A 72,089-nucleotide genomic window follows, 5' to 3' on the forward strand; every position below is an offset into this window, starting at 1 on the left:
ATCAAAACCATTGATTTAAGGCAAATACGCGATTTTTTTTTTTTTTTTTATTTTTGTTATTTCAAAAATCGTATTTTCACCCAAAAATTCAAAAATCGATATAAAACCTTAAAACTTTAGACTTAAACATGGTCTGCTTAAAATTTTGAATGCCTTTGCAGATATTTGAATACTTTATTCTCGTCTTCAAAATTAAGTGCCGACTTTTGTCATCGTTTCCCGCAAAAACAATTTGACCGCCGTGTTCAATAACACGGCAATTTTTCACTTTCCAATCTGGTCAGATTCTTTAAATCATATGCATTTCCTTTGCAAATGAATGTTTTTCATTGGATAATTTAACAGTTTTTCCTATCTATTATATTTTATTATAAACTTGTGTATCGTTACTTTTGTTGACTAGTATATTTGATTTACTATGTTTTTTACTTTTTTACCTGTATCCATATGCAGAACTAAGTGTTTGTGCACAATAAAATGGACTTTTCCTGCTCGAAAATAATGACAATTGTTGAATAAATGAATAAGTAAAATCTACCTGTATTTACCTTAGTTTAAAAGAAAACGATTGTAAAGGAAAGCACGGAAATGTAATCAAAAGCTGCACGCAAACGTAATGATTTTTGCGCGCAAATGCAATGGTAATGCGCGCAAATGAAATGCACCGCATATGTTACAGTTCAAATTGGTATTAGGGGAGGGTTGGGCGCTCACTAACATGTTTAATCCCGCCACTTTCTGTATGTGTGTGTCTGTCCCAAGTCAGGAGCCTGTAATGCAGTGGTTGTCATTTGTTGCTATGCTACATATTTGTTTTTCGTTCATTATTTTGTACATTAATTCGGCCGTTAGTTTTCTCGTTTGAACTGTTTTACATTTGTCATTTCGGGGCCTTTTATAGCTGACTATGCGGTATGGGCTTTGCTCATTGTTGAATGCCGTACGATGACGAATATTTGTTAATTTCTATGTCATATGGTCTCTTGTTAATAATTGTCTCATTGGCAATCGTACCACATCTTCTTAAGTAGGATTCAGAATCCTCCTAGTACTCCTTTATACTAATCAAAGTTCAATAAGAATCAAGATTCCAATATCCACATTGTACGTGTAGGAATTTGGATATCCAGATTTGTACTAGGAAGATTCTGTATTGTCCTAGGATCAAGGATAAAACTGAAATAATAGTTAGTATGATTCTGCATTTGTTTATTAGTATTTATTATTTTCACTGATGCACTTGATAAGTAGAAATAAAACCCACGAAATAAATGATAATATAATGCCACTTTCAATACTTCATCACACAATAAGGTGAAATAAATAAACTTTTATTTTATCAATAATAACATTTATATATATATTTTGTGTATGGTACATGTATTTTGATAAGCATACACCGTTTACTTTATAACATGAACAGGGAAATAGATTTTGCTAAATTAACAAGATTGTCTTCTGAGACATTATTGTAAAGTTCACTTGTTTTTGTTAAATTTTGTATCGAAAGACATCATTAACATACATGAATAAGCTTTAATCTATGCTTATCAATGCTTATCAAATTTTAATGATTCAATCGATGTTTTATTTAAGTACAATCGATATTTATACATTGTAAAACAATACTGTCTGCATAAAATGAGAGCCATTCTATACAGATTTATAACAGACTATTAAAATGCATAGATATACTACATTAAACAATATGAATAAAGTACTTTTTACAATAAATAAATTTTCTACGTCTTCTTTTAAATCAAATAACAGGTTTTGGCACACACCACAGGTATCATATTAACATCTGAGAATAAAAACACTAACTTTTGGTTATCATCAAAAGTATTAAAATTTTCATTAAAGTTTCAGCAACATTATATAAATGGTTTCTAAAATTGTCATAAAGAGGACATCTCAATAAAACATGATATTCATCTTCAATAAAACCATCACATATATGACATGCTCTGTTTTCTAAAACTATATTTTCATATATCCTAGTGTCAATCCTCAGTGGGGCTACACCACATCTAAATTTGGCGAAAGCGCTTTTGTGACTGAAAGGCAAAGCTATCATTCCGTATTCTTCGGGTTCAACATTTTCTTTGAATAATTTGTACTTCTGTTGTTATTGCTACCTCTACCCGATAGAGATTTATCAGAAGATAAAACAACATGCCAATTATCTGGTAGACAATATCTAAAATAATTCAAATAAAATTGGGTTTGTTTGTGAGTGTTCTTATAATTTTTCAAAATTTGTCAAAATTAAAATATTTTACCTATAATAGGTATCTTAAATATATTTACACTAAATTATTGCTAAAACGTTAAAGTACATAAACAGTTGATACATTGAGTCTGATTACAGATTGAAGGCCTTTAAGATCTGTGAAATAAATTCGTAGGAAATTGGCCCTACCTCTTTTATTGTTAATTCCGACAAGTTTGATTACATTAAATTATTTTATCATAAAGAAAAACAAAACATTTCTTTTATTCGGTAATTGTTAATAATCATCTAGTACAATCCAGGATGCTTCTTGTGCACATCTGGTTATCCCCTACCCGTAGATACACAAATTCTGCTTTCAACTGGATTTACCTAGGTTTTTAAAGTAGGCCTGTAGTCCAGTGGTTGTCGTATTTGTTTTTCATAAATATTGTTGCTATAAATTAGAACGTTAGTTTTTTCAATTGAATTGTTTCAAATTTTTCATGTCGGGGGCTTTTTAAAGCATACGATACTGTATTGGTTTTTCTCATTGTTGAAGGCAGTTCTGCTGCCTATAATTGTTTACATCCACTTCATTTGAACTTTGGTGGATAGTTGTCTCATTGGCCATGATACCACATCTCCTTATTTCTATAAGTATACGTGACGCTAGCTACAAACAGATATGTAAACGAAACCGCTTACGGAACAAATACCGCTTAAAAAGTATCATTATATTGGAAGATCATATCCAAGCGCACTTAAATTCTAATTCGTAAACTCAAACGAACATAAAATATTTATCAAATAACCACAAACTCTTACATGGGAGACGCCACTTGCAGAGACAAGCGCACATTTTATTAGAAATATGAGTATAATATTGTGGAAAGTTCATATAAATACACAGGTATTTTAAGCAGCTTGTACATGTACTGGTTTCCCCATACTAGTGGTCAACAAATCTGAAAATAAATAATATAATTAATAATATTATTTATTAGGCAAAATGCTACTGTACACTTTGACTGCAATGGCTCGAATGACTTTAAACCACCTGAGTTCACTCGTGCATGAACTCAATATCCCAATCGAACCGACCTTACTATAATTAACCAAACACTTGTCAACTATAAACAAACAACATTTTTACATGTTCGATTTTTGTACAACTTTGATAAATACATTTAAATTCTAATTCGTAAACTCAAACGAACATAAAATATTTATCAAATAACCACAAACTCTTACATGGGAGACGCCACTTGCAGAGACAAGTGCGCTCGAAACACAAAGAACGGGAAAATAGCATTGAATATTTATTTGAATTCCTAAATTTTTATAAACAGATAACTGTGCTTTAAAGTCTTCTCTAATGTAACCATCCTTTCCTCTGTCCCATTTTACCCTGTTATGATTTAGAAAAATCCTATCAGAAATACAGGCGTTAGCACTGGCTCTTGTATATGAGAGACGTCTGGAATCATTTCGAAACCTATGAACATTGGACTTCTCAGTGAATGTTATTTTAACTAAAAATTTTAATCAAGGTGTATGTCAGCATCTTTAATATAGCTATTTAAAGAAGTTTATTTTGTTAAATAATATACCAATATGTATGTCTGAAGTTCAGCCTAATAGCTTCTATAACAATCAGTATTGTCTAAATATTCGCCCTAGTGACTTTAATAATAACATGCCAAGTTACTTTAATAATAAACAGCCCAGTGGCTTCATCAACAACCACCTGCCCGTTTTCTGTAATAATAAACCTGTCCAGTGTTTTCAACAGCAACCAGCACATTGTCTTAAATAACAACCTACCCAGTGTCTTCAACAACAACCAGCCAAGTGCCATTGATAACAATATGTCAAGTGTTTTCAACGACAACCAGCCCAGTGTCTTTAATAACAAACCTACCCAGTGGCTTATACAAAAACAGGCCCAGTGTCTTCAACAACAACCAGCCCAGAATTTTCAACAACAACCAGCTCAGTGTCTTCAATAACAACCTGCCCAATGTCTTCAACAACAACCAGCACAGTGTCTTCAATAACAACATGCCTAGAGGCTTCAACAACAACCTACCGAGTGTTTTCAACAACAACCTGCCCATAGTTTCCAACAATAACATAGATATAGGAAGATGTGGTATGAGTGCCAATGAGACAACTCTCCATCCAAGTTACAATTTATAAAAGTAAACCATTATAGGTCAAGGTACGGCCTTCAACACGGAGCATTGGCTCACACCGAACAGCTAGCTATAAAGGGCCCCAAAAAATTACTAGTGTAAAACCATTCAAACGGAAAAACCAACGGTCTAATCTACATTGTTTATAAAAACGAGAAATGCCCAGTGTCTTTAACAACAACCTGCCCAGTGTCTTGAATAACTACCAGCCAAGTGTTTGCAATAACAACCTGCTCAGTGGCTTCATTAACAAACAGCCAAGTCACTGCAAGTGTCTTCAACATCTACTAGCCCAGTGTCCTGAACACCCAGCTCTGTCTTCAACAACAACCAGCCCAGAGTCTTCAATAACTACAAGCCCAGTATCTTCAAAAAACAATATGCCCAGCTGCGCCAATAACAACATGCCCAGTGGTGTCAATAACAACATGCCCAGTGGCGTCAATAACTAACTATCAGCCCAGTGGCTTAATTAATTACGACGTGCCAAGTGGCTTCAATAACAACCAGTCAAGTGTTTTTCACAAAATACTTTTCACTGGTGTAAAATAACAACCTGCTCAGTGTCTTCACTAACAACCTGCCCAGTGGCTTCACAAACAACTTGCCATGTGGCTTCAATACCAACCTGCCCAGTGGCATTAATAACATGCCCAGTGGCTTAAATAACTATCAGCCTATAACTTTAATTACGCATGTCCAGTTGCTTCAATAACATCCTGCCCATTGGCATTAATAAAAAACTCTGCCCCATTGCGTCAAAAATAACATGCCCAGTGGCTTAATTAACTATCAGCCCAGTGGCTTTAATTACAACTGGACCAGTGTCCAATAACACACCCAGCGGCTTCAACAACCTGCCTGTCCATTGGCGTCAATAACAACCAGCCAATTGTCTTCAGCAATAAACTGCCCAATGCTTTACAAGCAACCTGTCCAATGGCTTCAATAACAACACGCCCAGTTGCGTCAATAACAATCTGCCTCGTGGCGTCAATAACAACATGATCAGTGGCTTAACAAACAACCTGCCCAGTGGCGTCTACAACAACCTTCCCAGTGGCGTCAATAAACAACCTGCCCAGTGGCGTCAATAACAACCTGCCCAGTGGTTAACAAACAAACACGCCCAGTGGCGTCAAAAACAACAACACGCCCAGTAGCGTCTGTAACAACATGCCCAGTGGCTTAATTAACTATCAGCCCAGTGGCTTTAATTACAACTGGCCCAGTGTCTTCAATAACACACCCAGTGGCTTCAACAACCTGCCTATCCATTGGCGTCAATAACAACCAGCCAAGTGTCTTCAGCAATAAACTGCCCAATGCTTTACAAGCAACCTGTCCAATGTCTTCAATAACAACACGCCCAGTTGCGTCTATAACAACCTGACTCGTAGCGTCAATAACAACATGCCCAGTGGCTTAAGCAACAACCTGCCCAGTGGCGTCAATAAACAACCTGCCCAGTGGCGTCAATAACAACCTGCCCAGTGGCGTCAATAACAACCTGCCCAGTGGCGTCTATAACGACCTGCCCAGTGGCGTCAATAACAACCTGCCCAGTGGCTTTACAAACAAACACGCCCAGTGGCGTCAAAAACAACAACACCCCCAGTGGCGTCTGTAACAACATACCCAGTGGCTTAAATAACTACCAGCCCATGGCTTAAATTACGACATGCCCATTGGCTTCAACAGCATCCTGCCCATTGGCATTAATAATAATCTGCCCAGTGGGTCAATAACAACATGCCCGGTGGCGTCAATAGCAACATGCCCAGTGGCTTAATTTACTATCAGCCCAGTGGCCTAAATTACAACTTGCCCAATGTCTTCAATAACAACACGCCCAGTGGCTTCAACAACCTGCTCAGTTGCGTCAACAACAACAAGTCCAGTGGCTTCAACAACAACGTGCCCATTAGCTTCAATAACAACATGCCCAGCGGTTACTATCAGCCAAGTGGCTTTAATTACGACATGCCCAGTGGCTTCATTAACAACTAGTCCAGCGGCTTCCATAACAACCATCCAGTGACTTCAAAAAACAACCTGTCCAGTGGATTTAATGATAAACAGCCCAGAGGCTTAATATAACTATTAGTCCAGTGCCTTCAATAACAAACAGTCCAGTGGCGTCAACAACAACGTGCCCATTAGCTTCAATAACAACATGCCCAGCGGTTTAAATAACTATCAGCCAAGTGGCTTTAATTACGACATGCTCAGTGGCTTCATTAACAACTAGTCCAGCGGCTTCCATAACAACCATCCAGTGACTTCAAAAAACAACCTGTCCAGTGGATTTAATGATAAACAGCCCAGAGGCTTAATATAACTATTAGTCCAGTGCCTTCAATAACAAACAGTCAAGTGGCTTCAATAACAACCTTTCCAGTGACTTCATTAACAGCGATTCCAGTGCCTTAAATAACAACCTTTCCAGTGACTTCAATAACAACCTGTCCAGTGGATTTAATGCCCATAGGCTTAATATAATATCAGTATAGTGATACTAAAGGTGATATAATGTATACCTTATTGAGACAGCAACCAAACGACGAAAGAAAGGCAACTTAAACTTTAGATGAACTCTAACTCGAACTGTAACCTGTACATTAACTCGATGGTTAGTCACACTCCTAATATAGCTTTTAAACCTCGTGCGCACCAGTTTTAAAGTCGTGAAATCTCCCGTACACGAAAATATCTATTTTTCATTGGACTAAAAGGGCTCAGTAATACATGAACAATATAATTCCTAATATATGGAAATGAATATTGAAATAAAACAAATATACATATTTTGTAGGTTGGTTAGGTTATTAATCAAACGTACTTGTCTTGAATTCGGTATACAGGTCGATTTTCATTTAGCGACTGTTGATAAATACAATTTACTGTACAATGAAACACAATTTTCATTTTTTGCGATAAGCGTTACACTTATTACCAATTTACAGCACATAGCATATTTCAACGTGGTAAAAAGCATTCTCCTTGCCACACAGAGCAGAACATATCAATAAAAACGATCGATGTTGGGGTTTTTTTTTGTAGTTTATTGTATGCATGTTTATTTCCAAGACTGAACTTGTGGTTCGGTCAGTTTTTGGAAATATGTAGAACGATTTTCAATACATATTTATGCATATATAAGTTACATATGTTTTACAAGAATTTTGCACATATCAGATATAGTTTCTAGCTAAAGTTTGTAAAAGATATACGAAGACACTCTTATCAGATATCTTGATTTATTTTGCGACTCGCTTCAGCTATCTCAATTTCCGATACACCGATTTCAATCTACGGAACATAACCGATATTGACAAGATATTAAGAAACACGTTTATTTCATGTTTTTGGGATATATTTTGAAAGATCTTTTTTCTAGTAATTTAAAGAAGCCACAATCCAATTGTTTAGAACAGCAGTTGTATCTTGTCGGACAACATCAGGAGCAAGAACAAAGGCTAGAAACCTTATTTGTTTTCCCATACCCAACGTCACGGCCTTCACCACAAAACTAACGATTAAGACTGAAATGTGTTTGACCTACGAGTATTTTACTCTTAAGATTTTTTGTGAAAAGAGCCGCTGCTCAGTAATTGATCATTAATTACAAAAATCCATTTATTCATATGGGAACATTTGCATCGACTAAATAACTTTTTATATTTTGTGTGTTTACTGTTCGTTTCAGGGAACGTGATGTTTGATACTGTTCGTAGAAGCATGAAATCAAAGCTGTGGTTCATATATTTAGCTGTAGTTTGTCTGGCTTACAAGACAAGTGCATACAGTAAGTCTAGATAGCACGTGATTGGAACGCAATGAAAAGACATTATGAATAACGAGGTGTTCCGAGAAATTTAATAGTAAAGACGGACACCTCTAAAACTTTATAATTTATAAACAATGTGAATATTTTACATATTATGTGTTAAAGCTATTTACTTATAATTTAATTTTGGATGTAACGCGTCTTCTGATTGGCTGATGTTGTTTTGTTTATCAGCTCATAGACATAATTTAGTCATGTGACCGTGACGTCGTCAACGTTTTTTCATGATTTACTCCGGTTTAAAATGGAATTTAGAATTAAATTATAAGGAATGACTGTAATGTTTTTTCTGTCTATTCGAAATAACATAAAAAATGTGGTGCACACTTTAAAATAACCCGCTACGCGGGTTATTCAGTATGCGCCACATTTTTGATGTTATTTCTTCGTAGACAGAAAAAATATTACAGTCATTCCTTAAATATATTGAAATAATTCTTATATGATTTTCATTTTGGGGAATACGTTGATATGATTGGTCAAAAGAACTTCCGGAAGTTGTTCTTGACGTTGTTTATTTTTCGATAGACGACGTTGACCGAACTTCTTTTCGTAACCAATGTAAACTAGATGGCGTCGATAATAACACAATCCGGCTCGACGTTGACCACATTTATTTTCACTTCGCGTTAATCGTTAAATTAAATAATAAACACAAAACATTCATTTGAATGATAATAAGAGTTTTTGAAGTTTATATTTTATCAGATAGCAAATTTCATGGAATACATATTTTTGCGTTAACCAACAAATATATTCGTGCGCGAGGCTAATTCAATGACACAAATATACAAATTATGTGTGAAAGAAATTACGAGTGTAGAAAAATAAATTCCTTATCTCCAATTTTAAAGAATAATAAGGATATAATGCCTTTTTAAAGGAATTTATTGGTGTTTAAACCGGACCAAGTCACTCACAAACATATCACGAAGGACTTTTATTTGTTTGTGAGTAAATTGGTCGAGTTTATACACCAATATATTCCTTTAAAAAGTCGTTTAATCCTATATTAATTGTATGGTAATGTTCTTTTATTTAGAGATAGCTAATATCCTTGACATCACGAAACATTAATGAAATAAAAAATAAATGGTCAAAACCTGCATGATAAAATTTCATAAATGAATTACAATGCTACAATGATGCAATACAAGTATTCATTAAAAGGTCTACAGACATATTCGAAAAGAAATATTGTATTTTACAAACTGTAGAACTATGTGAATAATAATAATAATCTTATCTGTGAAATCTTTGTTTTGGATAGGTTCTTGCAAAGACATATACTTGGCCGACAATCGGAACTCAAACGGAAATTACGTCATTCATCACGATGGGAACGCAATCAACGTTTATTGTTCATTCGAAAGTAACTTTGGCTACACGTACATCTCTAAGGAGACATATGATACAGAACTAGACATTAGCTTGTTGTATACCACTCGAGATTTTGCCAAAATTCGCCTTAGACATAGCAATGGCGAACAGCGAGAAGTTATCGTAGAAAACTTGTCTACATTCCAAAGCTTGTCGACTTTATATTTTGGCTACAACAATCATACATCGTATCAGGGACCAGAAAGCCGGAACGCAGCTTTACAACCGTACTTATTCCTCGGCTTTTTACCTGAGAGTTTAGTGAGAAACAAAAAAACACAAGGGTACCGCGCAGCTGGAACGGACTTCACTTTCAAAAATTGTGATGCCAATCCGAACAGTTATATCACATTTTATTATAATCCAAACAATACATCACCTGGAAGGCTGGGTTATACAAATGACTTCATGAAGGGGTGGATGGTTAACTCTGAAGTATTGCCAATGAACAACTATATGGATACTGATTTCTACTTTGACTGGGAAATGCACATGGGTGGATGTGGTGGATTCATGACGTCACATTATATGTCAAACAGCAGAGCGTCACTTGGATTACCGTTTAGTATGTATATTTGTTTTTATGATATACTATTTAGTAACTTTGATTTTGTTTAATACTATTTGTGAATGTGAACCTTTAAAGTTAAATATTGAACAAATAATGATATCAAATGTATATAAAAAACGAAGTAAAAATTATAAAACGCATTTGTACTGAAAGCCACTGTAATAAGCGTTTCATTATTAAATCTATTATTCCAGTTTTTGAATTGCAAATTAGCGACTTTTAACGATACGAGTAGTATCACAGTATCAATAATTATTGTTTTATTGTCCAGGCATACAACTATGTGACGGTGTTAATTGTCAAAATGGTGGAAGTTGTGATTCATCCGGGTCATCAGCCTGTTGTAGATGTACCGGGAATTACTTCGGTGACAGATGTGAAAATCGTAAGAAATAATATGTTAACGTTCATCTTATGTATAGATAAGACATACTAAAATACAGCCAAATGTTTATTCTTTGGCAGCATGCGTATTTTACAATGTCGTTTCAGTGTATAGTTACAAATAAGTTCACCAGAATCAGCTAAGGAGAATGACAGCCTTCCCATACAATTATAATCATTTGTGATGCTGATTACCCGCCAATATAAAATTGCTGTTTCAAAGACCAATTGTGTGACATTTATGTTTTTGATTTAGGTTTTCTTCATAGCATTATGTACTCAATATAAAAAAAAAAAAAAACGTTTACAAAATACATGTAAACCTAAAAATACGAATACAATGTATTAAAGATATATTTATCTAAAGTTGATGGAGGATGGACAGAATGGACAGTCTGGAGTGATTGTCCAGAAACTTGCAGCGATGAGGACCTTATTAGGACTAGATCCTGCACAAATCCTTCTCCAGAAAATACCGGAACAGTTTGCCAAGGACACACCTCGGAAACAATTTCATGTTCTACAGCAAAATGCCCAGGTAAGATATCCATAGCACAGAGGTGTTGTTCAAGAAAATATTTTTTTTAGTATGGACAAGCTTAATATTGTATCATAGATCAAACTAATTCGTATTTCAATGGATATTTTATAGTGTGTCTTTTTGTGTTGTAATGTTACACTACTGTTTCAGGTTAGGGTGAAGGTATGCAATTGTTAAAACGTTTAAATTCGCTGCATTTGTATTCATCTGTCCTAAGTCAGGAGCATGTTGTTCTGTGGTTGTCGTTTGATGGTGTGGTTCAAAAGTGTTTTTCATATAGATTAGACCGATGGTTTTCCTGTTTTAATCATTTCACATTAGTCATTTTGGGGCCCTTTAAATATATATATATATATATATATTCTACTTAAGTTAATGGTGGGTGGACAGAATGGTCAGTCTGGAGTGATTGTCCAGAAACTTGCAGTGATGAGGAACTTATTAGGACTAGATCCTGTACAAATCCTTCTCCAGAAAATAACGGAACAGTTTGTCAAGGAAGCACCACGGAAACAATTTCATGTTACACTGCAAAATGTCCAGGTAAGAAATACATAAAACGGAGTGTATGTTTAAGTAAAAAGTAACCAATAAGGACACCCTTAAAGCAAATAGACTTGTTATTTTAACAAATATGAAAATTACATTTACGACTGCTAACTTGACAGAATCCCGTTGTTATCACAAATTAAAAAAAGAAATTTCAATTTCATGTATAAAAAAAAATAATTGTTTTGGCATACAATTTGTAAAAATGATATAACATATACCACAGCTATTGCACGAAACACTCAATAAAGTACTCATCAGCAGGCGTGCTTAAGGACGATACTTTGTGAGTTCCATGACACTGTTTATCGGGAGTTAGTCGTTTCCATTTCAACCTTAAACATAGAAATATAACTTATGGATATATTTTCTATTTAAGTGAATGGTGGATGGACCGAATGGTCAGTCTGGAGCGATTGTCCAGAAACTTGCAGTGATGAGGACCTTATCAGGACTAGATCCTGCACAAATCCTTCTCCTGAAAATAACGGAACAGTTTGCCAAGGAAACACATCGGAAACAATTTCATGTTACACTGCAAATTGCCCAGGTAAGAAATACATAAAAAAGAGTGCTTGTTTAATTCAATAGTTATATGTAACGACAAGCTAATGCAAAAAGAGAGTTTTTTGTAACAAATTTCGAAATTCAAAACATGTTGTAAAATCATATTCACGACAGATAGATTTAAAACTCCCTCAGTAATTACAAGTTCTAAAATATTTTTGTCAGTTTTATATTGAAATAAAAGTAATTCTTTTGGTATCACGGTTTTGAATTAAGAATTTCATAAAATGAAAGATTGTGAGCTATATGTCACTGGTTCATCGGGAGTAAATCGTTTCAATTGCAACCTTAAGAATATAAAAACAACTTATTTGATATATTTTCTACTTAAGTTAATGGTGGATGGACAGAATGGTCAGTCTGGAGTGATTGTCCAGATACCTGCAGTGATGAGGACCTTATTAGGACTAGATCCTGTACAAGTCCTTCTCCAGAAAATAACGGAACAGTTTGTCAAGGAAACACTTCGGAAACAATTTCATGTGATACTGCAAAATGCCCAGGTATGATATTAATAAACCTAATTTTTGTTTAATAAAATAATTATTAGTAAGTACAAGCGTTATGCAAAAACAGAGTTTTAACGAAGTTTCAACAAAAAATATGTTGCAAACTAACATTCACGACTGCTAGGTTTACACAATCTCCCAGTAATTACAAATTGAAAATAATTTTCAATTTCATTTATAAATAGAAGTCATTCTTTATTTATCAAATTTGTAAATATGAGATTACATATACCACAGCTTTTGTGTTGCACACTAGACAAAGTACATGTCACCAGGCGTGCTTAAAGACGATACGTTTTTAGCTTTTTGTCACTGGTCTATCGAGAGTTAGTCATTATAATTGCATCATTAAATATATAAATAGAACTTATGAAATATATTTTTCTATTTAAGTTAATGGAGGATGGACCGAATGGTCAGTCTGGAGTGATTGTCCAGATACTTGCAGTGATGAAGACCTTATTAGGACTAGATCCTGTACAAATCCTTCTCCAGAAAATAACGGAACAGTTTGTCAAGGACACACCTCGGAAACAATTTCATGTACTACAGCAAAATGCCCAGGTTAGATATCCATAACACAGAGGTGTTGTTTAAGAAATAGTTTGTTTAGTATGGACAAGCGTAAGGGCATACGATATAGTTACAGGGGAGGTAATGACGTTGCTAACGTAAAATGTTATTTTCGCGACGTCAAACTGTGACATATCGGGAAAAGATGCATTTTTCGACTGATTTTTATCATTCAAACTGATTTAACTTTTAAACGAGTTCATGGGCACCTCTTTTTTAAAATGACATTCGGTTTGATTACATATGAAGATTATTTGTACCAATTTTCTTGAAAAAGTCAATAATGCAATTTTTTAAAATTTGATAAATATACAGCAAAAAATGACGTTTTTTTCTACATTTATGAACATTTGATAAATTTTAGTAATTCTAAACAAAAAATTTCATAAATTTATAAAATACTTAAAAAAAAGAGAAATTATTAATAATTTAACAAAAAACAGCTTGTGTTTATCTCTTAAAACACTAAAGTTATGCATTTCTGTCGGAAGGAAAAATACGTCCACAAATCCGAATTTTGAGCAAATATCTGAAATTTCGACCTCATTTTACTCAAAAAGTAGCACACGAAGGTACATTTTTTATTACATATTTGATTTAAGCAGGTAAAAAATAGCCTATTTGCAAATTTTCATCAAAATTTCATTATGGGATCAAAACTGTATCGTATGCCCTTAAAATTGTATCATACATCAAACTTATTCGTATTTCAATGGATATTTTATAGTGTGTCTTTTTGTGTTGTAATGTTACACTACTGTTTCAGGTTAGGATGAAGGGTGGCCTTGTTAAAATTTTTAAATAGCTGCATGAGTATGCATCTGTCCTAAGTATGGGGCATGTTGTTCTGTGGTTGTCGTTTGATGGTGTGGTTCAAAAGTGTTTCTCAATTCTCGTTTTTCATATAAATTAGACCGTTGGTTTTCCTGCTTTAATTATTTCACACTAGTCATTTTGGGGCCCTCAACAGTGTGATGGTCGGTGTGAGCCAAGGCTCTGTGTTAAAAGACGTAATTTTACTTATAATTGTTAACTTTTTATACATTGTGACTTAAATGGAGAGTTGTCTCATTGGCACTCATACCACATCTTCTTACTAGTATTTATATTAATATCAGAAAGGTATCACAGTATAGAAATATGATTTTTTATTACTTTTATAGACAGAAGTTATGCTTTTGTTATAAAGGTAGCACAATTACGATTTTGTGTTCAGCAGCTTTTGTATTAAACATTATTTAAGAACGCATCTACAGGCGTACGAAGAGACAAAAGTTTTGTGAGCTAAATGCCACAGGTTCATAGGGAGCAAATCGTTAAACTGCAAATGGTAATTATTAGATATATTTTGTACTTAAGTCAATGGTGGTTGGACAGAATGGTCAGTCTGGAGTGATTGTCCAGATACTTGCGGTGATGAGGACCTTATTAGGACTAGATCCTGTACAAATCCTTCTCCAGAAAATAACGGAACAGTTTGTCAAGGAAGCACCACGGAAACAATTTCATGTTACACTGCAAAATGTCCAGGTAAGAAATACATAAAACGGAGTGTATGTTTAAGTAAAAAGTTACCAATAAGGACACCCTTAAAGCAAATAGACTTGTTATTTTAACAAATATGAAAATTACATTTACGACTGCTAACTTGACAGAATCCCGTTGTTATCACAAATTAAAAAAAGAAATTTCAATTTCATGTATAAAAAAAAAATAATTGTTTTGGCATACAATTTGTAAAAATGATATAACATATACCACAGCTATTGCACGAAACACTCAATAAAGTACTCATCAGCAGGCGTGCTTAAGGACGATACTTTGTGAGTTCCATGACACTGTTTATCGGGAGTTAGTCGTTTCCATTTCAACCTTAAACATAGAAATATAACTTATGGATATATTTTCTATTTAAGTGAATGGTGGATGGACCGAATGGTCAGTCTGGAGCGATTGTCCAGAAACTTGCAGTGATGAGGACCTTATCAGGACTAGATCCTGCACAAATCCTTCTCCTGAAAATAACGGAACAGTTTGCCAAGGAAACACATCGGAAACAATTTCATGTTACACTGCAAATTGCCCAGGTAAGAAATACATAAAAAAGAGTGCTTGTTTAATTCAATAGTTATATGTAACGACAAGCTAATGCAAAAAGAGAGTTTTTTGTAACAAATTTCGAAATTCAAAACATGTTGTAAAATCATATTCACGACAGATAGATTTAAAACTCCCTCAGTAATTACAAGTTCTAAAATATTTTTGTCAGTTTTATATTGAAATAAAAGTAATTCTTTTGGTATCACGGTTTTGAATTAAGAATTTCATAAAATGAAAGATTGTGAGCTATATGTCACTGGTTCATCAGGAGTAAATCGTTTCAATTGCAACCTTAAGAATATAAAAACAACTTATTTGATATATTTTCTACTTAAGTTAATGGTGGATGGACAGAATGGTCAGTCTGGAGTGATTGTCCAGATACCTGCAGTGATGAGGACCTTATTAGGACTAGATCCTGTACAAGTCCTTCTCCAGAAAATAACGGAACAGTTTGTCAAGGAAACACTTCGGAAACAATTTCATGTGATACTGCAAAATGCCCAGGTATGATATTAATAAACCTAATTTTTGTTTAATAAGATAATTATTAGTAAGTACAAGCGTTATGCAAAAACAGAGTTTTAACGAAGTTTCAACAAAAAATATGTTGCAAACTAACATTCACGACTGCTAGGTTTACACAATCTCCCAGTAATTACAAATTGAAAATAATTTTCAATTTCATTTATAAATAGAAGTCATTCTTTATTTATCAAATTTGTAAATATGAGATTACATATACCACAGCTTTTGTTTTGCACACTAGATAAAGTACATGTCACCAGGCGTGCTTAAAGACGATACGTTTTTAGCTTTTTGTCACTGGTCTATCGAGAGTTAGTCATTAAATATATAAATAGAACTTATGAAATATATTTTTCTATTTAAGTTAATGGAGGATGGACCGAATGGTCAGTCTGGAGAGATTGTCCAGATACTTGCAGTGATGAAGACCTTATTAGGACTAGATCCTGTACAAATCCTTCTCCAGAAAATAACGGAACAGTTTGTCAAGGACACACCTCGGAAACAATTTCATGTACTACAGCAAAATGCCCAGGTTAGATATCCATAACACAGAGGTGTTGTTTAAGAAATAGTTTGTTTAGTATGGACAAGCGTAAGGGCATACGATATAGTTACAGGGGAGGTAATGACGTTGCTAACGTAAAATGTTATTTTCGCGACGTCAAACTGTGACATATCGGGAAAAGATGCATTTTTCGACTGATTTTTATCATTCAAACTGATTTAACTTTTAAACGAGTTCATGGGCACCCCTTTTTTAAAATGACATTCGGTTTGATTACATATGAAGATTATTTGTACCAATTTTCTTGAAAAAGTCAATAATGCAATTTTTTAAAATTTGATAAATATACAGCAAAAAATGACGTTTTTTTCTACATTTATGAACATTTGATAAATTTTAGTAATTCTAAACAAAAAATTTCATAAATTTATAAAATACTTAAAAAAAAGAGAAATTATTAATAATTTAACAAAAAACAGCTTGTGTTTATCTCTTAAAACACTAAAGTTATGCATTTCTGTCGGAAGGAAAAATACGTCCACAAATCCGAATTTTGAGCAAATATCTGAAATTTCGACCTCATTTTACTCAAAAAGTAGCACACGAAGGTACATTTTTTATTACATATTTGATTTAAGCAGGTAAAAAATAGCCTAATTGTAAATTTTCATCAAAATTTCATTATGGGATCAAAACTGTATCGTATGCCCTTAAAATTGTATCATACATCAAACTTAATCGTATTTCAATGGATATTTTATAGTGTGTCTTTTTGTGTTGTAATGTTACACTACTGTTTCAGGTTAGGATGAAGGGTGGCCTTGTTAAAATTTTTAAATAGCTGCATGAGTATGCATCTGTCCTAAGTATGGGGCATGTTGTTCTGTGGTTGTCGTTTGATGGTGTGGTTCAAAAGTGTTTCTCAATTCTCGTTTTTCATATAAATTAGACCGTTGGTTTTCCTGCTTTAATTATTTCACACTAGTCATTTTGGGGCCCTCAACAGTGTGATGGTCGGTGTGAGCCAAGGCTCTGTGTTAAAAGACGTAATTTTACTTATAATTGTTAACTTTTTATACATTGTGACTTAAATGGAGAGTTGTCTCATTGGCACTCATACCACATCTTCTTACTAGTATTTATATAAATATCAGAAAGGTATCACAGTATAGAAATATGATTTTTTATTACTTTTATAGACAGAAGTTATGCTTTTGTTATAAAGGTAGCACAATTACGATTTTGTGTTCAGCAGCTTTTGTATTAAACATTATTTAAGAACGCATCTACAGGCGTACGAAGAGACAAAAGTTTTGTGAGCTAAATGCCACAGGTTCATAGGGAGCAAATCGTTAAACTGCAAATGGTAATTATTAGATATATTTTGTACTTAAGTCAATGGTGGTTGGACAGAATGGTCAGTCTGGAGTGATTGTCCAGATACTTGCGGTGATGAGGACCTTATTAGGACTAGATCCTGTACAAATCCTTCTCCGGAAAATAACGGAACAGTTTGTCATGGAAGCAACACGGAAACAATTTCATGTTACACTGCAAAATGTCCAGGTAAAAAATACATAAAACGGAGTGTATGTTTAAGTAAATAGTTACCAATAAGGACAACCACCAAGCAAACAGACTTGTTTTTTCAACAAATATGAAAATTACATTTACGACTGCTAACTTGACAGAATCCCGTTGTTATCACAAATTAAAAAAAGAAATTTCAATTTCATGTATAAAAAAAAGTAATTGTTTTGGCATACAGGTTGTAAAACTGATATTACATATACCACAGCTGTTGCACCAAACACTAAAAAAAAGTACTCATCAGCAGGCGTGCTTAAAGACGATACTGTGTGAGTTCCATGCCACTGTTTTATCTGGAGTTAGTCGTTTCAATTTCAACCTTAAAAATAGAAATATAACTTATTGGATATATTTTCTATTTAAGTGAATGGTGGATGGACCGAATGGTCAGTCTGGAGTGATTGTCCAGAAACTTGCAGTGATGAGGACCTTATTAGGACTAGATCCTGTACAAATCCTTCACCAAAAAATAACGGAACAGTTTGCCAAGGAAACATCTCGGAAACAATTTCATGTTCTACAGCAAAATGTCCAGGTAAGAAATACATAAAACGGAGTGTATGTTTAAGTAAATAGTTACCAATAAGGACAACCTGAAAAGAAATAGACTTGTTTTTTTAACAAATATGAAAATTACATTTACGACTGCTAACTTGACAGAATCTCGTTGTTATCACAAATTAAAAAAAGAAATTTCAATTTCATGTATAACAAAATAATTGTTTTGGCATAAAGGTTGTAAAAATGATATTACCTATACCTCAGCTATTGCACGAAACACTCCATAAAGTACTCATAGGCAGGCGTGCTTTAAGACAATACTTTGTGAGTTCCATGCCACTGTTTTATTTGGAGTTAGTCGTTCAATTTCAACCTTTAATATAGAAATATAACGTATTGGATATATTTTCTATTTAAGTGAATGGTGGATGGACCGAATGGTCAATCTGGAGTGATTGTCCAGATACTTGCAGTGATGAGGACCTTTTTAGGACTAGATCCTGTACAAATCCTTCTCCGGAAAATAACGGAACAGTTTGCCAAGGAAACACCTCGGAAACAATTTCATGTTCTACAGCAAAGTGTCCAGGTAAGAAATACATAAAACGGAGTGTATATTTGGGTAAATAGTTACCAATAAGGACAACCTTAAAGGAAATAGACTTGCTTTTTTAACAAATATGAAAATAACATTAACGACTGCTTACTTGACAGAATCCCGTTGTTATCACAAATCAGAAAAAAATATTTCAATTTCATGTATAACAAAAGTAATTGTTTTGGCATACAGGTTGTAAAAATGATATTACAAATATCACAGCTATTGCTCGAAACACTCAATAAAGTACTCATCAGCAGGCGTGCTTAAGACAATACTTTGTGAGTTCCATGTCACTGTCTTATTGGGAGTTAGTCGTTTCAATTTCAACCGTAAATATAGAAATATTACTTATTGGATATATTTTCTATTTAAGTTAATGGTGGTTGGACCGAATGGTCAGTCTGGAGTGATTGTCCAGAAACTTGCAGTGATGAGGACCTTATTAGGACTAGATCCTGTACAAATCCTTCTCCGGAAAATAACGGAACAGTTTGCCAAGGAAACACCTCGGAAACAATTTCATGTTCTACAGCAAAATGTCCAGGTAAGAAATACATAAAACGGAGTGTATGTTTAAGTAAATAGTTACCAATAAGGACAACCTTAAAAGAAATAGACTTGGTTTTTTAACAAATATGAAAATTACATTTACGACTGCTAACTTGACAGAATCTCGTTGTTATCACAAATTAAAAAAAGAAATTTCAATTTCATGTATAACAAAATAATTGTTTTGGCATAAAGGTTGTAAAAATGGTATAACCTATACCTCAGCTATTGCACGAAACACTCCATAAAGTACTCATAGGCAGGCATTCTTGAAGACAATACTTTGTGAGTTCCATGCCAATGTTTTATTTGGAGTTAGTCGTTCAATTTCAACCTTAAAAATAGAAATATTACGTATTGGATATATTTTCTATTTAAGTGAATGGTGGATGGACCGAATGGTCAGTCTGGAGTGATTGTCCAGATACTTGCAGTGATGAGGACCTTATTAGGACTAGATCCTGTACAAATCCTTCTCCGGAAAATAACGGAACAGTTTGCCAAGGAATCAACTCGGAAACAATTTCATGTTCTACAGCAAAATGTCCAGGTAAGAAATACATAAAACGGAGTGTATATTTAAGTAAATAGTTACCAATAAGCACAACCTTAAAGGAAATAGACTTGTTTTTTTTAACAAATATGAAAATTACATTTACGACTGCTAACTTGACAGAATCCCGTTGTTATCACAAATCAAAAAAAGAAATTTCAATTTCATGTATAACAAAAGTAATTGTTTTGGCATACAGGTTGTAAAAATGATATTACATATACCACAGCTTTTGCACGAAACACTCCATAAAGTACTCATAGGCAGGCGTGTTTTAAGACAACACTTTGTGAGTTCCATTCCACTGTTTTAACTGGAGTTAGTCGTTTCAATTTCAACCTTAAAAATAGAAATATAACATATTGGATATATTTTCTATTTTAGTGAATGGTGGATGGACCGAATGGTCAGTCTGGAGTGATTGTCCAGAAACTTGCAGTGATGAGGACCTTATTAGGACTAGATCCTGTACAAATCCTTCTCCAGAAAATAACGGAACAGTTTGCCAAGGAAACACCTCGGAAACAATTTCATGTTCTACAGCAAAATGTCCAGGTAAGAAATACATAAAACGGAGTGTATGTTTAAGTAAATAGTTACCAATAAGGACAACCTTAAAGGAAATAGACTTGTTTTTTTTTTAAATATGAAAATTACATTTACGACTGCTTACTTGACAGAATCCCGTTGTTATCACAAATTAAAAAAAGAAATTTCAATTTCATGTATAAAAAAAGTAATTGTTTTGGCATAAAGGTTGTAAAAATGATATTACATATACCACAGCTTTTGCACGAAACACTCCATAAAGTACTCATAGGCAGGCGTGCTTATAGACAATACTTTGTGAGTTCCATTATTTGGAGTTAGTCGTTTCAATTTCAACCTTAAAAATAGAAATATAACGTATTGGATATATTTTCTATTTAAGTGAATGGTGGATGGACCGAATGGTCAGTCTGGAGTGATTGTCCAGATACTTGCAGTGATGAGGACCTTTTTAGGACTAGATCCTGTACAAATCCTTCTCCGGAAAATAACGGAACAGTTTGCCAAGGAATCAACTCGGAAACAATTTCATGTTCTACAGCAAAATGTCCAGGTAAGAAATACATAAAATGGAGTGTATATTTAAGTAAATAGTTACCAATAAGGACAAACTTAAAGGAAATAGACTTGTTTTTTTTTAACAAATATGAAAATTACATTTACGACTGCTAACTTGACAGAATCCTGTTGTTATCACAAAGCAAAAAAAAAAAATTTCAATTGCATGTATAACAAAATAATTGTTTTGGCATACAGGTTGTAAAAATGATATTACCTATACCACAGCTATTGCACGAAACACTCCATAAAGTACTCATAGGCAGGCATTCTTGAAGACAATACTTTGTGAGTTCCATTCCACTGTTTTATTTGGAGTTGGTCGTTCAATTGCAACCTTAAAAATAGAAATATAACGTATTGGATATATTTTCTATTTAAGTGAATGGTGGATGGACCGAATGGTCAGTCTGGAGTGATTGTCCAGAAACTTGCAGTGATGAGGACCTTATTAGGACTAGATCCTGTACAAATCCTTCTCCGGAAAATAACGGAACAGTTTGCCAAGGAAACACCTCGGAAACAATTTCATGTTCTACAGCAAAATGTCCAGGTAAGAAATACATAAAACGGAGTGTATGTTTATGTAAATAGTTACGAATAAGGTCAACCTGAAAGGAAATAGACTTTTTTTAAACAAATATGAAAATAACATTTACGACTGCTTACTTGACAGAATCCCGTTGTTATCACAAATCAAAAAAAATAAAAATTTCAATTTCATGTATAATAAAATAGTTTGTTTTGGCATACATGTTGTAAAAATGATATAACAAATACCACAGCTATTGCACGAAACACTCCATAAAGTACTCATAGGCAGGCGTGCTTTAAGACAATACTTTGTGAGTTCCATGCCACTGTTTTATTGGGAGTTAGTCGTTTCAATTTCAACCGTAAATATAGAAATATAACTTATTGGATACTAGCATATTTTCTATTTAAGTTAATGGTGGATGGACCGAATGGTCAGTCTGGAGTGATTGTCCAGAAACTTGCAGTAATGAGGACCTTATTAGGACTAGATCCTGTACAAATCCTTCTCCGGAAAATAACGGAACAGTTTGCCAAGGAATCAACTCGGAAACAATTTCATGTTCTACAGCAAAATGTCCAGGTGAGAAATACATAAAACGGAGTATATATTTAAGTAAATAGTTACCAATAAGGACAACCTTAAAGGAAATTGACTTGTTTTTTGAACTAATATAAAAATTACATTTACGACTGCTTACTTGACAGAAACACCGTTGTTATCACAAATAAAAAAAATAAATTTCAATTTCATGTATAACAAAAGTAATTGTTTTGGCATACAGGTTGTAAAAATGATATTACATATACCACAGCTTTTGCACGAAACACTCAATACAGTACTCATAGGCAGGCATTCTTAAAGACAATACTTCGTGAGTTCCATGCCACTGTTTTATCTGGAGTTAGTCGTTTCAATTTCCACCTTAAAAATAGAAATATAACGTATTGGATATATTTTCTATTTAAGTTAATGGTGGATGGACCGAATGGTCAGTCTGGAGTGATTGTCCAGATACTTGTAGTGATGAGGACCTTATTAGGACTAGATCCTGTACAAATCCTTCTCCGGAAAATAACGGAACAGTTTGCCAAGGAAACACCTCGGAAATAGTTTCATGTTCTACAGCAAAATGTCCAGGTAAGAAATACATAAAACGGAGTGTATGTTTAAGTGAATAGTTACCAATAAGGACAACCTTAAAGGAAATAGACTTGTTTTTTTTTTTAAATATGAAAATTACATTTACGACTGCTAACTAGACAGAATCCCGTTGTTATCACAAATTAAAAAAAGAAATTTCAATTTCATGTATAAAAAAAGTAATTGTTTTGGCATACAGGTTGTAAAAATGTTATTACATATACCACACCTATTGCACGAAACACTCAATAAAGTACTCATCAGCAGGCGTGCTTAAAGACAATACTTTGTGAGTTCCATGTCACTGTTTTATTGGGAGTTAGTCGTTTCAATTTCAACCGTAAATATAGAAATATAACTTATTGGATATATTTTCTATTTAAGTTAATGGTGGATGGACCGAATGGTCAGTCTGGAGTGATTGTCCAGAAACTTGCAGTGATGAGGACCTCATTAGGACTAGATCCTGTACAAACCCTTCTCCGGAAAATAACGGAACAGTTTGCCAAGGAAACACCTCGGAAACAATTTCATGTTCTACAGCAGAATGTCCAGGTAAGAAATACATAAAACGGAGTGTATGTTCAAGTAAATAGTTACCAATAAGGACAACCTTAAAGGAAATAGACTTGTTTTTTTAACAAATAATAAAATTACACTTACGACTGCTTACTTGACAGAATCCCGTTGTTATCACAAATTAAAAAAAGAAATTTCAATTTCATGTATAACAAACGTAATTGTTTTGGCACACAGGTTGTAAAAATGATATTACATATACCACAGCTTTTGCACGAAACACTCCATAAAGTACTCATAGGCAGGCGTGCTTAAAGACAATACTTTGTGAGTTCCATGATTTGGAGTTAGTCGTTTCAATTGCAACCTTAAAAATAGAAATATAACGTATTGGATATATTTTCTATTTAAGTGAATGGTGGATGGAGCGAATGGTCAGTCTGGAGTGATTGTCCAGATACTTGCAGTGATGAGGACCTTGTTAGGACTAGATCCTGTACAAATCCTTCTCCGAAAACTAACGGAACAGTTTGCCAAGGAATCACCTCTGAAACAATTTCATGTTCTACAGCAAAATGTCCAGGTAAGAAATACATAAAACGGAGTATATATTCAAGTAAATAGTTACCAATAAGGACAACATTATAGGAAAACGACTTGTTTTTTTAACAAATAATAAAATTACATTTACGACTGCTAACTTGACAGAAAAAAATCCCGTTGTTATCACAAATTAAAAAAAGAAATTTCAATTTCATGTATAAAAAAAGTAATTGTTTTGGCATACAGGTCGTAAAAATGATATTACCTATACCACACCTATTGCACGAAACACTCAATAAAGTATTCATCAGCAGGCGTGCTTAAAGACAATACTTTGTGAGTTCCATGTCACTGTTTTATTGGGAGTTAGTCGTTTCAATTTCAACCGTAAATATAGAAATATAACGTATTGGATATATTTTCTATTTAAGTTAATGGTGGATGGACCGAATGGTCTGTCTGGAGTGATTGTCCAGAAACTTGCAGTGATGAGGACCTCATTAGGACTAGATCCTGTACAAACCCTTCTCCGGAAAATAACGGAACAGTTTGCCAAGGAAACACCTCGGAAACAATTTCATGTTCTACAGCAGAATGTCCAGGTAAGAAATACATAAAACGGAGTGTATGTTCAAGTAAATAGTTACCAATAAGGACAACCTTAAAGGAAATAGACTTGTTTTTTTAACAAATAATAAAATTACACTTACGACTGCTTACTTGACAGAATCCCTTTGTTATCACAAATTAAAAAAAGAAATTTCAATTTCATGTATAACAAACGTAATTGTTTTGGCACACAGGTTGTAAAAATGATATTACATATACCACAGCTTTTGCACGAAACACTCCATAAAGTACTCATAGGCAGGCGTGCTTAAAGACAATACTTTGTGAGTTCCATGATTTGGAGTTAGTCGTTTCAATTGCAACCTTAAAAATAGAAATATAACTTATTAGATATATTTTCTATTTAAGTGAATGGTGGATGGACCGAATGGTCAGTCTGGAGTGATTGTCCAGATACTTGCAGTGATGAGGACCTTATTAGGACTAGATCCTGCACAAATCCTTCTCCAGAAAATAACGGAACAGTTTGCCAAGGAAACACATCGGAAACAATTTCATGTTACACTGCAAAATGTCCAGGTAAGAAATACATCAAACGTAGTGCTTGTTTAGTTAAATAGTTATTATTAAGAAAAAGCTTAATACATTAAGAGATTTTTCAACAAATATGAAATTCAAAGCATGTTGTAAAATCACATTCACAAAGGGATAAAAAACTGATTCTTGATACTTTTAATGACCAATTAGGGTTAATTAAAGTTTTCAAGGTGATGTACGCATTTAGATAATATAGCATATATTGGAGTGAAAAATAAGAATCACATATATTCAAAATTGAGAAAGAGGTATTCGATCGATTCGAGACTTTTCTCCTATGTATGCTACAACAGTCCGCAATCGAAACCTCATAGAAAGATTAAAAATCTAAGATGGATAAACATAAAAATGATTGTTGTATGAAAAGTTGCGTTTGATGGCAATATACTGTACAATCTAACAAAGATATATTGTAATTTTTTAAACAGTGAATGGAGGATGGACAACTTGGACATCATGGACAAGCTGTCTGGAAACGTGTAATGGTGAAACTTTAAATCGTACCAGATCCTGCTCAAATCCAGCCTCTGAAAACAATGGGACAGAATGTCAAGGAAATGATATAGAGTTCATGTCGTGTCAAACAGCACAATGTCCAGGTATATAGTCAAACTATTTTTCTTTCAGTTTCACCCATATAAAATTAGGAATTTGGTAAGATTTTCATTAAATCAAGAATTAAATATATATAAACAATGAGGATATGAACAACTTTAAAGGATTTGACAGCTTTTCATAATTAACAAAATGCATACCGTTCATGAATTGTATAAAAAGTCGCTTGCATTTATTGAAATATACAACTTTTCAAAATGAGCAAAACGCTTACCGTTCAGTGGTCAAGACAAAACCTGTCCGCAATCAAAAATGTTTACGATGGACATACATGAATGTGATCGTTATATGACTGGATTAATTGAAGTAAGACAGAGAGTAACGATCTAATAAAGGCATGTTGATATTTATTTTCCAATAGTAAATGGAGGATGGTCAACTTGGACATTATGGACAAGCTGCCCGGAAACGTGCGATGATGAAACTTTAAATCGTACCAGATCATGCTCAAATCCGGCTTCTGAGAACAATGGAACAGATTGTCAGGGAAATTATATAGAGTTCATGTCTTGTCAAGCAGCACAATGTCCAGGTATATAACCACATTATTCTCCTAATAGTTTAACTTATTTAACAACTAGTAATTGTAGTATATTTGTAAATGAGGATATAAACAACTTTATTGAATTATACAAACTTTTATAATGAACAAAACACATACCGTATCACATACTGTTAACGGTCTCTGCATAAAAAAAGTGAAGTTAACTGGTCAAGTAAGAATTGCTGCAATCACAGTTAGGTAGAAAAGATAGTAGTAAGTTAGATGAACATAAATGAATTTGGTTTTAATATGACTGATTAAAATTGGGTCAGGCAAAACATTGAACAATCTAACAAAGACATGTTGATATTTATTTTAAACAGTGAATGGAGGATGGACAACTTGGACATCATGGACAAGCTGTCCGGAAACGTGCAATGGTGAAACTTTAAATCGTACCAGATCCTGTTCAAAACCAGCATCTGAAAACAATGGGACAGAATGTCAAGGAAATGATATAGAGTTCATTTCATGTCAAACAGCACAATGTCCAGGTAAGAAATACATAAAACCAGGTATATGTTTAAGTAAATAGTTACCAATAAGGACAACCTTAAAGGAAATAGACTTGTTCTTTTAACAAATGTGAAAATTACATTTACAACTGCTAACTTGACAGAATCCCGTTGTTATCACAAATTAAAAAAAGAAATTTCAATTTCATGTATAACAAAAGTAATTGTTTGACATACAGTTTGAAAAAATGATATTACATATACCACAGCTTTTGCACGAAACACTCAATAAAGTACTCATAGGCAGGCGTGCTTAAAGACGTTACTTTGTGAGTTCCATGCCATTGTTTTATCTGGAGTTAGTCGTTTCAATTCCAACCTTAAAAATAGAAATATAACTTATTGTATATATTTTCTATTTAAGTTAATGGTGGATGGACCGAATGGTCTGTCTGGAGTGATTGTCCAAAAACTTGCACGGATGAGGACCTTATTAGGACTAGATCCTGCACAAATCCTTCTCCAGAAAATAACGGAACAGTTTGCCAAGGAAACACATCGGAAACAATTTCATGTTACACTGCAAAATGTCCAGGTAAGAAATACATCAAACGTATTGCTTGTTTAGTTAAATAGTTATTATTAAGAAAAAGCTTAATACATTAAGAGATTTTTCAACAAATATGAAATTCAAAGCATGTTGTAAAATCACATTCACAAAGGGATAAAAAACTGATTCTTGATACTTTTAATGACCAATTAGGGTTAATTAAAGTTTTCAATGTGATGTACGCATTTAGATAATATAGCATATATTGGAGTAAAAAATAAGAATCACATATATTCAAAATTGAGAAAAAGGTATTCGATCGATTCGCGACTTTTCTCCTATGTATGCTACAACAGTCCGCAATCGAAACCTCATAGAAAGATTAAAAATCTAAGATGGATAAACATAAATATGATTGTTGTATGAAAAGTTGAGTTTGATGGCAATATACTGTACAATGTAACAAAGATATATTGTAATTTTTTTAACAGTGAATGGAGGGTGGACAACTTGGACATCATGGACAAGCTGTCCGGAAACGTGCAATGGTGAAACTTTAAATCGTACCAGATCCTGCTCAAATCCAGCCTCTGAAAACAATGGGACAGAATGTCAAGGAAATGATATAGAGTTCATGTCGTGTCAAACAGCACAATGTCCAGGTATATAGTCAAACTATTTTTCTTTCAGTTTCACCCATATAAAATTAGGAATTTGGTAAGATTTTCATTAAATCAAGAATTAAATATATATAAACAATGAGGATATGAACAACTTTAAAGGATTTGACAGCCTTTCATAATTAACAAAATGCATACCGTTCATGAATTGTATAAAAGTCGCTTGCATTTATTGAAATATACAACTTTTCATAATGAGCAAAACGCTTACCGTTCAGTGGTCAAGAAAAAACCTGTCCGCAATCAAAAATGTTTACGATGGACTTACATGAATGTGATCGTTATGTGACTGGGTTAATTGAAGTTAGACAGAGAGTTACGATCTAATAAAGGCATGTTGATATTTATTTTCCAATAGTAAATGGAGGATGGTCAACTTGGACATCATGGACAAGCTGCCCGGAAACGTGCGATGATGAAACTTTAAATCGTACCAGATCATGCTCAAATCCGGCTTCTGAGAACAATGGAACAGATTGTCAGGGAAATTATATAGAGTTCATGTCTTGTCAAGCAGCACAATGTCCAGGTATATAACCACATTATTCTCCTCTTAGTTAAACTTATTTAACAACTAGGAATTGTAGTATATTTGTAATTGAGGATATAAACAACTTTATTGAATTATACAAACTTTTATAATAAACAAAACACATACCGTATCACGTACTGTTAACGGCCTCTGCATAACAAAAGTGAAGTTAATTGGTCAAGTAAGAACTGTCCGTCATCACAACTTGATAGAAAAGATGATAAAAACTAAGGTGGACAAACATGAATGTGATTGATACATGACTAATTCAATATGAGTGAGACAAGACATTAAACATTATTAAAATTATATTGAAATTATTTATAAACAGTGAATGGAGGATGGACAACTTGGACATCATGGACAAGCTGTCCGGAAACGTGTAACGATGAAACCTTAAATCGTACCAGATCATGCTCAAATCCGGCTTCTGAGAACAATGGAACAGATTGTCAGGGAAATTATATAGAGTTCATGTCTTGTCAAGCAGCACAATGTCCAGGTATATAACCATATTATTCTCCTAATAGTTTAACTTATTTAACAACTAGTAATTGTAGTTTATTTGTAAATGAGGATATAAACAACTTTATTGAATTATACAAACTTTTATAATGAACAAAACACATACCGTATCACATACTGTATACGGTCTCTGCATAACAAAAGTGAAGTTAACTGTTCAAGTAAGAATTGCTGCAATCACAGTTAGGTAGAAAAGATAGTAGTAAGTTAGATGAACATAAATGAATTTGGTTTTAATATGACTGATTAAAATTGGGTCAGGCAAAACATTGAACAATCTAACAAAGACATGTTGATATTTATTTTAAACAGTGAATGGAGGATGGACAACTTGGACATCATGGACAAGCTGTCCGGAAACGTGCAATGGTGAAACTTTAAATCGTACCAGATCATGTTCAAAACCAGCATCTGAAAACAATGGGACAGAATGTCAAGGAAATGATATAGAGTTCATGTCATGTCAAACAGCACAATGTCCAGGTAAGAAATACATAAAACCGAGTATATGTTTAAGTAAATAGTTACCAATAAGGACAACCTTAAAGGAAATAGACTTGTTCTTTTAACAAATGTGAAAATTACATTTACAACTGCTAACTTGACAGAATCCCGTTGTTATCACAAATTAAAAAAAGAAATTTCAATTTCATGTATAACAAAAGTAATTGTTTGGCATACAGTTTGAAAAAATGATATTACATATACCACAGCTTTTGCACGAAACACTCAATAAAGTACTCATAGGCAGGCGTGCTTAAAGACGATACTTTGTGAGTTCCATGCCATTGTTTTATCTGGAGTTAGTCGTTTCAATTTCAACCTTAAAAATAGAAATATAACTTATTGTATATATTTTCTATTTAAGTTAATGGTGGATGGACCGGATGGTCTGTCTGGAGTGATTGTCCAGAAACTTGCACTGATGAGGACCTTATTAGGACTAGATCCTGCACAAATCCTTCTCCAGAAAATAACGGAACAGTTTGCCAAGGAAACACATCGGAAACAATTTCATGTTACACTGCAAAATGTCCAGGTAAGAAATACATCAAACGTATTGCTTGTTTAGTTAAATAGTTATTATTAAGAAAAAGCTTAATACATTAAGAGATTTTTCAACAAATATGAAATTCAAAGCATGTTGTAAAATCACATTCACAAAGGGATAAAAAACTGATTCTTGATACTTTTAATGACCAATTAGGGTTAATTAAAGTTTTCAATGTGATGTACGCATTTAGATAATATAGCATATATTGGAGTAAAAAATAAGAATCACATATATTCAAAATTGAGAAAAAGGTATTCGATCGATTCGAGACTTTTCTCCTATGTATGCTACAACAGTCCGCAATCGAAACCTCATAGAAAGATTAAAAATCTAAGATGGATAAACATAAATATGATTGTTGTATGAAAAGTTGAGTTTGATGGCAATATACTGTACAATGTAACAAAGATATATTGTAATTTTTTTAACAGTGAATGGAGGGTGGACAACTTGGACATCATGGACAAGCTGTCCGGAAACGTGCAATGGTGAAACTTTAAATCGTACCAGATCCTGCTCAAATCCAGCCTCTGAAAACAATGGGACAGAATGTCAAGGAAATGATATAGAGTTCATGTCGTGTCAAACAGCACAATGTCCAGGTATATAGTCAAACTATTTTTCTTTCAGGTCCACCCATATAAAATTAGGAATTTGGTAAGATTTTCATTAAATCAAGAATTAAATATATATAAACAATGAGGATATGAACAACTTTAAAGGATTTGACAGCCTTTCAAAATTAACAAAATGCATACCGTTCATGAATTGTATAAAAGTCGCTTGCATTTATTGAAATATACAACTTTTCATAATGAGCAAAACGCTTACCGTTCAGTGGTCAAGAAAAAACCTGTCCGCAATCAAAAATGTTTACGATGGACTTACATGAATGTGATCGTTATGTGACTGGGTTAATTGAAGTTAGACAGAGAGTTAGGATCTAATAAAGGCATGTTGATATTTATTTTCCAATAGTAAATGGAGGATGGTCAACTTGGACATCATGGACAAGCTGCCCGGAAACGTGCGATGATGAAACTTTAAATCGTACCAGATCATGCTCAAATCCGGCTTCTGAGAACAATGGAACAGATTGTCAGGGAAATTATATAGAGTTCATGTCTTGTCAAGCAGCACAATGTCCAGGTATATAACCACATTATTCTCCTCTTAGTTTAACCTATTTAACAACTAGGAATTGTAGTATATTTGTAATTGAGGATATAAACAACTTTATTGAATTATACAAACTTTTATAATGAACAAAACACATACCGTATCACGTACTGTTAACGGCCTCTGCATAACAAAAGTGAAGTTAATTGGTCAAGTAAGAACTGTCCGTCATCACAACTTGATAGAAAAGATGATAAAAACTAAGGTGGACAAACATGAATGTGATTGATACATGACTAATTCAGTATGAGTGAGACAAGACATTAAACATTATTAAAATTATATTGAAATTATTTATATACAGTGAATGGAGGATGGACAACTTGGACATCATGGACAAGCTGTCCGGAAACGTGTAACGATGAAACCTTAAATCGTACCAGATCATGCTCAAATCCAGCCTCTGTAAACAATGGGACAGATTGCCAGGAAAATGATATAGAGTTTATGTCTTGTCAAGCAGCACAATGTCCAGGTATGTTACCAAGTTATTTCCCTTTTAGTTTAACTTATATACCAAGTACAAATTGTGGTATCTTGGTCAATAAAAGAAGAACTCATTTTAGTGAAAGAATGAGGATATAAAAACATTATTGGTTGATACAACCTTTCATAATGAGCAAAATGCATACCGTATCACAAACTGTAAGCGGCCTTCGCATAACAAAAGTGAAGTTAACTGGTCAAGTCAGAATTGCTGCAATCACAGTTAGGTAGAAAAGATAGTAGTAAGTAAGATGAACATAAATGAATTTGGTTTTAATATGACTGATTAAAATTGGGTCAGGCAAAACATTGAACAATCTAACAAAGACATGTTGATATTTATTTTAAACAGTGAATGGAGGATGGACAACTTGGACATCATGGACAAGCTGTCCGGAAACGTGCAATGGTGAAACCTTAAGTCGTACCAGATCCTGCTCAAACCCAGAGTCTGAAAACAATGGGACAGATTGCCAGGGAAATGATATAGAGTATATTTCTTGTCAAGCAGCACAATGTCCAGGTAACTAGCCAAACTATTTTTCATTTAGTTTAATCTATATAACAACTAGGAATTGTGGTATATTTGTCAATGATACAAAAAACTAATTATAGTGAAAGAATGAGGATATGAACAACTTTATTGAATTATACAACCTTTCATAATGAGCAAAACACTTACCGTTCATAAATTGTAAAAATCCGCTTGCTTTACTAGAATTAAGTTCAGTGGTCAGGTAAAAACTGTCCGCCATCAAACTTGATAGATTTACGATGAACATAAATGAATGTAATTGTTATATGACTGGGTCAATTGAAGTTAGACAGAGTGTTACAATCTAACAAAGGCATGTTGATATTTATTTTCCAATAGTGAATGGACAATGGTCAACTTGGACATCATGGACAAGTTGTCCGGAAACTTGTAATGATGAATATCTAAATCGTACCAGATCATGCTCAAATCCGGCTTCTGAGAACAATGGAACCGAATGCCAAGGAAATGATATAGAGTTCAAGTCATGTCAAACAGCACAATGTCCAGGTAAATTACCAATTTATTTTACTATTAGTTTCAGTTATATAAGAAATCTGAATTGTGGTATAAATGTCAATGACGGAAAATCTCAATACAGAGAAAGTATGCAAACGTAAACAAATTCATCACGTTATATAACCTTGCAAAATGAGCAAAACTTATATCATATAATAAACTGTTTTATTAAAGTGGGACATTTAATGACTTGATTAGAAAAAAGTGATTCGGAGAGGAAAAATACACTCATGGGACAAGATTAGGATAAGAAGGAAAATACGCTTATAGGATGAAATTTGGAAAAAAAGGAAAAATGCACTCATGGGATAAAATTCCGGTAAAAAGGAAAAATACACTCATGGGATAAGATTAGGATAAGGAAAAATACACTCATGGAATAAAATTCGGATACGAAGGAGAAATATATTCATGGGATAAGATTCGGATAAGGAAAAAAACCACTAATGGGATAAGATTCGGATAGCAAAGAAAATACACTAATAGGAAAGGATTCCGATAAAAAGGGAAAATACACTCATCAGATAAGACTAAGATAAGGAAAAATGCATCTAAGGGATAGAAAGTGGGTAAAAAGGAAAAATACATTGATGGGATAAGATTCGGATAAAAAGAAAACAAAACGCACTCATGGGATAAGATTCAGATAAGGAAAGATACATTCATGGGATAAGATTCGGATACAAAGAAAAAAACGCATTCATTGGATAAGAATCGGATAAGGAAAAATACACTCATGGGATAAAAAATCGGATACGAAGGAGAAATACATTTATGGACTAAGATTCGGAAAATGAAAAATAAATTAATCGGATAAGATTCGGATAAAAAGGAAAAATATACACACATGGGATAAGATTCGGATAATGAAAAATACACTAATGGGATAGGATTTGGATAAGAAGGAAAACAATCATTCATGGAGAAAGATTCGGATAAGGAAAACTGCACTCTTGGGATGAGATTCGAATAAAAAGGAAAAATTCACTCATGGGATAAGATTCGAATAAGATTGCACTTCTCAAATCTAAAGCTATATACAAAAACAAATAAATAAAAATTTTTTATACATATAAAGATAAATATTAAAAAAACGAGTAATAATTTAACAGTTTGATCATCATATTTTCTGATTGTTTTGGTTTACTGAGTTAAGCATTGTTTTTCTACACGAAAATACGATTGCAAGATATAAATAATTTAAACACATGTATAATGCAACATTGAGATTCAAAAACATTCTTAATATTAAAAATATAAATGGTTAAATTGAATTAAAAATTGAAAAATTGAAAAAAGTAGCAACCAATCTTCAAACTTCTATAATGTATCTTTACGACTGCTACTTACGATCCTTTACGAAAGGTTATTTAGCTAATATGCAATCAATTCCATCTTACTATCCTTTACGATAGATAATTTAGCTAATATGCAATCAATTCCATCTTACTATCCTTTACGATAGATAATTTAGCTAATCTGCAATCAATTCCATCTTACGATCCTTTACGATAGATAATTTAGCTAATCTGCAATCAATTCCATCTTGCGATCCTTTACGATAGATAATTTAGCTAATCTGCAATCAATTCCATCTTACGATCCTTTACGATAGATATTTTAGCTAATCTGCAATCAATTCCATCTTACGATCCTTTACGATAGATATTTTAGCTAATCTGCAATCAATTCCATCTTACGATCCTTTACGATAGATATTTTAGCTAATCTGCAATCAATTCCATCTTACGATTCTTTACGATAGATAATTTAGCTAATCTTCAATCAATTCCATCTTACGATTCTTTACGATAGAAAGTTTAGCTAATCTTCAATCAATTCCATCTTACGATCCTTTACGATAGATAATTTAGCTAATCTGCAATCAATTCCATCTTACGATCGTTTATGATAGATAATTTAGCTAATCTGCGAACAATTCCATCTTACGATCCTTTGCGATAGATAATTTAGCTAATCTGCAATTAATTCCATCTTACGATTCTTTACGATAGAAAGTTTAGCTAATCTTCAATCAATTCCATCTTACGATCCTTTACGATAGAAAGTTTAGCTAATCTACAATCAATGCCATCGTCATGCCTAATATATTATGTACTGTGTTACAACTCTAGATGCTACCGACGAGGAAAGGTAACACTAGGCCACCGAAAGCTGAATTGTTAGTTCTGTCTAGGTGGCTGCGTGGTCTAGAGCACTTAAAACAGTGCAGGCGGTGTTGTCTTGATTTCCCAATAGCATGAGTTCGAATCCCAGCGAGGGAAGAACAAAATGTTTTATTTAAATCAATTGTGTATATAGTTATATAATATATTGTTACATCTGATCATTTTATTAAGTGAATGGAAACTGGACATCATGGTCATCTTGGAGTGATTGTCCTGACAACTGCGACGGAGAGATTTTGTCGAGAAGGAGAAATTGTACAAACCCTATGCCACAAAATGGCGGGAAATACTGCATTGGAAATGAAACAGACACGGCCTCATGTGAAGCCCTTGGATGTCCATGCATAGGTAAAGAACAATTTATTAGTAGGAAATCGATTAATTAGTTCTGTATGAAGACATTGTGGCAACTAATACTGATTTGTAAGTTAAGGGATATTTCTATTTGTGCTATATAATTGACATGATAATGATTAAAAGGGATGATAATTGTAATTTCATAATTATATGAGGCAACGCGTTTCTTTTCAAACCAAAAACTAACAAGGAACCTGTAGTTCAGTGGTTGTCGATGGTTCTTGTCTTTCATTTTTGTTTTTCCTAAAATTGTATTTTTAGGCTGTTGAAATCTCAATTGCATTGCTTCTTATTTTTCATGTCGGGGCCTTTTATGGCCGACTATGCGTTATGGGTTTTTTCATTGTTAAAGGTCGTACGGTTGCCCCAATAATTATCTAACTCCACTTTATTTGAACTATTTGGTGGAAAGTTGTCTCATTGGCAATCACACAAATTCTCCCTATTTTCAAACAAATTATCAAACATATTTTTACATAACAGTTGATGGAGGATGGTCATCGTGGTCATCCTGGAGTGCTTGTCCATACAGCTGTCACGGACACGTATTGTTAAGGGAGAGAACTTGTACAAACCCTGTACCGACAAATGGCGGGACATATTGCACTGGGAATGATACAGACACGACCTCGTGTGAATCTCAAGGATGTCCATGCAAAGGTAAAAAATGATTTGTAGAAAATTACTAAATTATAATCACTTTTTCTTTCTTTATGTATACGTCGTATCAACCAATACTGATTTGTTGGGAATGGATAGCTTCTAGTTCTTTTCGTGTTAAAATTGCTGCAATAATGGTTAAAAAAGATGTAGAAAATGGTCAAGCAGATGACAAAATGTTTTTTCCGGATTCAGATTTTCCCCATACCTTATAGTGTTAAATTTTAGAAATAAATAATTTGATTGATAGCGTCAAAAAAACTAGAAAAAATGTTATGAAGTTAAATGGTTGTTCCCTACGTAAGAACTGTTATAACAAGACAACCACTAATCGGAAGTATAATCAAAGCTCTTTTTTGCAACTATTTGATGTTTATATTCATATATTTCAGGCTATATTAACTTGGGTATGTATAACTTTAATTTTTAAGATATACAAATGTTTGTGAACTATAAAACTGTCACAGTGGTTAATGTGTCATACTTATATAAAAATATAAGAGATGTATGAAAAATAAACGGTACTTTAACTATTACATTAGGATTTTTATCGACTACTGAAAAACTTAAAACCACAGAATCAGAAAAAGTAATAGAGAGGCGAACGATACCAAAAACATATTCAAACTCATAAGTCGAAAAATAACCCGACAAACCGACACTGCATTGCAAACAAAAAAATAGTAACTAATTAAATCTGTTTACAAAATGACAAGTCGGCTTTTGAGAATTATCTTTTTATTTGTGAGACTGCAATACGGAGTAAATATAGACATATCTATGTAAGGTAGTATAAGGAATTCGAGTGAAACCTATAGAATTGCATACTGTAAAGGATAGAACAATGACTACCTTCAATAAGGTGGTGTATGAAATAAACGTAGAAAATGAGTGTTAAAACGTTATCTAGTTGACAGCTGCGGTTTATTCCACTTGCTCCGGAATGATTTTTATGTATAATTGTACAGCTTTAAGTAAGTAAAAAATTGTGTAAATTTATATTTTTGTATGTATGATTCTGATCAAAGAATCATTTCTGAAGAAAGTCATCTATGATTGTTCTGGTTACTGATATGGTTAGTAAACAGTACATTGCAATTAAACATACACATCTTGGTGCAATAGAAATAGACAGGAAATGCGAAATATAAATAAAAGTACCATGATTGAAAAAACATATTTATATCTGCTAACCGAGACGAGACCCTGTGCTTGAAATCCGTACTTTCATAAATGAAAAGCAGGTAACAGGTATGGCGATATTAAAGCGTTGTTTCTTTACTTTTTGTGTTCTACTGTACGTGCACCGAATTTGTGTCATGAATGGATAACTGAAAGCGGTCATTCTATCAGTTTTTTTTTTTATCATTAAACAATTACCTAATGCATGAATCTTTATTGCATTAGCAACAACATTGTTTTAGTAAAATAACACGGTATATACATATATGACAAATATGACAGAATACAGAGAACAATGAAATAATGCAGAGATGGCTTAAAATATAACACATACATTTGTACAACATTTAAACTGATAATTTGCGATCTTAATTTCAATACCGCCTTTAAATAATTACATAATTTCTTTGTTAAGCTTTTTGACTCAGCTTGTGAAAAACAAGATAACGTTCATGGTTTTGGGCATGAACGATAATGTTCTGGCAAATCAACACAAAATGATATTAGGGATGTTCGCTAGTCTGTTTCAAAATAACAATCTTTTTAAAAGACTGTTCCAAAATGAGAGTATATAAATAAAGGAACAAAAAAAAAAAGCAGAAAAAAATTAAGGGTCCGTGTGCATGTTTTCGAGATAGAGTTTTCATACTTTTAACATTGGTCGCTTTTTAGTTTCAAAAACTATGAAAAAAAACAAGGATTTTAGGGGTTAGCAGGCAAAAATTCCTTAATGACAATACATAGATAAAACCAAAGGATTCCGAAAATCTGGCAAAAATACAAAAACAAGAGGAGCAAACATCCTTAATCTTCAATATTGATGATAGGAGATACGTCAGGTTACTTTTGAAATCGAGTAAAGAAAGTGTAGATAAACCAACTATTTATTTATTATATAGACGGTCTTCATTATCAGAAATATCATTCATAAGGTGATATATAGTTGCCTTAGCTTATATACGTCATTGTGCGTCTAGTGAATGGTTGTCTCATTGGCAGTCATATCCAATCCTATTATCTTATGTGATTAAAGGTTCAGTTTTTGTTTATTTTAGATAATGATTTACAAACATACATTTAAATGAACTTTGGGAAAATTCAAGACACCAACGTTTTACGTTTTCTCCACCGAAAGTCATATTTTCCAAATAAAAGGTCTATCTAACAACCAACGTTTTATGTTTTCTCCAACAGAAGTCATGGTTTCCAAATAAAAGGTCTATTTAAGGATGTATTCTTCTGACGTTTCAGTCTCGTTGAAATCTCGTTCTGGAATTATTTCCAAAACATGTGATACAAGAGGAAAATATCAATGAATTTTAAAAATTTTATAATTAAACTTAACTCTGTGAAAAAATTGTGTATTTACAATAATTAGTTTTTGAGTAATCAATTTTTCAAATTTTACGACCAATAAAGTCAGTCTTTTTAGCCAAAATTTTGAGAAAATGGGTGAGGGGTACAAAAAATGATTTTAACAGATTCATGTATATCCCATATCATTTTTATTTTTTTCAAATTTCTTAGATATGTATTTTTTCAATCATTTAAAACAAAAAAGTTGAAATAATATGCATTGTGTTCTTAAAACTGAAAAAAATCACAAATTTACAAATTGACAGTATGGTAAATTTGACACATAAAACCATCAAAATATGATAAAACTTTCTTATATTAACACCTACCTATAGTTTTTTTAGTTAAATTTATTCAGATTGGTCCACTTTATCTTTATTGAAAATTGTGGAATTGTGATTTTTTCACGATAATAGCCCAAAAATAGGTAAAAATTGATGAAAAATGGGAAAACCAGCAAAATTGGATACTTTCAAATGGCTGTAGCAAAAAAAAAGAAGTGCACCACCATAAGATTTTTTCTTCACCAATTATCTTTTTACAATCATATAAACCCAAAAATCAGGTTAAAAAAAAAAGTTTAATTCTAGGAATTTTTGGCTCCTCAGAGGTGTACATCCTTAACAACCAACGTTTTATGTTTCGTTTCAGATATGGGAAGTGGCTTCACGAGATTAAACCTCAACTGGAAACTGTTTGGAGTTCTAACTGCAGTATTATTTGTGTGGAGATAATGATTTGTATCTAATGTTGGATGTTTTTGGTGGTAAAACTGACATTTGAAGAACAACCTAACCTGTATATTGACATATATCACACAGGAACACAATAAGCATGTGTTGGCAAATGTAAATCCAAAAAGTGTTGATGGAAACATGTAAGACCGGAAGACACTTTTCTTTCGATTCATCATTATTGTATCACAATTGAATATTTTTCGAAAGTGTCATGGAAGCATTGCTAATGTATTTTTTTGGCCCCCAAACAAAAGAACTGGAACTTTTTTGTTAATAATCATATGCTTTAAGGATGTTCGGTACTCTGTTTCAAAATAACAAGCTTTTTAAAAGAATGTTATCAATTGATAGTATATAAATACAGGGACTAAAAAAGTAGAATAAATGAAAGGTCCGTGTGCTTGTTATTGGAGATTTAAGTCATTGAAAATTTGGCGGGAAATAATTCTCTCTAGACTTTTCTTTCATTTAATATTGGCACCCTTTTTCTTACAAAAAATATGAAAAAATAACAAGTATTTTATAAGATTTTCAAATATGGCTTTTTAATTTATATATGATAAAATAATGAAATGAAATAGGGGTTAGCGGGGAACATTTTTTAATGGTACTAAATGGATAAAACCAGAGGATTCCGAATATCTGGCAAATTTAAAAAACAAGAGAAGCGAACATCCTTAAATCATCAAAATTTTAGACAGGTCTTATGAACAAACATAAACTCCTATTACTGGTAGTTTTTTTTAGGGTTTTGAAATTATTGAAGAAATTCAAAGTTTTAATTGTTTAGCCAAAATATGCGTAACCTCTGCATTTCTTTATTTATAGGTCAAACGCAGAGAAGTTTTATATTGTAAATACAATCACTATATTGCTGTACATTTTGTTTTTTCATCATTCATGTTTTATTTTTAAAGGGGCTATGTACTAGACAAAAAAATAAAAGATCGTGTTGACTTTATTTTATTATTTCAATCATTTTTTAAAGCGGAATGTAAAATTTATATTTCACTTGTAGAAGTCGGTTTGGTCAATTTCGTCAAATTAAGCTAAATTGAAACCTCGACCAAGGTAATATTGGGTTGAAAGTCAACAATTTATCCTCATTTGAATCCGTATTTATGTAACTTTTATATAACCTTCATTGGACTTAGGTGCGTATGTGTTCAGCATGTGGTTCATTCATTAAAACGAAAAAAAAATGTCAACACAGCCGAATAATGAAACAAGAGAGACATGATATACATATGTTATTAATCTTTAACACGACATTTACAGTAGTAAATCAAACAGACCTAAAATCTCGTCAATATACGACTGCACGAGCTTGAAGCTCTATTTCTATTTCTACTTTTATATCGGGTTATATGACTGTCGGTGGTCTTCGGAAGTCATCCCCATTACTCACGAAATTCTGATACATATATCCATCTGATGAGTTAAGCCTTTTTCAACTGATTTTTGTAGTTCGTTCTTATGTTGTACTGTTACACCACTGTCACAGGTAAGGGGAAGGGTTGGGATCCCGCTAACATAATTAAAGCCGTCACATTCTGTATGTATGTGTCTGTCCCAAGTCAGGAGCCTGTAAATCAGAGGATGTCGTTTGTTGCTGTGTTAAATATTTGTTTTTCTTTCATTTTTTTTTGTACATAAATTAGGCTGTTAGTTTTCTCGTTTATTTTGATTTACGATATTTCATATTTGTCATTTCGGGCCATTTTATAGCTGACTATGCGGTATTGGCCTTGCTCAATGTTGAATGTCGTATGGTGACCTATAGTTGTTAATTTCTTTGTCATTTGGTCTCTTGAGAAAAGTTGTCTCATTGACAATAATACTATATTTTCTTTTCCATATTTATCTGTTCTTTTTAGACTTTTTGTAATCTGAATATACGTTTATCAAATATGAGAACTTGGGTCAAATCGGTAAATGTGAAATTGACAGTTAATGCTCATTCTGTGTATATACATGTACAAGGTGTTTTTGTTGTTCTGTACATATTGGCTTCTGTAAAAAAAAATGTATCTGTTATAATTGTTTTGTATATTTGTATGCATATAAAAATATGTACATTTAATAATGAATTGAATTATATACACCGGTTAGCTCATTGATAATTAGCTATCTCGACATTTAACAAGGCATAATGTACTAAAATACTTTTAGTTTTATATTGTATTATTTTAAATTTCATTGTTCAATTTTGAGAATACAAATAAAATGTATGCAGTTGGCGCATAAACCAACTTTGTTCTGCAGCTCATGGAGTGCATTTATTTTCCACTCTCTCTTAAACCCATTAGAGAATGGTTAATTTATTCCCCCTGTCTCTAAAACCCATTAGAGAATGGTTCATTCATGCCCCCTCTCTCTAAAACCATTTACAGAATGGTTCATTTATTCCCCCTGTCTCTAAAATCCATTAGAGAATGGTTCATCCATTCCCCCTCTCTCTAAAACCCATTAGAGAATGGTTCATTTATTCTCCCCTCTCTCTAAAACCCATTAGAGAATGGTTCATACTATTCATTAATGAAGAGCGGCAAATGAACTTTTTTTATTGTTGTCTTTATTCATATATGTTTGTCTTTTGTGCTTTGCTTTCTTTGTCTGCTTTGTAAGGTTTTGTATCTATTAATTTGTGTATTTGCCTTGATTATGTATGTAATCTGTTTATACTTATATCTGTCCAATTGACAAATAAATGATTAACATGCTGTCTGTATTTTTTTTTTATATTTTGCTATTTTGGTAATTAATTATTGAGGTATTGATTGCCTTCGGTTATTGTAGACATACAAATTTAGACTGGTTCCCTGTTCTTTGTCTGTTTGGCTCTGATAGATATTGACAAACAGAGTGACTCAGATACCCGTATGTTGCGTTGCAAGGAAGAGAACCATATTATGGATCAATTCAAATCGTAAAAGCACTGTCTTGTTTATTTTAATTACCAATTTCTGACTGTCTTTTTGTTTATGGAAAATGAGATTTAGGCTGTATAAACCAATGAGACAACAACACAAACACCAAACAACTTGATATATGTGCTTTAATCAATAAGGTTTACACAAAATGTCAAGCTTTGAGTAGTTCTGAGTCTTGCAAAGTAGTAAATAAATTCAACAAAATATATTAGACATCTTCTATTAACACAACACTCTGTAAGAAAAAAATGGATATAGAAAAAACAACCAATATAGAAAATCATTAGTGAAATTCCAAATTTTCGACAGGCACGTGATGCTCATCAATCTGGATCAATAGAATATACCAAAAAGTAATTTGTTAAAAACATACTATAAAAATAAGCATTTTCAGAAAAAAAAAACATTTCGATTCCATTGGCAAAATAGATTAAAAGAAAAAAAGAAAAAACATAAAGACTAGTACAAACATAAAGACACAGACATCAACAATAAATATTATTTCAGGATTCTCATAGTTACTGGGAGAAATCTTACTAAAATTTCAGATACGAAATCATGTCATCCTAAATTCCAATAGAAACTTCGCTCTAAAGCAACGTCACAAAAGTACAGGTAGACACAATTTTGTGCAATACCCACATAAAGGCCATGTAGAACTGTCAACAGAAATGTTTAATCTGAATCCAACCAATAGCATTTATCCCAAAGTTACCAGTAACAATTATCTAAACGTTATTAAACTAAAACAAAATATAAAAAAAAAAAACAATTTTAAAGTTTTTTATGAATTATATGGCCGCAATAGCTGGGAATGAAATGAAACTTTTGATCACTGAAGAACAAATACTGCAGGCAGAATCTTACTTCCTAAATGGTAATCTGTATTGTTTCTAAAAAAAAATGTATCATGCTCTTTAGACAGTTATGCGACTGGAACTAAATTATGTCACGTAAACAAATATAAAAAGGAAGATGTGGTATGATTGCCAATGAGACAACTCTTCACAAGAGACCAAATGATACAGACATTAACAACTATAGGTAACCGTACGGCCTTCAACGATGAACAAAGCCCATACCGCATAGTAAGCTATTAAAGGCCCCGAAATGACATATGTAAAACAATTCAAACGAGAAAACTAACGGCCTAATTTATGTAAAAAAAAATCTGTTATTATGTCTGTTTGGGATGTTCACCCAATTTTGACAAAAGAACAGAACTGTAAACAAGTCTCATACAAGTCTGAGGTTTAGCTAGCTATAAAACTAGGTTTAACCCACAATTTCCTGTACCAAGTCAAGAATATGGCAGATGTTTTCCATTCCGTTGGTTGGTACAGTAGAGCGTTTGATTCTGTCCGGTTTTAGGGATTTTCCCGCTTTTGAATTTACCTTGGAGTTCAGTATCTCTTTTAATTTTTTTTTGTGAACTGTGCCTTTAGTTGACGAAACGATTTTAATTGTTTAAACTATACATGTTACAAGAAAAGAAAACATGTGAATCGAACAACAAGATTCCTAACATAATCTGTCCGACAATTGATTATTTGAATTCAGTGACTTTTTGAAATAGGTTGGTCTGCTTCAAATCTTGACAGGACTTAGAAATCAATTAGTTAAGTGTCAAAAACGTCAATTGAAGACAGAAGAGTGTGTAAACATTAATGATATAAGAAGGTATCGAGGAGCAAATAAAAAGGACATCACCATTGCCAAAAAAAAGAAAAAAAAAAGAGAGGAGAATATTTAATTTAGAACTGAGTTTAGTATCAGTGAAGAATTTTACTGTTACTGTTACTGTACTTTTAATTTATCCTGCAATCCACCTTCCTACTATGCAAATACAGGTGTACAGATAAAACAAACCGATCTACGAATAATCTAGATACAGTTCAATTTGGGGTCCTCATTGCGGTCCGCGTCTAGATCCTGTAGAGTTCATTCAAAAATAATTTCAACGCTAGGCAGTAAGAAGATTCCAAACGTTTAAGTGTAAATGTAAACTTGCTAGATGAAAACATGCGTTTCGTACATTGTAGGAAATTATTGAATGTATTTGTATTTGCTACAAGAAAGGAGAACAGCTCGGCAAGCCTCGCTTTTCTATCTATAACTTATGGTCGTACACATAAACTTTATATTTTCCTACAACGAACGAATGTTGTATATTAATTTTTAAGATGGTATATTGTATAGGATATAATGTACTCTTGCTAGAACAATATCTCTCTTGTTCTCTCACTCTCTCTCTCTCTCTTACAGTAGATGTCTTGGGCTCTGCTCTCTCACTCTCTCTCTCTTACAGTAGATGTCTTGGGCTCTGCTCTCTCACTCTCTCTCTCTTACAGTAGATGTCTTGGGCTCTGTTCTCTCACTCTCTATCTTACAATAGATTTCTTGGGCTCTCTCACTCTCCCTCTTGCAGTAGATGTCTTGGGCTCTGCTCTCTCACTCTCTCTTACAGTAGATGTCTTGGGCTCTGTTCTCTCACACTCTCTCTTACAGTAGATGTCTTGGGCTCTGTTCTTTCGCTCTCTCTTTTACAGTAGATGTCTTGGACTCTCTCGCTCTCTCTCTTACAGTAGATGTCTTGGGCTCTGCTCTCTCACTCTCTCTCTTACAGTAGCTGTCTTGGGCTCTCTCACTCTCTCTCTTACAGTAGATGTCTTGGGCTCTGCTCTCTCACTCTCTCTCTTACAGTAGATGTCTTGGGCTCTGTTCTCTCACTCTCTCTCTTACAGTAGATGTCTTGGGCTCTCTCACTCACTATATTACAGTAGATGTCTTGGGCTTTCTCATTCTCTCTCTTACAGTAAAAGTCTTGGGCTCTCTCACTCTCTCTCTCTTACAGTAGATGTCTTGGGCTCAAAGTAAACGATTCGTGTACCAGATAGAAACGATACGTAGGACAATCCCCTGCACTTTTTGCAAACTTAAAAAACGTTACATGAGAAAAAAATGCTACAATCGCAGGTGTGAAATACAATATCTCTCTTGTTCTCTCACACTCTCTCTCTTACAGTAGATGTCTTGGGCTCTGCTCTCTCACTCTCTCTCTTACAGTAGATGTCTTGGGCTCTGCTCTCTCACTCTCTCTCTTACAGTAGATGTCTTGTGCTCTGTTCTCTCACTCTCTATCTTACAACAGATGTCTTGGGCTCTCTTACTCTCTCTCTCTCTCTTACAGTAGATGTCTTGGGCTCTGCTCTATCTCTTACAGTAGATGTCTTGGGCTCTGTTCTCTCACTCTCTCTCTTACAGTAGATGTCTTGGGCTCTGTTCTCTCACTCTCTCTCTTACAGTAGATGTCTTGGACTCTCTCGCTCTCTCTCTTAGAGTAGATGTTTTGGGCTCTGCTCTCTCACTCTCTCTCTTACAGTAGATGTCTTGGGCTCTCTCACTCTCTCTCTTACAGTAGATGTCTTGGGCTCTGCTCTCTCACTCCCTCTCTTACAGTAGATGTCTTGGGCTCTATTCTCTCACTTCCTCTCTTACAGTAGATGTCTTGGGATCTGTTCTTTCACTCTCTCTCTTACAGTAGATGTCTTGGGCTCTCTCACTCACTATCTTACAGTAGATGTCTTGGGCTCAAAGTAAACGATTCGTGTACCAGATAGAAACGATAGGTAGGACAATCCCCTGCACATTTTGCAAACTTAAAAAACGTTACATGAGAAAAAAAATGCTACAATCGCAGGTGTGAAATACATAACTCTCTTGTTCTCTCACTCTCTCTCTCTTACAGTAGATGTCTTGGGCTCTGCTCTCTCACTCTCTCTCTTACAGTAGATGTCTTGGGCTCTGCTCTCTCACTCTCTCTCTTACAGTAGATGCCTTGGGCTCTGTTCTCTCACTCTCTATCTTACAACAGATGTCTTGGGCTCTCTCACTCTCTCTCTTACAGTAGATGTCTTGGGCTCTGCTCTTTCACTCTCTCTCTCTCTTACAGTAGATGTCTTGCATGGGCTCTGTTCTCTCACTCTCTCTCTTACAGTAGATGTCTTGGGCTCTGTTCTCTCACTCTTTCTCTTACAGTAGATGTCTTGGACTCTCTCGCTCTCTCTCTTACAGTAGATGTCTTGGGCTCTGCTCTCTCACTCTCTCTCTTACAGTAGATGTCTTGGGCTCTCTCACTCTCTCTCTTACAGTAGATGTCTTGGGCTCTGCTCTCTCACTCCCTCTTTTACAGTAGATGTCTTGGGCTCTGTTCTCTCACTCCCTCTCTTACAGTAGATGTCTTGGGCTCTGTTCTCTCGCTCTCTCTCTTACAGTAGATGTCTTGGGCTCTCTCACTCACTCTCTTACAGTAGATGTCTTGGGCTTTCTCACTCTCCCTCTTACAGTAGATGTCTTGGGCTCTCTCACTCTCTCTCTTACAGTAGATGTCTTGGGCTCAAAGTAAACGATTCGTGTACCAGATAGAAACGATACGTAGGACAATCCCCTGCACTTTTTGCAAACTTAAAAAACGTTGCATGAGAAAAAAATGCTACAATCGCAGGTGTGAAATACAAGTCAAGTAACGTTTAAAAACATTATGTTTACTTAGTTTTATCTTTGGTCACCTTTATCGACAAGGAAACAAAAAATTCATATTGTTTAAATATTTTAAAACGGTCACATAAAATTTTAAGTAGTCAGAAGTTCATATCTTGCATAGTTATTTAAATACTTTGTAATAACTAACTATTTGTATCTCTTTAGTAAATAATACGATCAATCGGACAAAGATCCAATGAAGTGCAATAGTTTTACTTTTAAGTAAATAAACTTGACAATAAAAATGTATTTTAAGGAAAAAAACTTTCTATATTATTATTTTCATTGAACCTTTCCTTCGACTCATTTGTATTTCACGAAATTCAACAAATAAGGTAAGACATCTTTGAATTAATAAATCATTAACTTCATACATGTTTCTTCTCGTATAATGCATTTGGAATTTACACAGTTCGTTCTCTTGATAACATTGGGATTCTATTGATTTAGGTTACTAGTAGTTTGATACATTAAAATTTATTGTAAAAACCTAAACAGTTGTTTTGTAGTATGATAAAACGAAGTTATAATTTTAGATAGGATAGTTATAGTTATAGTTGTATTCTATCTTAAAATATAAAAAAAATAGAATAAAACACTACTTGATATTGTACATATATAATCATAGCATACACATTTTTATTATGCTCTCTATACAGATTTCCAATGATGATTAAAATTGCAATTTTGACTCATGTGATCTGGATATGCGCACTTTCAGGTAAGTTTCTCATAGATATAATGAAAAAAATGAAGAACAAAGATAAACAAAAAAAATTAAACAAGGTTTGCAATAAAATATCAGGCTTACATTGCATAATTTAGTACACAGACGCGCATTTCGTCTACACAAGACCAACGAGTGGATATTGATAGATCAAATGATTTTTTTTTCTTACTGTAAGATTAGGTTGCTTCCGCCTTATGAAGTTTTGTATTCTTTGATGGATATGCACGTATCTACTGTGAAATCTCTTCTTGGACGCGATAATTTCATTATCTGAAAGAAGAAACAACAGCAATGAAATAAGTCAATATGGATGAATATGTTTACGTTATATATAACGCAAACATAGGAAGAAATATAAAAAAAAAAATGTGTGGCGCTAATACGCTTCCGTAGAATAGTGTTAAATGAATGTTACTTAACGTAGGTGTTGTGTATGTTTGGTATGCACAGAATGTTGTATGTGAAGAATTATTTTTTTCAATTGTTCAAACAAAGGTTTTTATTTATAATTTTCTTAAGGAGTGATTTTTTTTCCAATCGTCATCAAATCGTCTATTTATAAACATCTGGTGCATGATTTTCAATTAATGTTCTTTTTCGCCAAAAAGCTCATTTCCGCCATGTATTAAATTCTTAAGAAAGTAAAGACTTTGTTTACACAAACTAAAAAATCAAATATGGTAGATTCATAGAAAGAGCAAGAAATGAAGGATTATGTATTTTATTTTATTATTGTGATATTGAGGACGAATTTCATTTTATCTTAAAATGTCTTAAATACGCCACAGATATACTTTGTAGTCTGCCTCCGATTGTATTTTAAATGTTCTGTTATAATTTACATTTATGTATTTTTGATTTCCCCTATAAACTTTATTGGTTTTGAAATAAACTATTAAACCAGTCAACTTTACGCCCAGTGACAAATATTTCGTTCATACTCAGGTAGATAACAAATCAACAAAAAATATCAAAAATAAGTTGGGTCTATAAACAGGCTACACACGGACCTTTCAAAGTATTGCACGATTTTTAAAGCGTAGAGAGCGCAGCATCGAATTAACTCTCCTATTCAAAACCGTGTAATATTTGTAAAACAAACAACTTGAAGTTTAAAAAAAAAAAGAAAAAAATAGAGTCAAGAAATTGTTCTTCAAATATTCCATGCAGAATGAACATGCTTTAATGGTTATAACTCTACTGATGTTGTGATATTATTACGGTTGATGTTATTATTGATTTTAATTAATATCAAATTGCTAATATATTGCTGAAACTTAAGTAATATGTTAATTATTTTTTGTATTAAAATCCTGTACAAATTTCCCCAAATGCACAATCTACCATGTCTTCCTGCACTGTTTATGATGTTGCTATATCAATCTATTTTCAGTCCGCTCCCATGTTTAGGTGTTTGCTTTGTCATGTTCTCATCATTCAATTGGCGACCTCTTTTTAAGTCGTTATATTGTTTAAAAAATATTTATCCTTTTTCTTACTGGTCATAATCGATATTTGTGTTCCAATAAGAATAATGTAGTCCAATGACTTTGTTTTAAACACACAAACAGTGGGATCAATACAAACTGTGTTCAACATTTCAAACTAGAACCTAATTTCAGACTAAAAACATAAACAAACAAAAACTAGTTTGATCCAGAAACATATTCATGTGGTTGTTCAAAATTAAGAATTTCTTACGTGGTTCTCTTTTGTCAAATGTTTATGAAATATCTTTCTGTTTCTAAATAAAATTGTTTAAAATTGTTCTAGGGTAGAACTGTCAGAATCTGTTACCTGGTAGAATTGTCAAAATTTGTTTTAGAATATAACTATCCTATACTTTCATAGTAAATAACTGTTTAAGTAATCATAACGTTTTATTTGCCAACACTCTCACATCATAGAATTGTCCAAAATTGTTCTAGGGTATAAAAGCTTCTGTTCCTAATGTATCAGGAGAACAGTTGTAGAAAATTCTCTTGATAGTTCCAAACAGATTTCAAGAAGGTTAGAACTGATCTCCCAATTATATTTTGCATGTGGCTAGCTAATAACAAGCTTTATGTTTTCCGAGGATGAACATTTCTGAAACGTTTCATTTTAAGTGCCGATGCCTACTATGATTTGTAAATTCCGACATTTAGGATCCATTTTTCTTTCATTGTTTCTAAGTAAAGTCCATGTTATTACTTCAATATGAACGTTTTCATAACAATATTTTCATATTCAGTACAAAAAAATCAAACTTTAACATAGAAATGATATGCGTACATGCATGTAGATAGCGAATACAATTATTACACATTGCCACAAACGACATACCACAAAATAAATATTGAAATATATAATCGTGCCAGTCTGATGAGTCAAACCATTTTAAAAATAATTTGTACAGTGTTTTACTTTGTTGTGTTGTACTGTTAGACCAGTGTCCAAGGTTGAGGAGAGGATTAAGCGCCGACAAACATTTAACCCCGCCAAATTCTTTATGTGCATGTCCCAAGTCAGAAGTCTGTAATTTAGTGGTTGTCGTTGATTACTGACGGTCATATTTGTTTTTCGTTTATTGTTTTATCATAGATCAGGCCGTTGTTTTTTTTCCTCTGAATGTTTCATATTTGACATGTCGGAGCCTTTTATAGCTGACTATACAGTACTGTTCATTGTTGAAGGCCGTACGGTGACATATAGTTGATTAAATCGGTTTCATTTGGACTCTGATATTGATCTCATTGCCAATAATCTCCTTATTTTGTATTAAATATAGACATATTGCAATATCCGGCGGATGGATTTATCAAATTAGTCAATTTTGAATACTTTTTACCAGATTAAATGTCGAACTAAATTTCAATTCAGAGCTAAAATGTTCCATTGCCTCGCCTACTTGTTCTCTTGTTTCGCTGTGCAACAAAATTTGTGAAGAAACTTACTTATTGTTTGCGCATGCGTGGTATTAATTAACCAAAAATAATTTTCTAAAACCCCAAAAAGAAGGGTATGATTTTAACAATACGTGCATATATATCATAAAAAAGTGATTTGAATCAACAATTACAAAATTTAGTATCTGGTTTAAATCATGTGACAGAGAAAACCTTGTGTAGGTTGATCCATGAAGCTGTCAACTTTGGTTGGTTGTACTGTAGTTATTGGTAGCATGTTCCCCTGAACGATGGTGGGTGGTAAAAAGACCATTTATGTGTCTCCTATGTAGTACGTTATATGTATATGTCATTTAGTATTTGGATGGTTTTGTTTTGTTCTATTATCGGTTGGTTTGCGTTTAGCCAAGTTATTTATCATATTTATAACATTACTAGTATTATGAAAGTTGGTACATATGTATTTGGCTGCTCGTCTGTAGCCTATTTCTATTTTTGTGTGGCATCTTTCGTGTTAGGATCCCATAATATGCAGCTGTATTCCAGCTACGGTCTAGCTGTTGCTCGGTATGTTCTGGATTTGATGTGCGTGTTCGATATTTTTATGTTTCTTTTAAGGAATCCTAAAGAGTTATTTCTGTAAGATATAATTTTGTCAAACTATAGGTACCATTTTAGATTTGATTGTAATGTAACATACGGATATTTAACAGATACAACAGATTCAACAATGTGTTTATGTGGGATGTATTCGTGCATATATGGTTTCTTTTTATGTTATATATGTAAGGTTGGTACCCTAGTTTTGTAAGCCAATCGCCCTCCCACCTTACTGCAACAGCTAGATCTTGTTGTAGTTTATGGCAATTTCTCGAGATGAGATTTCTCTTTAAATGATACTGCAATCAGCTAAGAGTCTGAATTTTTTGTGTCTATATATTCTAAAAAATCTTTTATGTTAATAAGAAATACAGTTATTTTGGTAAGTTCTGAATTTGCACAATTGTTAAGTACACAATTGTTCATAATCTCGAACCAAATTAAAGTAACATTTAAAGATGACATAAAAGTGGGAGATTTGACGCCACAAAACCATGTTAAATCCATAAGTTTCCAATAGAAAGTACCTAACCAAGAATGTGACTATTATTAATAACAATATTAAATTTTCTATTACACTGTTAAGTACATATGAACTAATCAACGGATGACGTAATGTAGTAATATATTCAATAAAAACAAACACAATATAGTTTAAAATTCGAGTAAAGAAAAATCGAACATGTTAAACTACAAGTTTCTAAATAATTGTATTGTATTATCCAACTGCTTTTGATCTTTGAATTGAAAATCGTTATAATATAAAGAATATTCAGATGAAAGTTAATTGTCATGTGTTAGATCATGATATAATCAGTAAAGACCAAACTGTCTTCCAGTGAATGATCACGTGATTGTCATGGTTTTTAAATAAAAGCAATTTCATTTGTACAAATTTTCTTTTGTGTCGTTGTCTTTTCAGATATTTAGTTATTTACATATACCAGTTGGAAGTCACACTGGAATACGGGCAATTGACCGACTATGATCTTGTATTCGGATCGACCATTCGATTTAAAGGAAAAAGTTCCAACAAGTTTGGTTTAGGATAATTCTCATTTCAACTTTGATAAATATATCACTTATTTTTTTAACTTGTTACAAAACCTGTTATATATCTTGTCAATCTTTATATATTGTACATGAAATATTATATTATTTAATTTGACTTTGCTAGACCCGATATAATAAAAACAAACTTGATTTTAACCAGGAAGTGAATAAAATGACCCTATCAATACTCAAAACAGTATTGCTCTATTAATTGCCGGTCATGCCCTCCAAGTTCTTTGTGCGCAGATATCTGCCTACATATAAAAAAAAATAATGTTATTCTCCATGCTTTGACTGGTAGAAAGGGAATTGTCGACACCTCTGATGTATCTTGCTCACTTCCGGTTCTATATCGTCATTTTTATGGAAAAAATTGGTTTATAAAACGTTGTGTTTATTTTCCTTTTATCAATGTGTTGACTATCCTTCTTTTATTCACAATTTCCACTCGGGCGCTTGCGAACTTTAACATAGTCTTTCTTTTATTTACAAGTTCTTATTACCACTCGGCCGCTTGGTAACTTTAACATTATAAACCTTCTTTTTTTACAATTTCTTAGTAAGACCTTCTTTTTTTACAATTTCTTATTGCCACTCGGCCGCTTGGTAACTTTAACATTGACCTTTTTTATTTACAATTTCTTATTGCCATGCGGCCGCTTTGCAACTTTAATATAGACATTCTTTTATTTATAATTTCTTATTGCCACTCGGCCGCTTGGCAACTTTTACTTAGGCCTTTCTGCTTCTTACTTCAGACAATGCAAAATTCAATAAACATAAAATCATAATTCTTTGAACATTGATGAGGAAATCATAGGAAGATATAATTTAATTGTTCATTTAGAGTATAAAAAACTTTTCTTAATTCAATGATAACTTATAAAAAAAAGGAGGGATACTTAAATAAACATAACAAAAAGATCTAAATATATTGAGATGTGGTGGATGCCTTGCTTAGATGTTTCCGAATATGTGCGATAGGGGTATGTTGTAAAATAAATTTCAATTTGTTATCAAGACTATGATTAATTATGCTAAAGGCACACTTGCATTGACGGTCAACTTTATGTATATATAAACAATAATACATGTATGTTTGTCCTTGTCATCAGGGTGTTTATTTTAATGTGCGATGAATGAGGAATCAAATTTCCGTGTGGATAGAACCTAACTGTCAAAAAGCGTAACTTAACTTTTTCAGATTTTCTTTTTTGTAGTACGATTCTGAACGACTGTGATTGTTTGTTTGATTGATTGATTGATTGATTGATTGATTATTTTTCTAGTGGTTGCCGATTGCACATATCGTGCATTTTTGCGAAGAGCTCAGTAGTAACTAAGTGTTTGATTTGAATATTTTCATGACTATTCAGGAAGAGCAGTTTAACGCTATTATTTTAACGTATATATTACTCATAATTATGGTGTCATAAAATATTTTCAATAGTATTTGTTGATACGTCAGTGAAATATCTATGTAAGGGATAAACTACCATATAATAATTAACAATAATTAGCAGAGCTATTGGGATTATATTGGTGTCTCGGGGTGATACGGATGTGATATTGAAAAAGCCATATCATATACACTTTATTATATACGTCAAGTAGATGCTTTCAATAAACATGTGACATGAAGTTACACAGATAAGGGGTTTGATAAAGCCTTTGCAACAGTGACTGATATCGATGACGTGATTCATACAGATTAGGGGTGTGATAAAGGCTTTGCAACAGTGATTGATATCGATATCCTCACGGATAGCTGATACAGCATGATTGCTATTGGTCGTATTACACATACAATTTACATGTATTTACTAATAAGTATGTAATCAATATCATTATTGCAGGTGGCATGTTAGCACAAGGTAAGATAACAAAAATACTTTTTTTTAAATTTTACCCGTCGGTACATTTTAAAAGTGTAGAATTATTACATTAAAATAAAAATCACGATAAAAGATGATTTTTCATAAATGGAGACAATGTCAAGAATTCAAGAATCGGAGATACAAAGAAACAACAAATATATCAAAGTAATCGTTCGTTAATGGAGGATGAGTGTGACATCCGGGTATCACAGCTGCTATGACAGTGTCTGGTATTTCCGACAATACGTATTAGCACATCAATACATAAAAAACCTTTGTTCTATCCTCTGCCGGAATTAAACCCATGCTTCTGTGCCATCGTGGTAACTGCTCCCGCACAGTGTCTAGTGACATAGACCACTCGGCTAACTATGCCAATATTGATTTCATTAGTCGAGTAATGCTTTACCTCATCAGTTTTATCTAGGCTTGTATATATGTATGCAGAATAGACTTTTGTTTCTCTTTGTCTCTGTTAAAGTGTGAAATTTATTTTTTGATGCTTGTATTATTACTTTTTAGAATGTTATTTTGATCCAATGCAACCCTGTTATAATATATATAAAATTGAGAATGGAAATGGGGAATATGTCAAAGAGACAACAACCCGACCAAAGAGTATATATATATTTTATCGTTGTGTTACTGTTGTTATATTGCATTTGAATATTATAAATTAAAATTAAATCTAATGCAATAAAAAAAAAAAATATGAATAGTAGCTATTTTAGACAAATATCATCAATACTAATTTCAACATTTTAATTGACAGACTGTGTGGATAACGACTTGATGGTATTTGTCGATGATACATGTTTAACCGTGCATTTGATTCCCCCGTACACGACGACGTATGGTTCTAACGTCACATACCGTTGCTCTTCTCGTCTGTATTCACTTCAAACTGCAGAATTCGACTTTTGCCCAGTGGAACTTTGCACAACAAGTAATACTGGCAACTGGACAGACGCTGAACTATCTTGTGCTCGTAAGTTATTTCCCCTTTTTCTAAACAAAGTTTTTTGCGTGTCTAAAATGTAATTTTAAAATACGATTAATGAAAGATTCTGCAATCTAAAAATATATCAAAATAAATCTTATAAAAAAACTGATACATTGTGTATCTAATTTTCAATAAGTAATAAGATCGACCACGAATTTATTCCATGATTAAATTGATTTCAGAGGATGAATGTTATACATCCGGGTCATCACACTTATACGCGGGAAAACGCAACTGTGGATTGTCTGGGACGACATGTCAAGCCTGGAATCAGCAATCTCCACATTCCCATACATACGCTAGTGCAGACTTTCCGGATACCAGTATCGATCTCGCTAACAACTACTGTCGTGATCCAACAGGCTCTGTCGGGGAACCATGGTGTTATACAACCAATTCTAGTGTTGTCTGGGAAATCTGTGAAATACCAGAATGTACAGGTTCGTTTTCTGTCTAGCTGTTATCTCCATTGTGTACATCGTCTGCAAATATTTCGATTGATGCAGAAAACCAAATAAAACGAAACATCTATGATTTCACGTGCTCTCCAAGACAAATATTACAACACACAGTGGGACTATTAAAAGCAAAACAAACGAAAAACTTGATTTAAGTCTTTCCTGTTCTAGCATTAAATGTAAATGTAATTTAATTCGTATTCCACGCTTCATACATATTATTTTTGTCCAACGCCTTTACACCGCAATAAAACAACAAAAGAAGCTTTCAGACTTCAGTTCTTTTAAAATAACCTTTCAAATGCATTTTTTGAATTATTCATAGTGAGTCAATTAACTATGCAATGATACCGGGTGAGCTATACCGTCTTCAGTTTCTAGCATAGTTAATATGATTAAATTGTATTCTTATTAAAAGTGAAATCATTGTCTAACCTCCTTTATACGAAATTTTCTCAACATAAGGCTTGCAATTGCATAGAAGAATACGACTGAAAGTGAATGTACGAAATAAGTTTTATAAAACCGAATAACCCTACTGGTCAATTAAAAGAGGTGGAAGATGCCAAAGGAAGAATGGAAACTCATAGTTCGAAGAGAAACCGACAAAGTCCGGGAAAAGTACGATAATCGACGATAAATAAACCAGTCTACAAAACACTACACTAACAAGAATGTGTCCATTGTACACGGAGGCCCCACTCGAACTATCATTTTCTATGTTCAGTGGACCGTGAAATTGGGGCCAAAACTCTAATTTGGCATTAAAATAAGAAAGATCATATCATAGGAAACATGTGTACTAAGTTTCAAGTTGGTTGAATTTCAACTTCATTAAAAAAATCCTTGAACAAAAACTTTAACCTGAAAGACCAAAAACTTTTACCTGAAGTGGGACAGACGGACGAACAGACAAACGGACGGAACGACGAACGAACGAACGGACGCACAGACCGAAAAACATAATGCCCCTAGGTGGGGCATAAAAAGCGAAGTATTATATTAGAATAGTAGAACATTAAAAACGGGAGAATATTTGAAGGTTTTTCAACGGTTTTCAATTGCGAAAAACAAAGAACATATATCTAATATTTTGACAGCTATATGCACAGATATAAAGGCGACGATTAATCCCGTCTTAAATTTTGAAGGTGAATGTATTACAACTATGTAAGCTAGTTTGTGACTTTATTTACATCATTACCATTGTCGTCATCGTCATTGTTGTTTCGTCGTCATCGTCATTATTGTTTCGTCGTTATCGTCATATTTGTTATTAAAACTCGTATAAATGATTTCAGAAGTGCCAATAGATTACGGAGAATGTGGTGAGTTTCTTTAAAGGATTAAAAAAGATGCCAAACTAGATGCTAAAAGTAAGGAGAAGTGATATACGCATTCAAAAATGAACATATCACATGCCACATGAAAGTAGATTAAAGTCTTAATTGAAAAAACATTATTTAGATAAAGGATTTAGTAATAAAAACGATCTAAGATTAAATAATCGTTTATATATGAATAAGTTTCTTAAAAAAATAACCCACAAAACTTAATTTTTAGATAAAAAAAAACAAATGGAAAATTATGTGCAAAAGAGCTAAGTTATATACCTCAACACAAGTACTTTTTTTCACATTCTAAAAAAATCTAAATGTGAGAATATAAATCACTGGTGCAGCAACCAAGTCACTCAAAAAAACACAAAGAAATTAGAAGATCTATATACAACAACCTTCAACAAATGAAAAGTCCCTAGTTTACATCTCTTTACTTTCTTAGCTGATTGTGGCCTGGCAGACTTGCAGGTACCATTTGATCATCCTTGTACGGAAATACATCCAATCACAATACCACCAACGACGTACGGAACAGTTATACACTACAAGTGTAAAAATCTGTTATCTAAGGTTTCACCAGTCCATGATTTCTGTCCGGTGGAGGTTTGTCAAGCCAACGGTGTATGGACTAACGGATCCAGGTCATGTGGAGGTAGTTTTATTCCATTTTATCTTTTTTTGTCTTTTAGTGAAGGAGAAACACGATTACTTTGCAGAGAATTGAACATTTATCTAAAACGCATTGCATTTTTTGACTGTTGAACATTTTATGCAACCATCCGTTTAGTTCTTTTCCATGGTGTATGCAAGTTCTGATTTTTTTTTAATTCTTCTCCTCCCTTTAAGTGAAGACACGCCATACCAGTTTAAAAACAAAGTTTAGCAGATCACAAAACGAAAATATTTACATTTCAATTCTTTCAACTAAAAACCACGCGACCCGATTTAATTACGTAATGACAGAATTTAAGTATTTTGTTCTTTTCTCTAAAAAGCATCTAAATAATCTAAATAATGAATATGTGCATATCATTAAAATGTTCACTGCAATACCGTACAATATTTGCGGACGGAATTTCGAAAAATTACATTTTAAACGAATGAATGCATTTTCCATCGCTTCTTTGTATAATATACATAATATATATCGGATGAAATTGATTGTCTGTCTGAAATTGTAAATGCATACACATTTCAAATAAAAATATCTGAAACACTGAAGGCCCTACTTCACCTTAAATAGACAGCAACCCGTAGCATGTTATCCACGATGAATATTTACAGTTAGCAATGTTTGTATACAAACACAGATACTGAATGTTACGATAGCGCAGATGGACAGTCTCAGTGGTACCAGGGTCGGCAGGTCTGCACCTCTGATGGAACACCATGTGTGCGATGGGATTCCCTCAATCATGGATATACAGATGGTAGCTTTCCTGATGGGTCAGTCTCTTTAGCCGGCGCGTATTGTAGAGATCCTGGTGGACTCAAAGGAAAACCTTGGTGTTACATATCTGGGGATAATTACTACGATTTCTGTGGAATTGCTGATTGTTTATGTATGTGATTTACTTTCATTAATGATGTTTTGTTCTCTCCTTTTCATCTATTCCGTAATTTATTTTATAGATCATCTGCCTACTTTTCTAGGCAATATCTTTTAATATTCAGTCCGGGAACGTTTTTATTCAATGTACTCTATATGAAAAAGTCCGAAATTATGATGTTGTTATTTTTCATTTCACCAGCAACCATCATAAAGAATTAATCATACGAAAGTCAAAGTAACATCTAACTATATCTCTTGCGTGCGTGATTCTGTATTAAAGTAGCCCTTTATTTGATATGAATAAAATGAGATGTAGGGTCTAAGTCAATGCAACAACAAACCAACGGACGAAAATATAAAAAGATAAAAATAGCTGCGCTTTTATATTTGTAACGAATCCGGAAATTCCGACAATCATTATACGATGTAATTTAAAGATAGACTGAGCAAATCTATAATACGAATAATACGAATGATATTATTCCTGAAGTTATATTTTCGGGACAAAATATATAAATCCTGTTTTAGAAATTCTTCCAAATAATTTTGAAAATAGAAAGATATTATGTAAAATGCAATTAAGGGACAATTTCTTAGAAATATTGATGGTTAAATAAAAAATAGTAACAAAACAAAGAGATAACAAAATTGTGATCTTTGTATTCTTAGTGTGGTTCAAGATGAAACATATTTTTTTCTTACCATACGAACTTTACAAGTCTTTATGTAAGCTGCTCGAAAAATACTGACACTGTCCATCCAGGATTCATAAAATCATCTTAAATTGATCAATTGCATATTTTTTTGTCTTTAATACTTATGCAGCTGGAGTTGCTGTTCTACTCATTAAAAAGTCGTTTACACTGAGCAGTGTGGACTCCACATCTGCATTAGTATTTATAGTGTATCTCAATTAAGTTCTTACTTTATGAAAAGAATTTATTTTTATATAATTTTATGATTATTTGCAATTGTGTTACAGTTATTTGTTTCATGAATATGCCATCAACCACTCGGATTATAAATGTGCATTTATGAATACATACATACATTAACTTATCGTTATGAACATTTGCTTTATTTACAGCACTACCAGTTGTACCAGACACATGCGGTATGTAATTTTCATTTCATAAATTTATACCTTATTATTTGTATATAACTACTTTTGAGAAATTCATAAATGTTTTGTTGCTTTGAACACCCGTAAACCTCCCTAATAATTTACAAATAATTTCTTGCTTTATACGATATTCAAGAACTAACGTTTCCAATTTTGATTTTCATTTCCTTTGTTTATGACATCGTTGAAAGCAATTTATAATCATACTTTGACTTGTCATATGCAATACTATGTTAACCTTCCGCAGGTTACATGCAGTTTTGATATAACTGATCAAAGCATACCAAAACATGTCGAGGTTAAAGTCTTGGGTTATCTTCAGGCATTTTATAATTTGGTGATCTGTTTAGAAATAACCCAGTATATTGTTTAAACCTCGGAGTACAAATGTACACACTTGGGGCTGTAATAATGTGAATTTTATTAAACATTTATTGACCTTTTGAGAATGGCGCTTGTGTGAAATAAATGTTTTTGGGAAATTGCCCCTATATGTTTGTATGTTTAAAACATTATACTAAGTTAGGTGTATCTGTAAACCACAAAACAAGAGGACTGATATTGTGGAAAACAATTTTCTGATTAATAGAATGAAATATGCTATGGATAAAGTTACGTTTATTCGGACGCATGACATTTATAACGTGTTGTTTTCATTTTTTTTTCAATCTTCTAAGTATTCCCATTCCGACAAAAATCACATCAGTCCAAAGCCTCTTAACAATATTATGTTGAAGAAAGTAGGGAAAATATTTTATTATACAATTCTAAGTTAATCATTGGTTAAAAGCGAGCACGTACTTAACGTGTATATTTAGTACTAGGTCAGCGGGCGTGGTTTATTTGAAATACACAGTTAGTAGTAGTTCTTTGATATCAAATTCTTATTAATGGCATTTGGTTTTGAATACATCAGTGGGTTCAGTCAATTCCAGATTGGGCTCGAGCTTCGCTCGACTCGCTTCATATGAAATTTACTGATAATAAATTCAAAATCGATACGAGGATTGAAATTGTGTACGCCAAACGCGCGCTTCGTCTACAAAATATTCATAAGGGACCCCGTATAATTAGGTCACTAGCACACAGTTAACTAATACTATTACGCATATTCAACTCTAAAGTTTAAGATTCAATATAAAAAGTTATCAAGGCTTTTGTACGACAATTCGATCGAAGACAGCTTTTATGTCGGTCAAAAGGTTAATGAGTGTTGTATTATTGTTATGATTGTGTTGTTTTTTTGCCATGATAGCCTGTGTTGTTTTGTTGCAATGAGAGCTTGTGTTGTTTTGTTACAAATCTTGCCGACATTAGATGATGCTTATTTGATTGCCTAGGGGAGAGAAGTCTCGTAAATCATATAACGCCGTTGACAATTATAAGTGTATTGTATTTATTTTGTTGACAAGCATTTAAGATGAAGCTATCTTATAAGAGAGACAGAAGAATAACAAAGGGCTAATCACAGTCAAAAGTTGATGACAAACTGACAGCGCAATTGAAAAACAGCGAAAAACGAACGAAAGACAAACAACGGCACACAAAACACAACAAAGAAAACTAAAGAATGAGCAACAAGTATCCCGCCTAAACTGTAGGTGATCTCAAGTGCTCCGGCAGGGTAAGTAGATCCTGCTCCACATATGGCACCCGTCGTGTTGCTCATGTAAGTAAAATATGGTTTCGATAAAGGCAACAGTAGTATACCGCTGTTCAAAAGTCATAAATCGATTAAGAGAAAACAAATCCGGGTTACAAACTAAAACCGAGGGAAACACATAAACTATAAGAGGAAAACAACGGAACAACAGAAACACTAAACTGCAACAAAAACAAACGCCAACATACATAGAAACGGACTATTTGATTACAATATTTAGAAATATAGTTAGTTTTTATGGCAAATATGAAAACTCTGTTGTTTTGCTTACACTTTGACAGTTCATTAATGGTGGAAAAATAGTTCCTTAAACCGCTGGAAACGTGAAGTGATAACGTGTTGTTGTGAAAGTTGTTTGTTACTATGGAAATTCATAGAGACAATGTATGATCAAATGTTTGAGGTTCAATTCCATAAATATAAGGCAATTGAAAACTGCTCATTGGTATCAAGGTTAACCGAATGAAAAGGGAGTGAACCCGACATGGTGATTATGTCATAGTTCTGTCAAATCCAGTGACACACACGTGCAACTCGAGATGGTTATGAAATTTAAGATCTAGAACAGCGAAAAACAGTTGGAATACACTATCATGATCAAACACCATCCAAAATACAAACAAGCTTTCATATTTTAAATGCCTCTGTAAAGAATATGACAAATGTTTAAAATTTTAATGAAAAAAGAGATCCCTCCCAAAATAAAAAAAAGAGAAAAAAAAAAAAAACAAAAAAAAACAAAAAAAAAAAACACAGCAGACATTACAGGTACACAATGCTGCTGTGGAATAGAAACTTTATTACAGTAATTTATTTAGTTTGACATATTTTATGAGACCATTTCACATATTGAGATCTAGAGAGTAAATAAGTTTATTTTTTTTCAGACCAAACAACAGCCGCAGCCCCTTCACAAGGTACATTTAACATACGTCTTTTTGATAAATGAATCCGTGTGTAACAGCCACACAATACATATACATGCATGAAACTTATACCTAAAAAATATTATTAAATTCTTGACACTTAGAACACTCTCTAGCTTTTCAAAACGAATGCACTATCGCTGTCTGTTAATTCATTTTAACTTTTCATTCTGATCATTTTCGTTAAACCATTTCAGCATGCAAATGATCTGAATTTATTTTTAAGTATCAGTCTATATATAATTATTGCATTCATTTATTGAAACATAGGATACCAAATAAATGGAAAACGGAGAAAAAACACCCACAACATTGAAAAATGTCTTCACTTTTGTAAAGGAAGATAGTTCGATTTAATTTAATCCTTGTCCAACCTGTAAATTGGTTTCATCATGTTTTGTCCGTTCTATCTTAAAAACGAAAAAAAAACTTATTGTACAGTCCTTATTCTCTCCTCTTATGCTAAGTGTAGGACGGTATACGTGGTGTGTGATATATAAGAGAGGCGGACGGTATACGTGGTGTGTGATATAGAAGAGAGTCTGACGGTATACGTGATGTGTGATATAGAAGAGAGTCGGACGGTATACGTGGTGTGTGATATAGAAGAGAGTCGGACGGTATACGTGGTGTGTGATATAGAAGAGTGTCGGACGGTATACGTGGTTTGTGATATAGAAGAGAGGCGGACGGTATACGTGGTGTGTGATAAAGAAGAGAGGCGGACGGTATACGTGATGTGTGATATAGAAGAGAGGCGGACGGTATACGTAGTGTGTGATATAGAAGAGTGCCGGACGGTATACGTGGTGTGTGATATAGAAGAGAGGCGGACGGTATACGTGGTGTGTGATATAGAAGAGAGGCGGACGGTATACGTGGTGTGTGATATAGAAGAGTGTCGGACGGTATACTTGGTGTGTGATATATAAGAGAGGCGGGAGGTATACGTGGTGTGTGATATAGAAGAGTGTCGGACGGTATACGTGGTGTGTGATATATAAGAGAGGCGGGAGGTATACGTGGTGTGTGATATAGAAGAGTGTCGGACGGTATACGTGGTGTGTGATATAGAAGAGAGGCGGACAGTATACGTGATGTGTGATATAGAAGAGTGTCGGACGGTATACGTGGTGTGTGATTTAGAAGAGAGGCGGACGGTATACGTGGTGTGTGATATAGAAGAGAGGCGGACGATATACGTGGTGTGTGATATAGAAGAGTGTCGGACGGTATACGTGGTGTGTGATATATAAGAGAGGCGGGAGGTATACGTGGTGTGTGATATAGAAGAGTGTCGGACGGTATACGTGGTGTGTGATATATAAGAGAGGCGGGAGATATACGTGGTGTGTGATATAGAAGAGTGTCGGACGGTATACGTGGTGTGTGATATAGAAGAGAGGCGGACAGTATACGTGATGTGTGATATAGAAGAGTGTCGGACGGTATACGTGGTGTGTGATATAGAAGAGAGGCGGACGGTATACTTGGTGTGTGATATAGAAGAGAGGTGGACGATATACGTGGTGTGTGATATAGAAGAGTGTCGGACGGTATACGTGGTGTGTGATATATAAGAGAGGCGGGAGGTATACGTGGTATGTGATATAGAAGAGAGGCGGACGGTATACGTGGTGTGAGATATAGAAGAGTGTCGGACGGTATACGTGGTGTGTGATATATAAGAGAGGCGGGAGGTATACGTGGTGTGTGATATAGAAGAGAGGCGGACAGTATACGTGGTGTGTGATATAGAAGAGTGTCGGACGGTATACGTGGTGTGTGATATAGAAGAGAGGCGGACGGTATACGTGGTGTGTGATATAGAAGAGTTTCGGACGGTATACGTGGTGTGTGATATAGAAGAGAGGCGGGAGGTACCAAAGTGATATTCAAACTCATAAGTTGAATCCCAACTGATAACTCAGTAGCAAAAAACACAACAAATAAAACCAAAAGACAGACAGAGTCTTCCATACACAACACAAAAGACCAAAAGACAGACAGAGTCTTCCAAACACAACACAAAAGATTAAAAACTGAGCAACATGAACTCCATAAAAAAATCGAGGTGATCTTAGGTGTTCTAGAAAGTTTGGAAGATCCTGCTCCACATGTAAAACCCTTCATGTTGCTCTTGTAAGTAGAAATATGGTATAAAAATATATATTTCTTTTTCAAGGTAAAGATTAAAATCCGCTGTTCGTTTACACGTTGACAGTTCATTCACTTTTGAAGAATATCAGTAACTTATTCCGCCGAAAACGTGACGTGATAACATGTTGTTTTCAAAGTTGTTTCTAACAAGAAAATTTATGCCTACAATGGATGCTCAAATGTTTGAGTCAGCATTCCGGCACATATATGGCAACTGAAAACTGCACACGAAAGGTACAAAATGCTGCTGTAGAATAACTTAAATTTAATCATTAGTGTGATATAATTTATAAGATAATTCCACTTAATGAGATCTAATGAGTAAACAAATCATTTTTTCAGATCAAACAACAGTCGAAGCAACAACACAAGGTACATTTAGAATACGTCGTTTGGATAAATGAATCTGTGTGTTACAGCCACACAAAACCTATATATGCATGATACTTATTTCTCTATTATTTCATTGAAAATTCTTGACACTTTGAACTTTCTTTAGCATTTCAAAACGAATGCAGCATCTCTGTCTCTTAACTTTTCAATCTGATTTGAATGCGCTTCACATTTAACCATTTCAGCATAAAAAAGACCTGATTCTATTATGCCCCACCTACGATAGTAGAGAAGCATTGTGTTTTTCAGTCTGTGTGTCCGCTCGTTCGTTCGTTCGTCCGTCCGTCCGTCCGTCTGTCCTGCTTCAGGTTAAAGTTTTTGGTCAAGGTAGTTTTTGATGAAGTTGAAATCCAATCAACTTGAAACTTAGTACATATGTTTCCTATGATATGATCTTTCTAATTGTAATGCCAAATTAGAGTTTTGACCCCAATGTCACGGTCCACTGGAAATAGAAAATAGGGCATCCATGTACTATGGGCACATTCTTGTTTTAAATATAAGGTCAAATATAATTGTTGTATTTATTTATTGTAAATATAGGATACAAAATAGATGGAAAATGCAAACTAAAAGCAATTAAAACACTAAAAAATTTCTTCATTTTTGTAATGGAAGATAGTTCAATTGTATTTGATTCCTTGTCCAACCTGTATTGGTATCATTTCGTTTTGTCCGTTCCAACTTACAAACGAAAAAAGTAATTGTATCGTCCTTATTACATCCTCTCTATCTTCGCTAGCCAAGGGTTACGATCCAGTCCCTCCTCTCCACCCTTGGCAGATTAAGTCAACATTTATGATTACAATACTGCGCCATCTACCGATAAATAAACGTCACGCCCGTTCCGACTACATCATTCTTGACCAATGTCAGGACTTGAAGTCTCTTCAGTGTGGAGGTATAAAACGGGTTGTGTATAGTGTTTACAAATTTCGTGAAGCAGGAACCGAAAACATACGTTGACATTCCAATATTTGCACGAGAAACTTACCCCTGGACTTCAATTAGTTGATTAAAAACTTTAAAATTATCACTAAATATCGTCCTATGTTTTTGGGGTAAAGACTTTTTGCACAATCAGGACGTGGCAATTGTTTTTTTTTCTACATTTACACGTGAACATCTTAAAGGCACTTTTTGATTGGATGCAGCCAGTTACAACTGCGACCAATGGAAATAATTACCTCGTGGATCCAAAAAGCTATCATAATCCGCCAAGGGTGGCGAGGAGGGGACTGGATCGTAACCCTTGGCTAGCGAAGATGCAATCCTCTCCTGCAATTAATGTGTTGGGCGGTATACGTGATGCGTGTTACAACAAAATGCTTTTTCTATGCGCTGTGTCATGTTCTTGTTGACACAATAACAGAGAGAAATGACTTGTTTCCAATAACTGTTTTGTGAAGTCTGCTAAAACAATGTTAAATATTCAGATATATGTCTTTGGTCTATGACGGAAGCACGGAGTGATTCACCCTTTTTATTGTCCAGAATCCTAAGTGTGATTTTGCATGGCGGGTGATGCGTTTGTGGTTGTAGGCGTTTACCCTGTCGATGCACCAGGTCTCTCTCCTTTCGGAGCTAATGCGATTCCCTCAAATTTTGTTTGTTACTTTGATTTGTCTCTTCCTAGTTGATTTACGACGAGGTTTCAATATTGGTCTACTACTGTCGCCTTGATTTATCAAGTTTTACGTTTTTACGCAGAAAATATAGTAAATAGAAAAAATGACCCTGAAAATAGCCAAAAATATCATCTAAAATACTAGTGATAGCTAAAAATATGTGAAAAATACAAAACCATTAATCGACTTTTTAAAGGAGTAACTGTCCTTGCATGACGATTTTTACCCATTTTTAGGGTTTTTGTTGTGAAAACTATAGTTAATAGAGAACTGTAAATAGCAAAAATGATTTTTAAGACAAAATCTACAAACAAGTCAACGTGACTGAAATTATCAGTCGACTTCTTATATTCAATTTTGAATATGTCTAAAATGTACCTCCACAATAACATAGAAAGTTGGATGTTGACAACAAAATATACCTTTTCCGTCATATGCGATGCCAGTTTATTAAAATATTCTATCGTCGTATGACCAATGAAACTGTAGTATGATATCAATATTTAATTTCTGCAAAATATCTTTTCTTTCCTGTCGATCATATATGTATCGTCTTATTTTAGATGTAATTTTATTTTTATAGCGCGTTTTTGACTTGTAATGACTATATTTTAGCTCCATCATGTCCAATACCAAAATTAATAGCATACTGTACAAATTCATACACTGGGTTATTGCCTGGTGACAATGTCACATATGTATGTGATCAAGGATATGTCGTCACATCTGGCGATCTTGTTCGCACATGCGATTTGAGTGGTGTATGGAGTGGGGCTTTACCAGTTTGTACAAGTAAGCTCAAATTGTGCATTTTAAAAATCATTAGAAGATCGAGTGATTAATATAATTTCATAAAGACAGTTTTAGTTCTATGTTATGTTTCGTATACTTTTGTTTGTCTTTCGGTCTTTTTCTTTTTTGCCATGGCGTTTATTTTTGACTTATGAGTTTGAACGTCTCTTTGGTATCTTTCGCCTCTCTTTCATATTTTGTTTTCAAATTTGGCAAATGCAATTTCCTTTTAGTTTCCTTTTTTTCCTTTTTTCCCTGTATATTTCTTTCTATCTTTATTTCTTTCTGCTTGTCAACAGCTATTACACGTTGATAATTTTATTAGATCTAGATTTCTTGCTGACACTCGAAAAGATATACTACATAGTTCTAACAAATTCCTCTAAACAATGAAATTAAGAAAATATAATTATATTTGTAATTTTTACAAATTATTTTGTTGTTTTTCATCTGCTCTCTAAAATTTCAATACAAATACAACTGAATTTGTGGGGTATGTTGGTAAGGTATGATACACATTGCAATGCGAATGACTATCTCTGAAGTAAGCATCGTCCTGTACGCTCATAAATAGAATCTCGTATTTTCGTGTTCTACTACAATACTTGTAGAACGAAAGTACAAATACAACTATAGGTAGAATACTATGTATGACGTCAAAGAATTGTTAGGAATTATTTCTTAAGGGTTTCTTATCAAGTTGGCAAGTGCCTTTTTTTGTTTTGACAAAGTAGTTATATCATTTTGTTTTAATGCTTGATGTTTTGGTGTTTATGCCAATCAGTTGAGGTCATCCAATTCCAAATGATTTTAACATTTTGTTTATATAATACTCAGGTGTCGGGGAGAGAAGAACAATCGCAAACATGTTTTAACCACCCACATATATGTGCCTGTCCATGGTCAGACGCCTGTAATATAATGGTTGTCGTCGGTTGTTGCCTGTCATTTTGTTTTTCGTTCATTGTTTTGTCATGAATCAATTCAAGCCGTTGGTTTTCTCGTTTAAAGTTTTTCACATTTTGTCATGTCTTTTTATACCTGACTATACGTGCTCATTGTTAAAAAGACCGTGTGGTGACCCATAGTTGCCAACATCCGAGTTATGTGGACTCATATATTGTTTTAACTATAATGTGAAAATACAAAGAATTTATCTGATTACATGTGAATAATGCACGCATTGATTTACGCAAGTGTAATAGCAATCAAACATCATGATGAAACGACGGCATGCATGTTGACATTCAACAAACTACATACCATTACATCGTACCGAAATACTATTGACAGAGCTCACAATTTGTCATTGCCATTTGAACGAATTAATATTGTCGACTTATGGATTAACACATGTTTTTAGCAAACAATCAATCGATTACGTACATAAAAGTTGTTCAACATTGCAGTCGGAAAGAGTAGAAAAGTACAACAATCATCAAATAACAAATCTTAGGGATCTTTTCAAACGCCGCGTAACTGATACAACAAGAGTAATTTTGAGTATGATACTTAAATTCAACTTTCCAAAATGTTAAAAGAATGAAATAGAAGTTTTTCAAATTAGAATATTTCCATCCGCATACTGTTAAACAAATTAAAGGAATGAACGTAACAATATTTTATTATTTATCAAACTATTGCAGTTATAACATGTCCTGAACCTCCAATAGTTCCTAATGGAAGTTATACTGTCTTAGGATACAACGTTGATCATACAGTTACATATGTGTGTGACGATGGATTCGTACATTCTGCTGGGAATTTAGTAGGAACATGTACCAATATGGGGACATGGGATTTGATAGTACCATCTTGCAGTGGTAAAGAAATACTTTTAGCTTACCTAACCCGTTACTTTGCGACGTCGTCCGTAAACTGAAACTTTAAAAAAAACTTCTTCTCTGAAACTACAGGGCAAATTAGAACCATACTTAACCACAGTTTTCCTTTAGGTATTAAAATAAAAATTTCTGATGATCCCGCTGACAACCAACATGGCTGTTGTCACAAAAGAAAAGGAAACAGTGGAAACCACAAGTAGTGTCTATTATGCTAACCTTTGTAGAAAGAAAACAAAATGACAGGGACAGTAATGAGCACAATATGCCTAAATCTATATACTGTTAGTTTTGACCAAAACTGTCAGAAAATCCTTCCATGAGTAATTGCCTCAAATGACGGATCACTTATAATTTTGATTTGGTGATTTTAGCTATTATCTTGAAAACTGTAATAGATAAAGAGAACATGTAAAACAACATAAATGATCAACACGACAAAATCTACAAATACATTGTAAGCCATCATTGCCATTGAATGACAATTTTAATCAAATATTGTGTTTCATTGCAGAATCTATAGGAAGAAAGCATTAAACAACAAAAATAAATACTAGAGACATATCAAAAAATAAATCTACAAATAAAACAACATGACGGAAAAGTTTAATTGACTCTTATTGTAGTAATTGCATTTGAAGAATGATTTTACCCGTACTCTTTCGGACATATTCTTGCATTGTATCCACTTTATGTAAGAGAACATGAAGCAATCCAGGCTCCTAAGAGCATTTGTTAAACATATTCAAGGCAATAAATGTACAAAAAGTACAATTTTATTAACTTTCACGCTTGAATAAATGCAATAGTTATAGGAAGCAACTTATTCAATAATTGTTTTGCGTAAAATAATTATATAAAGAGTTCTATATAAGCCACCGTTGGAAGAAAAAAAACGCCAATGTTCAGTACAAGTGTGAGAAAATCTACGACACCAATATAAAGAGTATAGAGACTGTAGTGGTACATTTCCACGTTATTATCTATCGTCAACTATAACACCAGTTGATAAGACAGTAATGGAACAAACGCATATGGGTATATGTTTTTCGGCAATTAATTTTCAAAGATACAAATGTTATTAATGAGAAAACGTCTTTTTTATATTTGCTATAAACTGTACTGTCTTAACTGATTTTACAGCTCCCTTGTGTCCGACACCACCAATAATTACAAACACTGTTACAGAAGAACAGGGAAGAAGTCCCGGAGACAAAGTAATCTTCAGTTGTATACCTGGATTTGTTGATATATCTGGTGATCTAGAACATATGTGTAGTACTAGTCTGTCTTGGGAAGGAATTAATCCGGTTTGCATACGTAAGTCACCAGGTCACGAATCTTTTCCGTTCGCGGAAAACAAATTGTATAAATACAAGGAGATGTGGTATAATTGCCAATGAGACAACTATTCACCAAAGTGCAAATGAAACGGATGTAAGCAATTATAAGCAACCAAACGGCCTTCAATAATGAGAAAAACCCATACCGTATAGTCGGCAATAAAAGACTCTGACATGAAAAAATATGAAGAATATGAAACAATTCAAATGAGAAGAAATAACGGCCTAACTTATGACATAACAATTGACGGAAAACATGACGGACATGAACCAACGACAACCACTGAACAACAGGCTCCTGACTTGGCATAGTCATATAAAGAATGTGGCGGGGTTTAACATGTTTGTGAGCGCTCAACCCTCCCCCTTAGCTTGGACAAAGGTGTTACACAACACAAGTCCAACACCGAAAAAAACCTCCAATCACATCACCTTTATAATGTCCTTTGTACATAAGTAAACTCCTGTTGACTCTTTGTATAAGCCAGGGACCAAGCTACCGTAGCATACTATAACAACATGTACGGACCAATTTTACTGTACCAATACAATACAATACAATACAATTTATTTACAACTTAGGCACACGTATGGTGCTACAAGAGGATAACAATTATACATTAACAATTACATATATACTTATACATTTACAAGCAAGACACACAATAAATAAATAAGTGATATCATACAATAAAACTGAAATATACCATATTTCGTTGATTTGTTTGCAAAATTCTTAATTACCAGATGCGCATTTCAACAATAAATGTCTCTTCAGTGATGCCCGAGGCCAAATATTTGAGAATCAAAAACTTATTACAAAAATGAAGTCTTTCACTAACCTGGGATAATGCTGTCATAATACAACATAAGAACAATCTATAAAAATCAGTCAAAAAGTGCATGCCATTATCACAAAACATAGAGCATGCGAAACATTAATCAACTATTCAAATGTTTGAATTTTTTAATATTTCGGACTTTTTATAACACAATTGTATCGATATGGTTGATTGCTTAACTACCATTGGCAAACCTCTTGGTTTTTACATCCCCTCCCCTCCTTAAAAAAAAAATTATATCGGCGGACACGTAATGTCAATTAATGTTTTAGAATTAAAGTTAAAGGATGTGTAATGATTATGTTTGATATGCAATGTCTCCTAATTTAGGAATAGAGTGTTCCCATTAATAGTTTATTGTTGCAAAACGAGAGAGATATCAAGAGACAATGAAAAACCATAAAGTCCACAAAACACGACACAGAAAAGAAAGATTGAGAAATAAGAACCTCGCTAAACTCCTGGAGGGGGTGGTCAGGAAGTATCATTGTATATTTATTCTCAGATATTTCATGGTATTTTCTTAACACAGAAATTGTTGGCGGTCAAAATACAGATCGTGGCTACAAGAAAACAACTCAAGATTTATCAAACTATTCACAGCTGCATCAACCACAAGCAAGGTCAAATTTAAACTGTGCAGAAAAATGTAATAAGGACTCGTTGTGTAATTCATATACATTTGATAATAGTGTTAAAACATGTCGTCTGTATAAGTTTGATATGACTGGCAGTAATCTTGTGTGCACTGGAAGTGACATATGCTACATTCGACATTCATGATTCTTGGATTCGTTAAAGATTTATTTCAATAAAGAAGGTAGTGATGGATTATATTTTGAATCAGACATATTACATTCAGACATTGTGTCTTTTGCGTTTTTGCTACGGTTTTTTATGTGCTTTGTATCGATCTGATTAGATTAGCCCTTTTCAACTGATTTTTATAGTCTGTAAGTTTAACCCCGC

The 72,089-nt window shown here is 33.5% G+C and overlaps 2 protein-coding genes and 2 long non-coding RNA genes across 4 annotated transcripts in view; all 4 read left to right on the forward strand.

Annotated features, from left to right (window-relative positions):
• The first annotated feature begins 10,126 nt into the window (after positions 1-10,126).
• Positions 10,127-11,934, forward strand: LOC127720758 (netrin receptor UNC5B-a-like). The gene is made up of 5 exons (XM_052227511.1): positions 10,127-10,205; positions 10,483-10,596; positions 10,963-11,133; positions 11,509-11,679; positions 11,912-11,934. Exons 1-5 carry the CDS (start codon positions 10,127-10,129, stop codon positions 11,932-11,934), a joined length of 558 nt encoding a protein of 185 aa, XP_052083471.1.
• Positions 11,935-12,078: 144 nt separating this feature from the next.
• On the forward strand, positions 12,079-42,156 carry LOC127719407 (SCO-spondin-like). The gene is made up of 29 exons (XM_052225510.1): positions 12,079-12,235; positions 12,585-12,755; positions 13,155-13,325; positions 17,866-18,036; positions 21,196-21,366; positions 21,754-21,924; positions 22,318-22,488; positions 22,876-23,046; positions 23,434-23,604; positions 24,543-24,713; positions 25,090-25,260; positions 25,707-25,877; positions 26,255-26,425; positions 26,761-26,931; positions 27,317-27,487; positions 27,934-28,104; positions 28,481-28,651; positions 28,986-29,156; positions 29,492-29,662; positions 30,048-30,218; positions 30,665-30,835; positions 31,212-31,382; positions 31,717-31,887; positions 32,251-32,421; positions 32,773-32,943; positions 35,313-35,489; positions 35,982-36,158; positions 36,551-36,565; positions 39,348-42,156. Exons 12-29 carry the CDS (start codon positions 25,850-25,852, stop codon positions 39,428-39,430), a joined length of 2,703 nt encoding a protein of 900 aa, XP_052081470.1. The 5' UTR covers positions 12,079-12,235; positions 12,585-12,755; positions 13,155-13,325; positions 17,866-18,036; positions 21,196-21,366; positions 21,754-21,924; positions 22,318-22,488; positions 22,876-23,046; positions 23,434-23,604; positions 24,543-24,713; positions 25,090-25,260; positions 25,707-25,849; the 3' UTR covers positions 39,431-42,156.
• Positions 42,157-59,496: 17,340 nt separating this feature from the next.
• LOC127719428 (uncharacterized) lies at positions 59,497-64,656 on the forward strand. Its single transcript, XR_007990301.1, has 3 exons — positions 59,497-59,523; positions 62,083-62,112; positions 64,624-64,656. It is a non-coding gene; the product is annotated as an uncharacterized LOC127719428 (long non-coding RNA).
• A 4,096-nt stretch (positions 64,657-68,752) lies between these two features.
• LOC127719426 (uncharacterized) overlaps positions 68,753-72,089 on the forward strand; it is a 4,123-nt gene continuing 786 nt past the window's right edge. The window contains exons 1-3 of the long non-coding RNA XR_007990299.1: positions 68,753-68,917; positions 70,079-70,255; positions 71,653-72,089. The exon at positions 71,653-72,089 is cut by the window's right edge and continues 786 nt beyond it. This is a non-coding gene — a long non-coding RNA (uncharacterized LOC127719426). The remainder of the gene's footprint in view (positions 68,918-70,078; positions 70,256-71,652) is intronic.

Source organism: Mytilus californianus, unplaced genomic scaffold (assembly GCF_021869535.1).
Source record: "Mytilus californianus isolate M0D057914Y unplaced genomic scaffold, xbMytCali1.0.p SCAF_11, whole genome shotgun sequence".
NCBI lineage: Eukaryota > Metazoa > Mollusca > Bivalvia > Mytilida > Mytilidae > Mytilus > Mytilus californianus.

Bases quoted from the DNA above. Each gene is read 5' to 3' on its own strand.
- LOC127719407 (XM_052225510.1), top strand. From the start codon at position 25,850: ATGTCGTGTCAAACAGCACAATGTCCAG. The intron at 28,652-28,985 runs GTATATAACCAC...ATTTATAAACAG, and splicing joins TCAAGCAGCACAATGTCCAG to TGAATGGAGGATGGACAACT. The intron at 29,157-29,491 runs GTATATAACCAT...TATTTTAAACAG, and splicing joins TCAAGCAGCACAATGTCCAG to TGAATGGAGGATGGACAACT.
- LOC127720758 (XM_052227511.1), top strand. From the start codon at position 10,127: ATGCACATGGGTGGATGTGGTGGATTCATGACGTCACATTATATGTCA. The intron at 10,206-10,482 runs GTATGTATATTT...TTTATTGTCCAG, and splicing joins GTCACTTGGATTACCGTTTA to GCATACAACTATGTGACGGT. The intron at 10,597-10,962 runs GTAAGAAATAAT...ATTTATCTAAAG, and splicing joins CGGTGACAGATGTGAAAATC to TTGATGGAGGATGGACAGAA.